Source organism: Taudactylus pleione, unplaced genomic scaffold (genome assembly GCF_031769625.1).
Source record: "Taudactylus pleione unplaced genomic scaffold, aTauple2 ptg001085l, whole genome shotgun sequence".
Lineage (NCBI taxonomy): Eukaryota > Metazoa > Chordata > Amphibia > Anura > Myobatrachidae > Taudactylus > Taudactylus pleione.
In genome coordinates, this window is record NW_028285486.1 from 348974 (window position 1) to 401358 (window position 52385).

Genomic DNA, 52385 nt, shown 5'->3' on the forward strand with positions numbered 1-52385 from the left:
TGCCGCTGTTGGTAATAAGAACGATGCCGCTGTGGGTAATCAGAATGATGCCGCTGTGGGTAATCAGGGCAATGCCGCTGTGGGTAATCAGAACGATGCCGCTGTGGGTAATCAGAACGATGCCGCTGTGGGTAATCCGGGCGATGCCGCTGTGGGTAATCAGAACGATGCCGCTGTGGGTAATCAGGGCGATGCCGCTGTGGGTAATCAGGGCGATGCCGCTGTGGGTAATCAGAGCGATGCCGCTGTGGGTTGGTTATCTGACATGGCTTCTCATGTGTGACCATGGCTTTACCTGGAGAAGATGAGGAAAGAAGTACTGTACATAAATTGGGACTTAGGAAACTAATACATTGGAGAATGGCGACTAAAAGGACTTTTTATTGTACTGTTAATTTATATTTTCCTATGTGGTGCAACAGGATTCTGCAGGCCCTGGACGCGTGGGCATGCTGATGCTTATAGTTCTACAAGCACCAGTGTGCTCTGGTAGTCATAGGTATATTGGCACTGGTATAACAATAAAAAACGGGAACTTTTTTGCTCAGCGCTCCTCCTAGTGCTCCTCCCACTGCTTCCTAGTGCTCCTCCCACTGCTCTTCCTAGTGCTCCTCCCACTGCTTCCTAGTGCTCCTCCCAGTGCTCTTCCTAGTGCTCCTCCCAGTGCTCTTCCTAGTGCTCCTCCCAGTGCTCTTCCTAGTGCTCCTTCCACTGCTCCTCCCAGTGCTCTTACTAGTGCTCCTCCCAGTGCTCTTCCTAGTGCTCCTCCCAGTGCTCTTCCTAGTTCTCCTTCCACTGCTCCTCCCAGTGCTCCTCCCAGTGCTCTTCCTAGTGCTCCTCCCAGTGCTCTTCCTAGTGCTCCTTCCACTGCTCCTCCCAGTGCTCTTCCTAGTGCTCCTCCCAGTGCTCCTTCCACTGCTCCTCCCAGTGCTCTTCCTAGTGCTCCTCCCAGTGCTCTTCCTAGTGCTCCTTCCACTGCTCCTCCCTGTGCTCCTCCCAGTGCTCTTCCTAGTGCTCCTCCCAGTGCTCTTCCTAGTGCTCCTTCCACTGCTCCTCCCGGTGCTCTTCCTAGTGCTCTTCCTAGTGCTCCTTCCACTGCTCCTCCCAGTGCTCTTCCTAGTGCTCCTCCCAGAGCTCATCCCAGTGCTTCCTAGTGCTCCTCCCAGTGCTCTTCCTAGTGCTCCTCCCAGTGCTCTTCCTAGTGCTCCTCCCAGTGCTCCCATTTCACCAGCAGGTGACTGACAATGACCCATGTGTGAATAAAAATGATAATAGTGAAAAAATGGCGCTTTGGGGCCCACATAAAATATACAAGCGGCAGTAATGCTCATTCCTTGGGGTATATAAAGCTCAGTGATAACCTGGGTCTGTGTCTTACTGATGTTCTTCTCAGTTTACTTGTTAGATCTAAACTTGTCTGTTATGAAGAACACAGGAAAGTATTGTAGCATGAAACGGGGTCAGCGCCGCCATCCGGGCGGGACTTTGTACTTTATACAGACAGCAAAAGAGAGAATGTGAGGAATGTACTTTCCAGGGGTTTATTGTTACTTGGGATGAATATTCTTCCGGTTCTATGGTCAGTGTATCAATAAAGCCAGGTACAGGGCCCGACCCTCTCTCATGTATAAAGCTGGCGTAGATGCCTGGGAACGCACGCTTCCATTTCCCCTCAGCCAGTCCTGTTTCTGCGCCTCCTCTGCCTTTCTCATTACTTTCCCTCTATCAGTCATCTACATTCTCCTCACATTTCCATTATTACTGAGATTACAGCTCTGAGCCAGCGGAATTGTAGCTGTAACCCCCTGTTCCTCATTGTGGGGACTGATGATGGAATCATGTAGTGATAGTATTGTACCATGATGCCAGTGATGAGGATTTATGGACCAGGCTGGTAGAGGGGGGTCTGTGAGTGATGGGGGCTCACTCATCACATACACTGTCCAGACCCACGTCTGTCATTATGGGATTGGTGTGTGTGGCACAGCTGTGGGCAGGGCCGCCATCAGGGAGGGGGGGGCTGCGGGGACTCCAGTCCCGGGCCCGCAGAGAGAGGGGGCCCGGGGAGCGGAAGGGTGACGTTGTGGAATGCAGTGATGGGCGGTACCGCACATCACTGCTGGAAGGCATCGGGGGCAGCCAAAGGAGAAAAGTCACTGGCTGGTATTTAATACATGGAGCCGTCCGCAAGCCAATCACAGCAACTCGCGGAACGGCAGTCAGCCAATCAGCAGCAGCCGCTGCTGATTGGCTGCAGTTCCGCGAGCCAATCACAGCTCGTGGAACAGCAGCCAGCCAATCAGCAGCGGCTGCTGCTGATTGGCTGGCTGCCGTTCCGCGAGTTGCTGTGATTGGCTTGCGACCGGCTCCATGTATTAACTGCCACCGAGACTCTCCTCCTCCTCTCTGGCAGCTGCCGGTGCATCCACCAGTGACAGGCGGTACCGCACATCACTCTGCGCTGAGGGGGCTCCCAGAGTCACGGAGATGGCCGAGTGTCCAGGTAAGTTTGGGCTCTGTTGTAGGGAGGGAGTGCCTAATTTATGTATTATATACAGTGTGTGTGTGTATATATATATAATATAATCATACACCTACATGTGGGTAAGTGCTGTTATATTACTTGCTGTGCTGACACTTACATTTGCATGCTCTTAATTTAATATAGCTAAGCACCAGAGGCTTTTGTTTGTTGTATGTATGTTATGTATATGTATATGTGTATGTATATGTGTATGTATATGTGTATATATATATATATATATATATCTATATATATATACACACACAAAACATCTTGTGCTTAGTTATGTTAAATTAAAAACATGCAAATAAAAATGTCAGCACAGCAAGTAACATAACAGCACTTGCAGAGGGAGGTGTGCAGAGGGCGGTGTGCAGAGGCGGTGTGCAGATGGAGGTATGAAGATGGAGGTGTGCAGAGTGCGGTGTGCAGAGGGAGGTGTGCAGAGGGAGGTGTGCAGAGGGCAGTGTGCAGAGGGAGGTGTGCAGAGGGCGGTGTGCAGAGGGAGGTGTGCCGAGGGCGGTGTGCAGAGGGAGATGTGCAGAGGGCGGTGTGCAGAGGCGGTGTGCAGATGGAGGTATGAAGATGGAGGTGTGCGGTGTGCAGAGGGCGGTGTGCAGAGGGAGGTGTGCAGATGTAGGTGTGCAGAGGGCAGTGTGCAGAGGGAGGTGTGCAGAGGGCGGTGTGCAGAGGGCGGTGTGCAGAGGGCGGTGTGCAGAGGGAGGTGTGCAGAGGGCGGTGTGCAGAGGCGGTGTGCAGATGGAGGTATGAAGATGGAGGTGTGCAGAGTGCGGTGTGCAGAGTGCGGTGTGCAGAGGGAGGTGTGCAGAGGGCGGTGTGCAGAGGGAGGTGTGCAGAGGGCGGTGTGCAGAGTGAGGTGTGCAGAGGGCGGTGTGCAGAGGGCGGTGTGCAGAGGGCGGTGTGCAGAGGACGGTGTGCAGAGGGAGATGTGCAGAGGGCGGTGTGCAGCGGGCGGTGTGCAGAGGGCTGTGTGCAGAGGGAGGTGTGCAGATGGACGCGTGCAGAGGGCGTACAGATGGCGGTGTGCAGAGGGCGGTGTGCAGAGGGCGGTGTGCAGAGGGAGGTGTGCAGATGGCGGTGTGCAGAGGGCGGTGTGCAGATGGAGGTGTGCGGTGTACAGATGGAGGTGTGCAGAGGGCGGAGGGCAGAGGGCGGTGTGCAGAGGGAGGTGTGCAGAGGGCGGTGTGCAGATGGAGGTGTGCGGTGTACAGATGGAGGTGTGCAGAGGGCGGTGTGTAGAGGGCGGTGTGCAGAGGGCGGTGTGCAGATGGAGGTGTGCAGTGGGCGGTGTGCAGAGGGCGGCGTGCAGAGGGCGGCGTGCGGAGGGCGGTGTGCAGAGGGCGGTGTGCAGAGGGCGGTGTGCAGAGGGCGGTGTGCAGAGGGAGGTGTGCAGAGGGCTGTGTGCAGAGGGTGGTGTGCAGAGGGAGGTGTGCAGAGGGCGGTGTGCAGAGGTGGTGTGCAGATGGAGGTATGAAGATGGAGGTGTGCAGAGTGCGGTGTGCAGAGGGAGGTGTGCAGAGGGCGGTGTGCAGAGGGAGGTGTGCAGAGGGCGGTGTGCAGAGGGAGATGTGCAGAGGGTGGTGTGCAGAGGGTGGTGTGCAGAGGGAGGTGTGCAGAGGGAGATGTGCAGAGGGAGATGTGCAGAGGGAGATGTGCAGAGGGTGGTGTGCAGAGGGAGGTGTGCAGAGGGCGGTGTGCAGAGGGAGGTGTGCAGAGGGCGGTGTGCAGAGGCGGTGTGCAGATGGAGGTATGAAGATGGAGGTGTGCAGAGTGCGGTGTGCAGAGTGCGGTGTGCAGAGGGAGGTGTGCAGAGGGCGGTGTGCAGAGGGAGGTGTGCAGAGGGGGGTGTGCAGAGTGAGGTGTGCAGAGGGCGGTGTGCAGAGGGAGGTGTGCAGAGGGCGGTGTGCAGAGGGAGATGTGCAGAGGGTGGTGTGCAGAGGGCGGTGTGCAGAGGGAGGTGTGCAGAGGGAGATGTGCAGAGGGTGGTGTGCAGAGGGTGGTGTGCAGAGGGTGGTGTGCAGAGGGCGGTGTGCAGAGGGCTGTGTGCAGATGGACGCGTGCAGAGGGCGTACAGATGGCGGTGTGCAGAGGGCGGTGTGCAGAGGGCGATGTGCAGAGGGCGATGTGCAGAGGGTGGTGTGCAGAGGGTGGTGTGCAGAGGGCGGTGTGCAGAGGGCTGTGTGCAGATGGACGCGTGCAGAGGGCGTACAGATGGCGGTGTGCAGAGGGCGGTGTGCAGAGGGAGGTGTGCAGAGGGAGGTGTGCAGAGGGCGGTGTGCAGAGGGCGGTGTGCAGATGGAGGTGTGCGGTGTACAGATGGAGGTGTGCAGAGGGCGGCGTGCAGAGGGTGGTGTGCAGAGGGAGGTGTGCAGATGGCGGTGTGCGGTGTACAGATGGAGGTGTGCAGAGGGCGGTGTGCAGAGGGAGGTGTGCAGAGGGTGATGTACAGTGGGCGGTGTGCAGAGGGCGGTGTGCAGAGGGCGGTGTGCAGATGGAGGTGTGCAGAGGGCGGCGTGCAGTGTGCAGAGGGCGGTGTGCAGAGGGCAGAGGGCGGTGTGCAGAGGGCGGTGTGCAGAGGGCGGTGTGCAGAAGGCGGTGTGCAGAGGGCGGTGTGCAGAGGACGGTGTGCAGAGGGCGGTGTGCAGATGGAGGTGTGCGGTGTACAGATGGAGGTGTGCAGAGGGAGGTGTGCAGATGGACGCGTGCAGAGGGCGTAGAGATGGCGGTGTGCAGAGGGTGGTGTGCAGATGGAGGTGTGCAGAGGGCGGTGTGCAGAGGGCGGTGTGCAGATGGAGGTGTGAAGAGGGCAGTGTGCAGAGGGCGGTGTGCAGAGGGCGGTGTACAGATGGTGGTGTGCAGATGTAGGTGTGCAGATGGAGGTGTGCATAGGGCAGTGTGCAGAGGGAGGTGTGCAGAGGGAGGTGTGCAGAGGGCGGTGTGCAGATGGAGGTGTACGGTGTACAGATGGAGGTGTGCAGATGGAGGTGTGCAGAGGGCGGTGTGCAGAGGGCGGTGTGCAGAGGGAGGTGTGCAGAGGGCGGTGTGCAGAGGGCGGCGTGCAGTGTGCAGAGGGCGGTGTGCAGATGGAGGTGTGCAGAGGGCGGTGTGCAGAGGGCGGTGTGCAGAGGCGGTGTGCAGAGGGAGGTGTGCAGAGGGCGGTGTGCAGAGGCGGTGTGCAGAGGGAGGTGTGCAGAGGGCGGTGTGCAGATGGAGATGTGCAGAGGGCGGTGTGCAGAGGGCGGTGTGCAGAGGGAGGTGTGCAGAGGGCGGTGTGCAGATGGAGGTGTGCGGTGTACAGATGGAGGTGTGCAGATGGAGGTGTGCAGAGGGCGGTGTGCAGAGGGCGGTGTGCAGAGGGAGATGTGCAGAGGGCGGTGTGCAGAGGGCGGTGTGCAGAGGGAGGTGTGCAGAGGGCGGTGTGCAGATGGAGGTGTGCGGTGTACAGATGGAGGTGTGCAGATGGAGGTGTGCAGAGGGCGGTGTGCAGAGGGCGGTGTGCAGAGGGAGATGTGCAGAGGGCGGTGTGCAGATGGAGGTGTGCGGTGTACAGAGGGAGGTGTGCAGAGGGCGGTGTGCAGAGGGAGGTGTGCAGAGGGCGGTGTGCAGAGGGAGGTGTGCAGAGTGCGGTGTTCAGAGGGCGGTGTGCAGATGGAGGTGCACAGAGGGCGGTGTGCAGATGGAGGTGTGCGTGGGGATTTAATATGCATTTCTGTAACATGGGCCTAATTCAGAGATGTGCACTAATGCTCCCGCAGCTGTTAATATATGCTAATGCAACAGCGGTCGGGACTTGTATTGAGACGCCCACAAGAGCCCTCGCAGCTGTTCGCAACTATACGCGCAAACGCAGCATCGGACGCAGATCAGGCAAACGCCAACTCCCCGAGTACAGCTGGGTACACACTAGATGATTTTATGAACGATTTGGCCGATACTGATGCATTGTAATGACAAATCGTTCATATCGTCACTATGCAGCATGGCCCCCGCCGTCGTTCCATCGCTGCTGCCATCGTCCAGTATGTATGCACTATGGACCTGATTCATACCCTGTCGCTAAGTTGCGCTCGATCTGAGCGATTTTCCGCCGTCTGAGCATGCGTATAATTCCCAGTGCGCGTGCGCAAGCCAGTCTTTGCGATGTAATTTTGGTTGCTCGTAAGCCACTATCAGGTCGCTGCTTTGAGTGATGGGTGGTAACAGGAGAAGGTGCATGTGAACGGGGGAGTGGATGTGCAAACGCAGGCGTGTCAGGCCGTCAAAACGCCGTGTAAAGGGCGTGCATAATTAGCAAAGTAGCGTCATGGTACACGTCACCTGCCTGTATGTCAGGCCGCACTGATCGCTGTGCTTGCGGTGGGGAAAGACAACCTCAAGGGCTGCGAGCAGCTCCGATGGCTCTCCATGTTCCCGATTAATCCTACAGTTCCTGGAGATGACGTGTACTGCGAGTGGCAAGGGGGCGTCTTTATACACTTGCGAGCGCACTTTGCCATAGCTCGCAAAGACATAAAGGGTGCCCATACACGACGCAATGCGAGCGCTTCATTTAAATATCCAGCCCCTTTTGCCAGCGAACGGCCGCAATTTGTGATCAGGTCTGAATGAGCTCCAATGTCACTATGCAGCATGGCCCCCGCCATTGTTCCATCGCTGCCGGCATCGGGTACCGTCACTAGCGACATCGCACTGGGTACACATCGTCCAGTGTGTATGTCACTATGCAGCATGGCCCCCACCGTCGTTTCATCACTGCCGGCATCGGGTACCGTCACTAGCGACATCGCGCTGGGTACACATCGTCCAGTGTGTATGTCACCCACACTGCGAATGCAGACTCGCCGCGTGTGACTACGGTCTTGTACCGTGACTCAGATGTATGCGCAATGGCAAAAAATCGCTCCATTTGCAAAAACATCATAGCGTAAATCTCAGGCCCCATAAACGGACTCAGATGCATCTAACGCTTAGAGAAAGAGGGAAACGTGCGAGCCTTGGCGGCGTACAGTAAGGGCCTCATCCCCCTCGTACAGACCTCAGGGGAGCCACGTGGGTGACAGCAGGCGTTTCTCTGGTGGGTGTAACATACTGATGACGACTCTGGCGATCGGCAGCCACTTCTGTCCCTCCTGCTGTATATAGATCATTAATGTGGCTGCTATTATATAACGTAGCGCCCATCCAATCACAGTACTTGGCTGATATTTGCATTCATTAATAACACTTCTATCATTTGCATACGGTGTTTCAGGGCCTGATTCAGAGATGGACATAATGGTGATTACGGCGCAGATCAAGCGATTATTTGCCACTGCACGTCCGTATAAATCACACGGCGCCTGCGCAGCGATCGCACCGCGATTACGGATGCACAGAGGATCCACTTACAGTGTGAGTGACAGGTAGTTTCGGGGTGGTAACGGGAGGTGGTCAGGAAGACGCAGGCGCGTCTGACGGTTAGGACGCCGGTACATGGGCACGCATAAATTAGCCCTTGCGATTTCCTGCGTAGCATGAGAGCCCTCTGCGTGTCAGGAGGCGAGTCAGCTGGTCAGACCGGCCGCAAGGGCAAGTTGGGCGCTCGATGTGCGTCAGTGTTGCGATATTTACGCAGGTAAGCGACGTCGTACGCATGTGAGAAGGCAGCGGAGGACGTCATTACGCCCGGGTGATCTTTGGAACCATTAGCATGTTTTTGCAGCTGCGCTGCGTACGAAACCACAGCGGCATTGCGCATTAGCGTCCATCCCTGCATCAGGGCCTCAGTATGATATTACATTGTATACACATTGGGTAATGTTACTATGGGGCCTACTTACCATTAATTATTAGTGGCTTATTAGTGGGGGGGGGTTAACCGCAAATATTTAGTATCACCCCCATGTATGAAAGTGGGACCACAGCGGATATCTCCGATACCGCAGCCCCCGTGGGATGCTGGCAGATTGAGGCGAGGAGCGTATTGTATATTACATGTCGTTTTGAATCTTGGTTGCGTCGCAGACGCAGCGAAATACCGCTCACCGCGTACCAGAGACGCTAAGCGGCGACACTAACCGCTCAGGAATTGTATTTACACAGGTACAGTCACAGAGGGAGCGCTGTGGAATTTGGCGTGAGGTAACGTCGCGTCCGCTGCGTCGTAGCACTTCTTATACAGATTCAGGCTCCGGGAAGTGGTAATATGAAAACGCTCGTTTCAGCCTTCCCCTTGTGCATTAGCGCTATCCGGAGAGTGCGGCCCTGAGACGCCAACTTTCTCTGCCTGTGGACGGAGCAACTCCGCCTGTTCTGAACAATCCACAATCGGCGCACCATGGAGAGAGCCAGCCGCCCTTGCACCAGCCAATGACAGGCGCGGTGTCTCCTTCTCAACTCTGTATAAACATGGCGTCCGTGGCTCTGCCGCGCTCACAGACACTCCCACAACACGCCCATGAGACAGACTTTATTTTTGCGCATATTTCAGGGTCATCGCCCAGGAACACGCATGGTTTTAACTTTCTGTTCCTAAAGCCAGTGATCCCGTGTGTAACAGCGTACACTCAGTGGTATACAGGCGCCATAGGGGTTTTCAGTATTTTTTTTTGCGCAGTAGCAAATAATCGCTCAACCCTGCCAACATCGGTATTGTGTTCAGGTTGCGTCCGCCTATGAATCGTGCCCTCAGTCACACAGATGTACAAACGTCGCACACCCCATTGATTAGTGTACGCTAGCAATGCAGTTATGTCGCTACCGGTTGTTTATGTGAATAACTTGCAAATTTTGCGCAAAAAAAGAAAAGTGCTCGGCGTGTCCTAGTCGCACGGTTCGGGCGTACAGAGAGGGGCTATTTAGTGCAGCTGAAGCCACGGTTTAAAAGGACACATCTGTATATATTTATTTTCGGTGATATAAGTTGCATATATACATACTGTAGCTATCTATATACTGCTGTGTTGTTATGATTGGATGGATCTATGCCGTGTTATGATTGGATGGATCTGTGCCGTGTTGTTATGATTGGCTGGATCTGTGCTGTGTTATGATTGGATGGATCTGTGCTGTGTTATGATTGGATGGATCTATGCCGTGTTATGATTGGATGGATCTGTGCCGTGTTATGATTGGATGGATCTGTGCCGTGTCATGATTGGATGGATCTGTGCCGTGTTATGATTGGATGGATCTGTGCCGTGTTGTTATGATTGGCTGGATCTGTGCTATGTTATGATTGGATGGATCTGTGCTGTGTTATGATTGGATGGATCTGTGCCGTGTTATGATTGGATGGATCTGTGCCGTGTTATGATTGGATGGATCTGTGCCGTGTTATGATTGGATGGATCTGTGCCGTGTTATGATTGGATGGATCTGTGCCGTGTTGTTATGATTGAATGGATCTGTGCCGTGTTGTTATGATTGGATGGATCTGTGCTGTGTTGTTATGATTGGATGGATCTGTGCCGTGTTATGATTGGATGGATCTGTGCCGTGTTGTTATGATTGGATGGATCTGTGCCGTGTTGTTATGATTGGATGGATCTGAGCCGTGTTGTTATGATTGGATGGATCTGTGCCGTGTTGTTATGATTGGATGGATCTGTGCCGTGTTGTTATGATTGGATGGATCTGAGCCGTGTTGTTATGATTGGATGGATCTGTGCCGTGTTATGATTGGATGGATCTGTGCCATGTTGTTATGATTGGATGGATCTGTACCATGTTGTTATGATTGGATGGATCTGTGCCGTGTTGTTATGATTGGATGGATCTGTGCCGTGTTATGATTGGATGGATCTGTGCCGTGTTGTTATGATTGGATGGATCTGTGCCGTGTTGATATGATTGGATGGATCTGTGCCGTGTTGATATGATTGGATGGATCTGTGCCGTGTTGTTATGATTGGATGGATCTGTGCCGTGTTGTTATGATTGGATGGATCTGTGCCGTGTTATGACTGGATGGATCTGTGCCGTGTTATGATTGGATGGATCTGTGCCGTGTTGTTATGATTGGATGGATCTGTGCCGTGTTGTTATGATTGGATGGATCTGTGCCGTGTTGTTATGATTGGATGGATCTGTGCCATGTTATGATTGGATGGATCTGTGCCGTGTTATGATTGGATGGATCTGTGCCGTGTTGTTGTTATTGGATGGATCTGTGCTCTGTTATGAATGGATGGATCTGTGCCGTGTTGTTATGATTGGATGGATCTGTGCCATGTTGTTTTGATTGGATGGATCTGTGCCATGTTATGATTGGATGGATCTGTGCCGTGTTGTTATGATTGGATGGATCTGTGCCGTGTTGTTTTGATTGGATGGATCTGTGCCATGTTATGATTGGATGGATCTGTGCCGTGTTGTTATGATTGGATGGATCTGTTCCGTGTTATGATTGGATGGATCTGTGCTGTGTTGTTATGATTGGATGGATCTGTGCCGTGTTATGAATGGATGGATCTGTGCCGTGTTATGATTGGATGGATCTGTGCCGTGTTGTTGTGATTGGATGGATCTGTGCCGTGTTTTGATTGGATGGATCTGTGCCGTGTTGTTATGATTGGATGGATCTGTGCCGTGTTATGATTGGATGGATCTGTGCCGTGTTGTTATGATTGGATGGATCTGTGCCGTGTTGTTATGATTGGATGGATCTGTGCCGTGTTGTTATGATTGGACGGATCTGTGCCGTGTTATGATTGGATGGATCTGTGCCGTATTATGATTGGATGGATCTGTGTTGTGTTGTTATGATTGGATGGATCTGTGCCGTGTTGTTATGATTGGATGGATCTGTGCTGTGTTATGATTGGATGGATCTGTGCTGTGTTATGATTGGATGGATCTGTGCCGTGTTATGATTGGATGGATCTGTGCTGTGTTATGATTGGATGGATCTGTGCCGTGTTATGATTGGATGGATCTGTGCCGTGTTATGATTGGATGGATCTGTGCCGTGTTGTTATGATTGAATGGATCTGTGCTGTGTTGTTATGATTGGATGGATCTGTGCCGTGTTGTTATGATTGGATGGATCTGTGCCGTGTTGTTATGATTGGATGGATCTGTGCCGTGTTGTTATGATTAGATGGATCTGAGCCGTGTTGTTATGATTGGATGGATCTGTGCCGTGTTGTTATGATTGGATGGATCTGTGCCGTGTTGTTATGATTGGATGGATCTGAGCCGTGTTGTTATGATTGGATGGATCTGTGCCGTGTTATGATTGGATGGATCTGTGCCATGTTGTTATGATTGGATGGATCTGTGCCGTGTTGTTATGATTGGATGGATCTGTGCCGTGTTGTTATGATTGGATGGATCTGTGCCGTGTTGTTATGATTGGATGGATCTGTGCCGTGTTGTTATGATTGGATGGATCTGTGCCGTGTTGATATGATTGGATGGATCTGTGCCGTGTTGTTATGATTGGATGGATCTGTGCCGTGTTTTTATGATTGGATGGATCTGTGCCGTGTTATGAATGGATGGATCTGTGCCGTGTTATGATTGGATGGATCTGTGCCGTGTTGTTATGATTGGATGGATCTGTGTCGTGTTGTTATGATTGGATGGTTCTGTGCCGTGTTATGATTGGATGGATCTGTGCCGTGTTATGATTGGATGGATCTGTGCCGTGTTGTTATGATTGGATGGATCTGTGCCGTGTTGTTATGATTGGATGGATCTGTGCCGTGTTGTTATGATTGGATGGATCTGTGCCATGTTATGATTGGATGGATCTGTGCCGTGTTATGATTGGATGGATCTGTGCCGTGTTGTTGTTATTGGATGGATCTGTGCTCTGTTATGAATGGATGGATCTGTGCCGTGTTGTTATGATTGGATGGATCTGTGCCGTGTTGTTTTGATTGGATGGATCTGTGCCATGTTATGATTGGATGGATCTGTGCCGTGTTGTTATGATTGGATGGATCTGTGCCGTGTTGTTATGATTGGATGGATCTGTGCCGTGTTGTTATGATTGGATGGATCTGTGCCGTGTTGATATGATTGGATGGATCTGTGCCGTGTTGATATGATTGGATGGATCTGTGCCGTGTTGTTATGATTGGATGGATCTGTGCCGTGTTGTTATGATTGGATGGATCTGTGCCGTGTTATGAATGGATGGATCTGTGCCGTGTTATGATTGGATGGATCTGTGCCGTGTTGTTATGATTGGATGGATCTGTGTCGTGTTGTTATGATTGGATGGTTCTGTGCCGTGTTATGATTGGATGGATCTGTGCCGTGTTATGATTGGATGGATCTGTGCCGTGTTGTTATGATTGGATGGATCTGTGCCGTGTTGTTATGATTGGATGGATCTGTGCCGTGTTGTTATGATTGGATGGATCTGTGCCATGTTATGATTGGATGGATCTGTGCCGTGTTATGATTGGATGGATCTGTGCCGTGTTGTTGTTATTGGATGGATCTGTGCTCTGTTATGAATGGATGGATCTGTGCCGTGTTGTTATGATTGGATGGATCTGTGCCATGTTGTTTTGATTGGATGGATCTGTGCCATGTTATGATTGGATGGATCTGTGCCGTGTTGTTATGATTGGATGGATCTGTGCCGTGTTGTTTTGATTGGATGGATCTGTGCCATGTTATGATTGGATGGATCTGTGCCGTGTTGTTATGATTGGATGGATCTGTTCCGTGTTATGATTGGATGGATCTGTGCTGTGTTGTTATGATTGGATGGATCTGTGCCGTGTTATGAATGGATGGATCTGTGCCGTGTTATGATTGGATGGATCTGTGCCGTGTTGTTGTGATTGGATGGATCTGTGCCGTGTTGTTATGATTGGATGGATCTGTGCCGTGTTGTTATGATTGGATGGATCTGTGCCGTGTTATGTTTGGATGGATCTGTGCCGTGTTGTTATGATTGGATGGATCTGTGCCGTGTTGTTATGATTGGACGGATCTGTGCCGTGTTATGATTGGATGGATCTGTGCCGTATTATGATTGGATGGATCTGTGTTGTGTTGTTATGATTGGATGGATCTGTGCCGTGTTGTTATGATTGGATGGATCTGTGTCGTGTTGTTATGATTGGATGGATCTGTGCTGTGTTGTTATGATTGGATGGATCTGTGCCGTGTTATGATTGGATGGATCTGTGCCGTGTTATGATTGGATGGATCTGTGCCGTGTTGTTGTTATTGGATGGATCTGTGCTGTGTTATGAATGGATGGATCTGTGCCGTGTTGTTATGATTGGATGGATCTATGCCATGTTGTTATGATTGGATGGATCTGTGCCGTGTTATGATTGGATGGATCTGTGCCGTGTTGTTATGATTGGATGGATCTGTGCCGTGTTGTTTTGATTGGATGGATCTGTGCCGTGTTATGATTGGATGGATCTGTGCCGTGTTGTTATGATTGGATGGATCTGTGCCGTGTTATGATTGGATGGATCTGTGCTGTGTTGTTATGATTGGATGGATCTGTGCCGTGTTATGAATGGATGGATCTGTGCCGTGTTATGATTGGATGGATCTGTGCCGTGTTGTTATGATTGGATTAGGGAGGGGCGTGTGATAGAGACACTGATAAAGGGAAGTATAGACCGTATACAGCTACAGTCATTAGGGAGGGGCATGTGATAGAGACACTGATAAAGGGAAGTATAGACCGTATACAGCTACAGTCATTAGGGAGGGGCGTGTGATAGAGACACTGATAAAGGGAAGTATAGAGACCGTATACAGCTACAGTCATTAGGGCGGGGCGTGTGATAGAGACACTGATAAAGGGAAGTATAGACCGTATAACGCTACAGTCATTAGGGAGGGGCGTGTGGTAGAGACACTGATAAAGGGAAGTATAGACCGTATACAGGTACAGTCATTAGGGAGGGGCGTGTGATAGAGACACTATTAAAGGGAAGTATAGACCGTATACAGCTACAGTCATTAGGGAGGGGCAAGTTATAGAGACACTAATAAAGGGAAGTATAGACCGTATACAGCTACAGTCATTAGGGAGGGGCGTGTGATAGAGACACTGATAAAGGGACAGTCATTAGGGAGGAGCGTGTGATAGAGAAACTGATAAAGGGAAGTATAGACCGTATACAGCTACAGTCATTAGGGAGGGGCGTGTGATAGAGACACTGATAAAGGGAAGTATAGAGACCGTATACAGCTACAGTCCTTAGGGAGGGGCGTGTGATAGAGACACTAATAAAGGGAAGTATAGAGACCGTGTACAGGTGCAGACATTAGGGAGGGGCATGTGATAGAGACACTGATAAAGGGAAGTATAGACCGTATACAGCTACACTCATTAGGGAGGGGCGTCTGATAGAGACACTGATAAAGGGAAGTGTAGACCGTATACAGCTACAGTCATTAGGGAGGGGCGTGTGATAGAGACACTGATAAAGGAAGTATAGACCGTATACAGCTACAGTCATAAGGGAGGGGTGTGTGATAGAGACATTGATAAAGGGAAGTATAGAGACCGTATACAGCTACAGTCATTAGGGAGGGGTGTGTGATAGAGACACTGATAAAGGGAAGTATAGAGACCGTATACAGCTACAGTAATTAGGGAGGTATGTGTGATAGAGACACTGATAAAGGGAAGTATAGACCGTATACAGCTACAGTCATTAGGGAGGGGTGTGTGATAGAGACACTGATAAAGGGAAGTATAGACCGTATACAGCTATAGTCATTAGGGTGGGGCGTGTGATAGAGATACTAATAAAGGGAAGTATAGACCGTATACAGCTACAGTCATTAGGGAGGGGCGTGTGATGGGATTGGGGATCTTGTGTTGTTGTTCTATTGTTCTCCAACTTATCACTTATTTGTAATTATTCTGGATGGCTACAAATTGTGCCTCTTCCTCAGTGTCAGTCATACTACACCTATTCCATACATGCCCCCATCCCCTCTGTGCCCCCCACCACCATCAGTCCGTTTCCTGTCCATGCTGGGGACGGTGTGACGGAGGTTACTGGGTGCCCCATATATCTCACTGGTATTAATTCCTACAGAATTCTCACCAATATTGGCTCAGACTATAACATGGCGGCCTCCTCTGTGTTTAGGTGACAGACTCGCTTTGGTGTACTGTGCAGCATGAAATAAAATTATACCTGGTATTAATTAATTAACCTGAGGCTGAGAGGGCTGATGGTCATCTCCTTCCCATGCTGAGTCATGTGAGGGTGGCTGCCTGCACGGTCCCTCCTATATACAATAAGATAACCCAGGTGACGGAGTGACTGTGCGTTTATACCACCGGGGCTGGAGGGGACATAACAAATGCGTAGCATTCTGCGTTTTTTTTTCCTGGGGATTTATTTTAATATATAGAACCTAGGCCCTCATTCAGAGCCGCTCGCAATTAGCGCTCGCTCGTTCAGAAAAAGGGGGTGGCTATTCAAATGAACCGTACGCTCCTTGCGGTCTGTTGCCACCTCCATGTCTGAACGAGCGAACAAAACATGTGCTCGTTTATTTGATAAAAACGCCCCCTGGCCGCTCGCATCCTACGTCATGTCCGCTATTTATTAGATTAATCGAGTACATCGACCAGGGTATGAACTGCTCGCTATTCTTGTGGTTGGTTTTTGCTACCACAATTTTGCGAGCAGTTCTGGCCGTGTTGTTATGATTGGATGGATCTGTGCCGTGTTGTTATGATTGGATGGATCTGTGCCGTGTTATGAATGGATGGATCTGTGCCGTGTTATGATTGGATGGATCTGTGCCGTGTTGTTATGATTGGATGGATCTGTGTCGTGTTGTTATGATTGGATGGTTCTGTGCCGTGTTATGATTGGATGGATCTGTGCCGTGTTATGATTGGATGGATCTGTGCCGTGTTGTTATGATTGGATGGATCTGTGCCGTGTTGTTATGATTGGATGGATCTGTGCCGTGTTGTTATGATTGGATGGATCTGTGCCATGTTATGATTGGATGGATCTGTGCCGTGTTATGATTGGATGGATCTGTGCCGTGTTGTTGTTATTGGATGGATCTGTGCTCTGTTATGAATGGATGGATCTGTGCCGTGTTGTTATGATTGGATGGATCTGTGCCATGTTGTTTTGATTGGATGGATCTGTGCCATGTTATGATTGGATGGATCTGTGCCGTGTTGTTATGATTGGATGGATCTGTGCCGTGTTGTTTTGATTGGATGGATCTGTGCCATGTTATGATTGGATGGATCTGTGCCGTGTTGTTATGATTGGATGGATCTGTTCCGTGTTATGATTGGATGGATCTGTGCTGTGTTGTTATGATTGGATGGATCTGTGCCGTGTTATGAATGGATGGATCTGTGCCGTGTTATGATTGGATGGATCTGTGCCGTGTTGTTGTGATTGGATGGATCTGTGCCGTGTTGTTATGATTGGATGGATCTGTGCCGTGTTGTTATGATTGGATGGATCTGTGCCGTGTTATGTTTGGATGGATCTGTGCCGTGTTGTTATGATTGGATGGATCTGTGCCGTGTTGTTATGATTGGACGGATCTGTGCCGTGTTATGATTGGATGGATCTGTGCCGTATTATGATTGGATGGATCTGTGTTGTGTTGTTATGATTGGATGGATCTGTGCCGTGTTGTTATGATTGGATGGATCTGTGCTGTGTTGTTATGATTGGATGGATCTGTGCCGTGTTATGATTGGATGGATCTGTGCCGTGTTATGATTGGATGGATCTGTGCCGTGTTGTTGTTATTGGATGGATCTGTGCTGTGTTATGAATGGATGGATCTGTGCCGTGTTGTTATGATTGGATGGATCTATGCCATGTTGTTATGATTGGATGGATCTGTGCCGTGTTATGATTGGATGGATCTGTGCCGTGTTGTTATGATTGGATGGATCTGTGCCGTGTTGTTTTGATTGGATGGATCTGTGCCGTGTTATGATTGGATGGATCTGTGCCGTGTTGTTATGATTGGATGGATCTGTGCCGTGTTATGATTGGATGGATCTGTGCTGTGTTGTTATGATTGGATGGATCTGTGCCGTGTTATGAATGGATGGATCTGTGCCGTGTTATGATTGGATGGATCTGTGCCGTGTTGTTATGATTGGATTAGGGAGGGGCGTGTGATAGAGACACTGATAAAGGGAAGTATAGACCGTATACAGCTACAGTCATTAGGGAGGGGCATGTGATAGAGACACTGATAAAGGGAAGTATAGACCGTATACAGCTACAGTCATTAGGGAGGGGCGTGTGATAGAGACACTGATAAAGGGAAGTATAGAGACCGTATACAGCTACAGTCATTAGGGCGGGGCGTGTGATAGAGACACTGATAAAGGGAAGTATAGACCGTATAACGCTACAGTCATTAGGGAGGGGCGTGTGGTAGAGACACTGATAAAGGGAAGTATAGACCGTATACAGGTACAGTCATTAGGGAGGGGCGTGTGATAGAGACACTATTAAAGGGAAGTATAGACCGTATACAGCTACAGTCATTAGTGGTCAATGACGCTGCTGTTTTAAATATGCACACCCATAAAACGCCCGTTTTGACCATTAAGCACGCCTGCTATCGGATCTCCACTCCCCATTTCAAGCACCTTCCCCTGTTACCACCCACATACGCCTCAACCTGTCACTCAAATTATCAGGCATTCGCTATTTTGCGAGCACATGAATTTCGGCCGCACTAACTGGGTCGCGCATGCGTATAACGATCTGTACGCATGTGCAGTTTGGCAAACATCGCTCGGAGCGAACAAGCTGCCGCTTACGAGTGGATCTGAATCAGGCCCCTTGTTTTTTACTGCCTGAGTTTGCTGACCTTCATATTACCGTACATGGCTGCTTTTGGCCCGGCTACACCCATGCATGCTTGTACACAGACCAGGCACCTCTACAGTCTGCACTAAACCAGGCCCCAGGAATCTGCTCTGCACGATCGGATAGGTGGAACTATAGGAGAGGTTTCATTCAGTATCTGATCTAGAAGACAGACCTAGGGGTCTATTTACTAAGCAGACAGAGTGAAAAGTGATCAGAAAGTGATAAGGTACCAGCCAATCAGCTCCCAACTGTCATTTTTCAAACACAGCCTGTGAGATGACAGTTGGGAGCTGATTGGCTGGCACCTTATCACTTTCTTATCACTTTTCACTCTGTCTCCTAGCACTGTTTAGTAAATAGACCCCCTAGTATCCAAGTTTAATAAAGACTTGAGGTATTTTTGTTTCACGCGAGTTACCCGTGTTGGCATAGCTCGTTACCCTGTGCCTGAGAAGATGCCACACCTGGACGCTGTTTAATGAATGAACTCTGTCTCTTTCCATGAAACCAGACACCTCAAACTTCAAGGAACAACTTCTTTCATGTCCTGCCAGACGCTCCTGGGAAGTGCTGGCTCTGCAGGAGGCACTGAGGGTGCAGCTAATGATCAGATTGTGTGCATGGGGTTACACTGGCACAACCACGTCACATAGCCTTTTATCATGTCACTCTCATTGTCACCTTACATTGGAAGAGCAGCTCTGGCTTCTGGGGTGAAACTGATCATAAATAAAAAGTGAAAGGTAATAAGGTGGGAAGCTGCATGCCAGACCTGTGTGTGGTGTGTATTGCTGTATTCTGCTCACCAGGTGGCGCCCTTTCACTGCTATCACTTATTTCATTGTAATGTTAGTTAGACATTGATGTAAATGAACTCAATCTGTAGCTGTGTAATGCGAGATGCAATCTGGCAGGAACATGACAAATCATTTTAATAAGACAAATGCTGTTCATTTTTGCTTTATATATTCCTCTGAATGATTCATGTCCAATCATTTTTAGCTTTTAAATAATGCACTTAAAATACGTTTTGTTTTCTTCATGCGTGCCATCACCACAATCGTGACCGTTGTCCAGCCAGTCTCTCCTTACAGCACATAGCGGGTCTTTCTTAGGTCATTCCTTTCCCTACGTCCTTATATCAGGGAGAGGAGCGTCCTCCAACCAGCCCTTATATCAGGGAGAGGTGTGTCCAACCAGTCCTAATATCAGGGAGATGAGTGTCCTCCAACCAGTGCTTATATCAGGGAGAGGAGTGTCCAACCAGTCCTTATATCAGGGAGAGGAGTGTCCTCCAACCAGTCCTTATATCAGGGAGAGGTGTGTCCAACCAGTCCTTATATCAGGGAGAGGAGTGACCTCCAACCAGTCCTTATATCAGGGAGAGGCGCGTCCTCCAACCAGTCCTTATATCAGGGAGAGGCGCGTCCTCCAACCAGTCCTTATATCAGGGAGAGGCGCGTCCTCCAACCAGTCCTTATATCAGGGAGAGGAGTGTCCTCCAACCAGTCTTTATATTAGGGAGAGAAGCGTCCTCCAACCAGTCTTACATCAGGGAAAGGAGCGTCCTCCAACCAGCCCTTCTATCAGGGAGAGGAGTGTCCTCCAACCAGCCCTTCTATCAGGGAGAGGAGTGTCCTCCAAACAGCCCTTCTATCAGGGAGAGGAGTGTCCTCCAACCAGTCCTTCTATCAGGGAGAGGAGTGTCCTCCAACCAGTCATTTTATCAGGGAGAGGAGTGTCCTCCAACCAGTCCTTCTATCAGGGAGAGGAGTGTCCTCCAACCATTCCTTCTGTCAGGGAGAGGAGTGTCCTCCAACCAGTCCCTATATCAAGGAGAGGAGTGTCCTCCAACCAGTTCTTGTATCAGTGAGAGGAGTATTCTCCAACCAGTCCTTCTATCTGTCCTTATATCATGGAGAGGAGTGTTCTCCAACCAGTCCTTCTATCTGTTCTTATATCAGGGAGAGAGTGTTCTCCAACCAGTCCTTCTATTTGTCCTTATATCATTGAGAGGAGTGTTCTCCAACCAGTCCTTCTATCTGTCCTTATACCAGGCAGAGGAGTATTCTCCAACCAGTCCTTCTATCTGTCCTTATATCATGGAGAGGAGTGTTCCCCAACCAGTCCTTCTATCTGTCATATCATGGAGAGGAGTGTTCCCCAACCAGTCCTTCTATCTGTCCTTATATCATGGAGAGGAGTGTTCCCCAACCAGTCCTTCTATCTGTCCTTATATCATGGAGAGGAGTGTTCTCCAACCAGTACTTCTATCTGTCCTTATATCAGAGAGAGGAGTGTTCTCCAACCAGTCCTTCTATCTGTCCTTATATCATGGAGAGGAGTGTCTCCAACCAGTCCTTCTATCTGTCCTTATATCAGGGAGAGGAGTATTCTCACACATTCCCACACACTCATCACACATGGGTCAGTAACCTCATATCAGGCGACAGGCAGCGATGGTCTCCGCCTCGTATCAGGCGACAGGCAGCTATGGTCTCAGCCTCGTATCAGACAACAGGTAGTGATAGTCTCAGCCTCGTATCAGGCAACAGGTAGTGACGGTCTCAGCCTCGTATCAGGCGACAGGCAGCGATGGTCGCAGCCTCATATCAGGCGACAGGCAGCGATGGTCTCAGCCTCATATTAGGCGACAGGCAGCGATGGTCGCAGCCTCGTATCAGGCGACAGGCAGCGATGGTCGCAGCCTCGTATCAGGCGACAGGCAGCGATGGTCTCAGCCTCGTATCAGGCGACAGGCAGCGATGGTCTCAGCCTCATATCAGGCGACAGGCAGCGATGGTCGCAGCCTCATATCAGGCGACGGGCAGAGATGGTCGCAGCCTCATCTGTTAAACAGATCCGATTTTTATCAGTATACAGCCAGACTGGGACATTGGGCCTCATTCAGACCCACTCGCAAGCGGCTGTCCGCTCGCAAGTGGGTCGATGGTGTGCACTGCGCATGCGCACGACGGAGGGAGCTCCGTCGTGCGCATGCGCCAGACGCGACGAGCAAAGGATTTTCCTTCGCTCGTTGTGTCTGATCAAAGGGGGCGTGCTGTCGATGTTGATTGACAGCACGCCCCCTTTGGTGGGCGTGCCGGGGCGTGCCTGCCAGACGGAGGCGTTCCCAAGGGAACGCCTACCGTCAGAAGCCGGCCCCACTGACATCACTAGTCTGATAGAGCCAAAATCACTCCAGGGCTTGGGTCCGTCCTCCTCTATACCCCGCCCCCGGCCACAGCACCTCAGTTTGAGTTGGTGCCCGGCCGGAGTCGGGTCACCTGCGCAGGGGGGCTGCAGGAGCAGCCCCCAAAAGCTTTCTATTTTTATTTAAAAAAAAAAAAAAGCCTGTTAGATTTTTATTTTAAAACAGAGGCTCTAGTGTGGCAGCGACGGGCTGTCTATGCAGACGCCCACGCTGCCGCTCTCCTTCCCCGCTGGCGCCGCGACGCCAGTACTGCACTGGGGATCGCGGCGGGAGGCCAGAGTCCGTACTAGCCGGACTCTGGGTCCCTCCCTGGACTGCTGCCGGGGACAAGGTAAGCCGCGAGTCGCCGATTGCCTGCACATGCAGTCCTTTGCCCCCGGTCCTAGGGGACAGACCGGGGGCCGCTAGCGGTGGCGGCGGGCTCCCCCTCTGAGGAGGAATAACCCGTGGGACCACTAGACCACCAGGGATATATGGCAAGCGGGATGCCGGCAAGCCCTGGGGTTAATATGCTAGCCAGGGGAGGAAGCCTTCCCTGTCAGCGGCTCCTCCCCTCAGCTCAGCGCGCCTTTCAGCACGGAGTCTGGCGTCGCTGAGCTGCAGTTACACGGCCACTCCTCTGAGGTCTCTGGGGGCCATTTTCTACAAGTGGCAGCGCAGATCTTCAGGGAGCACGCGGACCGGTCCCCCTGTGTACCTCTCCCCTGATTAAGGACAGCGTACACAGCACTATAGCCCTCCCAGACACTGAACCTGGGCAGGTTGATTGTAGTGGAAAGGTGCAGTGAGTATATCTTCCTGCATGGTATGTGACTTTTGCTAGTGCTGCCTGTCTGTGCTTATTTTCCGCTTACTGTCAGCTTATACCTATCCCTTTACTTCTCCTACAAGCCCTACAGGTGTGCGGGGGAAGGGCGTTTCTGCAGACCTCACCTATATAAATCACGTATTTGTGAGGTCCGTCACATACAGTTGTGTGCTACACAGTGCCGTATTGTGGGCTGTTGTTTAGCACACCGGTGAGTGCGTTTTCTTCTGCCCTGTTGCCAGATATATTTTTTGACTATATAATATATTCTGTCATGTCAGACGAGGAGGTTGAGCACTCAGTGGCTCCGGTGTTGGCCTCCTGCGTACGCTGTTCTGCAGGAGTAGATAGGGAGGATTTGTCACAGGATGGCCTGTGTAGTCGATGCCAGGTGGCTCCTGGCCCATCCAGACCTTCTCTGGCGCAGGAACCACCGTGGGCGATGTTTTCTCAAGTGCTGGTGTCTATTGCGGACCGTCTGTCGGTCCCGACTGCTCTCCCTACTAGGGCGTTGCTCCAGCCGACCATCCCCCATTCCCCGGGTGTCCCGCAGTTATTGCGGAGTCCTCCTGGGTCTCAATCAGTAGGTCCCTATGCGGGGTTGCCTATGTATATACAGGCTTCCCCTGTGCCGCAGCAGCCTGTGGTACCTTTTCAGGCCCCTATGGCGACTCCTCCACCATGGGTGGATGTGCTCTCCAACTCCGTGCAAAATTTGGCGGCCGCTTCCTCGGCTTTTCAGTCAATGTTGCAGACTGACATGCCTTCTAGGATTTCAAAACGCCCACTCATGACACGGGCTGCTCAGGTATCGGACTCAGAGGGTTCCTCAGATGATGGGGAGGTCCCTGATGACACTGACTCTGACGCCTCGGTCCAGGAAATGGATACCAAGTCGTCCATTAATGTGCGAGCACTAGTTAGGGCGGTGCGAGCTATTCTTCTTATAGAGGATGAGGCACCGGTTGCTAAGTCGAAGTTTCCTAGTTTAAAAAAAACTAAGGTGGCTTCTGCGGTGTTTCCCCTGTCGGATCAGTTGACGGATCATATGGCTGTAGCTTGGCAGGCGCCCAGTAAGAGATTCCTTCCTCAGAAGCGGTTGGCTTCTAATTACTCCTTCCCTGAGGCACATTGTAAAAAATGGGAAACTCCACCGGCGGTGGATTCCCATGTCACCCGTTTAACTCGGGGCGCCACCTTACCATTACGTCGATATCCTCGCTGAAGGATCCCACGGACAGGAAAGTTGAGACTTGCTTAAAGTCTATTTACTCCCTCTCCGGGGCGGTGGCCCGACCGTCCATGGCCATCTCCTGGGTGGCCAAGGCCATTGAGGGGTGGGCCAATGCATTGGAAGATACCTTCCCGGACGACGCTCCGGATGTCCAGCGGGCGTTGTTGGGACAAATGAGGGACGCTGCTTCTTACATTGGAGAAGCTTCTTTAGATGCTAGTCTGCTGACCTCGCGGGTATCGGCTGCAGCGGTGTCTGCCCGCCGATCCTTATGGTTGCAGTCCTGGAGAGTGGACTCTGATTCAAAGAAAGGTCTGGAGGCCTTACCTTTCAATGGGGAATTACTATTTGGTCCGGACTTGGACAAAATAGTGGACACCCTGGCTAAAGCCAAGTCGGCCTTCCTCCCTTCGGCGGCACTGCCTGCTAAGGTTCGGAGTTCGGCTTTTCGTTCCTTTCGGGTTCAGGGTAAGGCGAAAGGTCAGTCCTTCCCGAGACAGTCTGCGAGTAAGACTGCCTCTAAACCCAAGAAGCAAGCCTGGAGTGCTCGGCGCCCTTCTTCCAAGCAGGAAGATAAACCTGCGGCCTGATGGGACGGGCCTCCCTCTGGGGAACCTCAGAGTGGGAGGCCGACTTCTTCTATTTGCCCAGTGCTGGCACAATACCACCACGGATGCCTGGGTTCGAGAAGTGGTCTCCCAGGGGTACGCCCTGTCTTTTCGGCACAGACCACCCCACCAGTTTTTCTGCACAAGTCCTTCTCAGGACAAGACCAAGGCGTTACAGGTTCAGGAGGCTATAGAGTCCTTGCTGAAAGCAGGGGTCATTGTTCCCGTTCCTCTATCACAACGAGGGACGGGGTATTATTCGTCTCTGTTTCTGGTGCAGAAACCCAATGGTTCTCATCGCCCTATCCTCAACTTGAAGTCTCTGAACAAATTCCTCAGAGTTCCCAAGTTCAGGATGGAAACGTTACGTTCCATCATTCTGGCGATGGAACCGGGGGATTACATGGTGTCCCTGGACATCCAGGACGCCTACCTCCATGTTCCGATAGCATCTTCACACCAGCGGTATCTGAGGTTCGCTATCCTTCAACACCACTATCAGTTCCGGGCGCTACCCTTTGGTCTCTCCACGGCACCGAGGGTGTTCACGAAGATTATGGCGGTCATGGCCGCACATCTTCGGAACCAGAATGTACGGCTGCTGCCGTATCTGGACGACCTCCTGTTGCTGGCGAGCTCCCCGGAGGTACTGCTTCAACATCTCCATCTGACGATCGCTTGCCTGCAAGCACACGGGTGGTTGGTAAATTGGAAAAAGTCCTCCCTGATTCCATCACAGCGGATGGTTCATTTGGGAGCCCTGCTGGATTCGCGTCAGCAAAGGATCTTCCTGACTCCGGAGAAGGTCGCCTCCCTACAGCTGCGGATACGCAGCCGCCTGTCGGTCCATTCGGCTATGAGAGTTCTGGGGTCCATGGTGTCGACATTCGACATGGTGGAATTTGCCCAGTTCCATTCCCGGCCCCTGCAGGGGCTGATTCTGTCAGAATGGAACGGGTTACCTCACCGGATCCGCTCTCAGGTGCTGGTGTTGTCTCCGGACGTTCGGCAATCTTTGGCTTGGTGGCTTCAGACAGCTCATCTGGTCGAGGGGCGCCCATTTTGGATCCCGGACTGGGTCCTGCTCACGACGGATGCCAGTTTCCGGGGTTGGGGGGCAGTGACCGGCTCTTGGTCGCTTCAGGGTCGTTGGTCAGCGGAAGAAGCACTTCTCCCCATCAACATCCTGGAACTGCGGGCAGTATACAGGGCCCAGCAGTCGTCCGGCCCCGCTCTTCACGGAAGGGCGGTACAGGTGCAGTCCGACAACGCCACCACGGTGGCGTATATCAACCACCAAGGCGGAACTCGCAGTCAGGCAGCGATGTCGGAGGTGTCTCGTATCCTGACTTGGGCGGAGGGTCACATTCCAGCGATCTCGGCGGTCTTCATCCCCGGAGTCCTCATTTGGGAGGCGGACTTCCTCAGCCGTCACGACGTGCATCCCGGGGAATGATCGCTTCACCCAGAGGTGTTTCAGCTACTCGTGGACAGGTGGGGACTGCCGGAGCTGGACTTGATGGCCTCCCGTCACAATCACAAGTTGCCCGTTTACGGGTCAAGGACAAGAGACGCAGGCGCAAGTCTGGTGGACGCGCTGTCGGTGAAATGGACGTTTCACCAGGCGTATCTGTTTCCTCTGATATCCCTGCTTCCTCGGGTTCTGCGGAAATTCAAGCAGGACGGCGGCATGCTCGTGCTGGTAGCTCCGGCGTGGCCCAGACGTCCTTGGTACTCCGATCTCAGGAGCCGCTCCATCGACGCTCCGTACCTTCTTCCTCAGCGTCGGGACCTGTTGTCTCAGGGGCCCTGCCTTTACCCGGATCTGGGTCGGCTGTCTTTGACGGCGTGGCTCTTGAGACAGCCGTCTTGAGGTCTCGGGGCTTCTCCAGTTCGGTTATTGGTACCATGCTCAGGGCACGCAAGCCTGCTTCAGCACGGATTTATCACAGAGTGTGGCACACTTACTTTCAGTGGTGTGAGTCCAGACATTATGATCCTCAGGTATTCCGAGTTTCTAGGATCTTGGAATTTCTTCAGTCAGGATTGGATCTCGGCTTACGCCTTGCATCTCTGAAGGTTCATGTGTCCGCCTTGTCCGTGTGGTTTCAACGGCGGATTGCAATACTACCAGACGTTCACACCTTTTTCCAAGGTGTTCTCAGGATCCAGCCTCCCTTTGTGGCTCCTTGGGACTTGGCGGTGGTGCTACGGGTCCTGCAGGGTCCTCCGTTTGAGCCTCTTGAGGCGGTGGAGCTCAAGTGGCTGACATTTAAGACGGTTTTTCTCCTGGCAATTGCTTCGGCCAGGAGGGTGTCTGAATTGGGGGCGCTTTCCTGTCGCCCTCCTTTCCTGATTTTTCACCAGGACAGAGCGGTGCTCCACACTCGTCCAGAGTTTTTGCCCAAAGTGGTCTCGAAGTTCCACATTAATCAGGAACTTGTTGTGCCAGCTTTTCAGTCCCCTGATCTTTCAGCTGGTGAGACTTCCTTAGATGTGGTCCGTGCGCTTAGAATTTATGTAGACCAGACAGCTTCGGTTAGGAAGTCTGATTCCTTGTTTATCCTCTTTGGTTTTCACAAGATGGGTTGGCCTGCCAACAAACAAACGTTAGCCCGTTGGCTTCGTTCCGTTATTTGTGAGGCTTATGCACAGGAGGGCTTACCTGTGCCAGCCTCTGTTAAGGCTCATTCCACTCGTTCTGTGGGTCCCTCTTGGGCTGCTAGACGTGGCGCTTCTGCTGTTCAGCTGTGTAAGGCGGCCACTTGGTCTTCAATTCAAACGTTTTTGAGGTTCTATGCGTTTGACACCTTCGCCTCTCAGGATGCATCCTTTGGGCGCCGGGTACTCCTTTCAGTACAGGAGCGTCCCCGCCCTTAGTTGTACTGCTTTGGGACATCCCCAAGGTCAACCCTGTGGACCCCCTATGGACCCTGAAGTAGAAAACAAGAGATATGGTAAGAACTTACCTTTGTTATCTCTGTTTCTACGAAGTCCATAGGGTCCACAGGGCGCCCGCCCTGACGCACCTGGCTTCAAATGGGCTGTGTGGCTGGTCACCGGTTTTCCGTCTCCCATTTCTGTGAGTATGGTTTCTTGTGTGTTCCAGTCTTCCTTCTCTCTGTTTAGTCTCCTCCTTCGGCCTTGGCTGCTTACCAACTGAGGTGCTGTGGCCGGGGGCGGGGTATAGAGGAGGACGGACCCAAGTGCATCCTGGGAGCAGCTAAAGCTTTAACTGCGTGGTGCCCATGGATCCAGATCCAGCTATACCCCAAGGTCAACCCTGTGGACCCTATGGACTTCGTAGAAACAGAGATAACAAAGGTAAGTTCTTACCATATCTCTTGTTTTTTTATTACCATATTAAATTTGTTACTCTGACTTCCAGCGCTTCATTAATTTATATATACATGTAATAAAGGAGGCCCTGCACTTTAATGGAACAGGAATGCTGTATAATATAGACTCTCTCCATAAGCCGAGCTCACTACCAATCCCGCTACTTGCTTCTGGGCCTATAGCCCTCCTCGGCTAACATGTAGATGTGTCTGTACGCAGTGTGAGGCACCGTCACTTAGTATTGAGGCCCGAGGTGTTGTGTGCCTCGATTTCTGTGAGCTGTGGGTGGGGTTAGAGATAAAGGGGCCATCCTCCTTGTTTGGTGCCTCACAGCACTTTGGGATATAGTTTACCGGTGCCTCTGCCTCAGGGAGGTTCTGATGTAGCGGCACATGAAACCATTGCTGGATCTATATGCTGTATACACTGAACACAGACAGGAGGCACCAGAGGAACAACAGGTGTCAGTGTGATGTGTAATACATGTCCGGCCACGCTGACTGTGCCTCCTATCACCGGTTATTATTTTCAATTATTTTTTTAAATCCTAATCTGCCGGCCGTGGTTTAGGATGCGGGCTGTACTTTCACAGAGATATGTCAGTGTGCAGCAGGCAATTTAGGAATAACTGATGTTAACCTCTGCCATTCAACGGACAGTAAAATACTAAAGACGCCCTGCTGGCAGTACTACATATTATCACACATGTATAGAGGGTAATCCTGTGTGCGAGGCCTCCTGTCCTCTCTGCCTGCTATTCCCCACTCTGGCTCTTCACTACTTTTGCTCCCAGTTATAAAGCACAGTGGAAAACCCTTGCGCTGTATACATCGTAATCACACCCTGGATGTCTGTTCTCTTTCTCTAGGCACAAGTAGCGGGGTCTCCTCATTCCTCACCAAGCCATGGTGCCAATCGCTCCATGCCAGTCCGCTCCACGTCTGCCAGCTCCACACCTACCCATGTTCCTCAGGACTCCATAGCCGGACTAGGAGATGTACAGGAGGCATTTGCACACGGTAAGTGTTTGCCGGTTGCGTGACTAGTATAGAGGTGACATTACTATCAGAGTCAATGTAACGGAACATGATTGTGGTCCCCGCTCCTCCTTAGCTGTATGTGGGTCCAGCACGGACACCGTACACCACTCGGCTTCAGCCGGGACCAACAAACGATTCCAGGCAGCTCTCTTGTGTCTATAACACATTTCATAACCAGTTGTAGTGCTTACACGTGAGATCGGTGCTGTGTCCGAGGCATGAGGCACTGATTCCTGGTGGTGGATGACGTTTTATGTTTTGACTGGCTTTCAGGTACCAGGAGGAATCTCCGTAGTGATTTACCGGTGGCTGCAGATTCCATTACTAACACCATGTCTTCTCTGGTGAAGGAGCTGCATTCAGGTAGGTGCCCGGCCTGCTGGCCTCAGGTATTAATCCCTGTACACCAGCAGTGGGTGAGACGCCGTCAGTGCTGGGACATGCAGAATACGTCTGGCTGTCTTGTGCCTCAGGCTCCTCTGATACAGACTGGTGTCCTGCATTCATAATGTTGGTGTGCGTGAGCTCCTTGTTGCACAGTGACTGAGAGCTCTGATACTGAGCCTGAGGACCTCATTCAGAGGTGGTCGCAAGAAGCGATCACTCTCTCTGAATGAGGGCGGCCGCTTCTAGCTTTATGGTGTGGCCTCCTGGTCGCAAGCTAAGCTGTGGGTTACCACCCACAGCTTAGCTAGCGACCAGACCCTAAGGTTGGGTCTGGGTACTCGCAAGCCCCAGAGAGCTTTCTGCTCTGATCGGCCGCCCACGAAACAGTAGGCGTTCCTTAAGGAACGCCTCCGTTTTGGAAACCACCACCCCCCCCTCGGCCCGCCTACAAAAAGGGGCGAGTTGTCGATCAACATCGACAGCCGCCCCTTTTGTAGCGAGCTCCGGAGCGACAGAGTTTCTCTGTCGCTCCGAGGCTTGCGCACGCGCAGTGCGGCCGCTGTGCGTGCGCAGGGCCACCCATCGACCCGGTTGCGAGCACATCGGTGCTTGCAACCGGGTCTGAATGACCCCCTGAGACTTTCCAAGGTTACTATTTTTGCTTCTTGTGCATTAGACAAGTCACTCTGTGTCCTCATAAGCCTTGTCTCAGCGTTCTGTAAGAAATATGTGCTTTATATAAGGAGGAAAATGTTTGCAGCTCCTCCTGGACCTCACGCGTTCCACATTATACCTGCAGCACTTTACACAACCGGCCCTCCAGGATTAATGCTGTGTGACTACAGCCAGGGCTTTAGTTTAGGCACCCCCGGGGGGAAAGTAGTGTTAGGCACCCCCCGGGAGTGTTAGGGTTCGGGGAGGAAGGGGTTAAGGTTAGGCACCCCCCTGGGAGGAAGTTAGGGTTAGGCACCCCCCCCCGGGTAGGTTAGGGTTAGGCATGACAAAGGGAGGGTTAGGGGGGGAGAGGGTAGGTATAGGGGACTTACCTGTCTGCATCGGGGTCCTGAACTGTCGGGCTTCTGTTGGCATATGACCCATTCCGTTATTATTATCCTATTAAATATAGGATAATAATAATAATAATAGAATGGGTCACAAGGGTTCCGCCGCACTTTACGAAGTACGTAAACAAACGAGTACACAAGAAACGGTTATTAACAGTACAAAACAATGCAGGACAAGGACATGGTTTATAAACATTGCTACATTAATGATCATAACACTTAAATAAGCAGCAGGACGTTAGCAACCAAGCACATGAGGGAAGAGGGCCCTGCTCATGAGAACTTACATTCTAAAGAGGAGGGGCAGACAGACAGGGGTGACACAGATGGGTTAGACAGCGAGGAAGGCGTGTTGGGTTAGGAGGAGAGCTGGAAGGCTTTGATGAAGTAGTGGGTCTTGAGAGCCCATTTAAAGATTTGTAGATAAGTGGAGAGTCTGATAGGGAGAGGGGAATAGTTCCAAAGGTAGGGAGGCGGGAGTGTACGAGGAAGTAATCATTTGGCAGGAGAGGCGGCATGCATTTGTGGAGCGATGTGGGTAGACGGGAGAATATTGGGTGAGGGCTTTGTAAGTGAGTGTAAGAACCTTGAATTGGGAGCCAGTGGAGGGCTTGTAGAAGAGGGGAGGAAGATGAGTCGAGCAGCAGCATTGAGGACAGACTGGAGAGGAGAGAGATGGGAGTTGGGGAGGCCAGATAGGAGGAGGTTACAGTAGTCCAATCTGGAGATGACCAGTGAGTGTATGAGGGTCTTAGTTGCCTCGAGGGTGAGAGAGGATCTGTTCTTGGAAATATTTTTGAGATGGAAACGGCAGGACTGTGAGAGGTTCTGGATATTAGGTATGAAGGTGAGGGATGAGTCCAGGATAACTCCCAAGACAGCGCACTTTGGGGCTGGAGGAGATAGTTGTGCCATCAATTGATAAAGAAATAGTGGGAAGTGAGATTATACGAGAGGGTGGGAAGATAATCAGCTCTGTCTTAGACATGTTCAGTGTAAGAAAGCGCTGGGACATCCAGGAAGAGATAGCAGAGAGACAGCTGGAGATACGGGTGAGGAGAGGGGGAGAGGTCAGGGGAGGAGAGGTAGATCTGAGTGTCATCAGCATAGAGATTATATTGGAGGCCAAAAGTGCTGATGAGTTCACCTATAGAGGACGTATAGAGAGAGAATAGTAGAGGTCCAAGAACAGAACCTTGGGGAGCACCTACTGTTAGTGAAAGTGGAGGGGGAGAGGAGTCATGAGAGGAGACAGAAGGAGCGGTCAGAGAGGTAGGAGGACAGCCAGGAGAGGGCAGTTATTAGTATCAAAACACTGGTTTTATGTATTGTGTACAGTATGGCAGACAGGGGAGGGGGTGTGTATTGTGTACAGTATGGCAGATAGGGGAGGGGATGTGTATTGTGTACAGTATGGCAGACAGGGGAGGGGGTGTGTATTGTGTACAGTCTGACAGATAGGGGAGGGGGTGAATGAATGATGATCTGATTAGTGTGTAATAGAATCCTCTCGCACAGGATGACTCACCGGCTGCGGGATCCCGATGAGTCAAAATGCCGACAACTTCAAACAGTAAGTATTAGGATTAGGGCTAGGCTGCGTGCAGGGAAGGTTAGGGTGCTGGATGGGATGATTAGGGTTAGGCGGGGGGAGGGGTTAGGGTCTGCTTTACAATACTTACAATTGCCAGGATTTTCATCTTCATTGTGATGCAGTACCCAGTTGATGATTGAGCCATGGGAGGGGGGTGAGTGAGGTGCTGAGAAGTGTGCATATGAATTAACTCTATTATCTCTCTGTCATGACTCACAATGGAGCCGTGCGCGGGCGTGCGTGTGTGCGCGTGCGTGTGTGAATGAATAATGTGCTGATCCGTGGGTGAAGGAATGAGGTCTACTATCTCTCGTAGTTGATAATGAAGTCAAGGGGACTGAATGAAGTGCTGAGGATGTGAAGGAATTAACCATATATCCCATTATCACGGCTACACAGTGGATGAATAAACAAGAGAATATATACTGTGTGTGAAGGAATGAATTCTATCCCACTCTCTCCAATTGACAAAGGAGAAATAGAGTGGAGATTATGGGTGAATGAACTGAACTAGCTCTCTCGCAGATGATGATGGAGTAAAGGGGATGGGGAGGGGGTGTGTATGAATGCCGTTAATTTTTATGTGACGGATGGGACCCTTTTCCCCCTCTCTCAGAGCTCGTGATTGAGACTGGAAGACAGGAGGTTGAATAAATGAACAAGGTACTGATTAGTGTGTTAAGGAAAGAACCCTATCCTGCTCCATCACAGTTGACCATGAAGTGTGTGGAGGTTGTTAGTTAATGAGATGCTGATCAATGGGTGACGGAATGAATTCAATCATATGTCTCACAGCTGACCAATATTATATGGGGGGGGGGTGTTATCCAACAAGGTGCTGCTCGGTAGATGAATGCTATCTTCTCCCTCTCACAGCAGATGATGGTGCCCTTGGAATGGGGTGGGGGGTGGATGAATGAGGTGCTGATCTCTCTCTCTCTCTCTCTCACAGTAGATGATGGTCCCCTTGGAATGGGGTGGGGGGGTGGATGAATGAGGTGCTGATCTCTCTCTCTCTCACAGTAGATGATGGTGCCTTTGGAATGGGGTGGGGGGGTGGATGAATGAGGTGCTGATCTCTCTCTCTCTCACAGTAGATGATGGTGCCCTTGGAATGTGGTGGGGGGTGGATGAATGAGGTACTGATCTCTCTCTCTCACAGTAGATGATGGTGCCATTGGAATGGGGTGGGGGGGGTGGATAAATGAGGTGCTGATCTCTCTCTCACAGTAGATGATGGTGCCCTTGGAATGGGGTGGGGGGGTGGATGAATGAGGTGCTGCTCTCTCTCTCTCCCAGTAGATGATGGTGCCCTTGGAATGGGGAGGGGGGGGTGGATGAATGAGGTGCTGATCTCTCTCTCTCCCAGTAGATGATGGTGCCCTTGGAATGGGGAGGGGGGGTGGATGAATGAGGTGCTGATCCCTCTCTCTCTCTCTCTCTCTCTCTCTCTCTCTCTCACAGTAGATGATGGTGCCCTTGGAATGGGGTGGGGGGGTGGATGAATGAGGTGCTGATCCCTCTCTCTCTCTCTCTCACAGTAGATGATGGTGCCCTTGGAATGGGGTGGGGGGTGGATGAATGAGGCGCTAATCTCTCTCTCTCACAGTAGATGATGGTGCCCTTGGAATGGAGTGGGGGGTGGATGAATGAGGTGCTGATCTCTCTCTCTCTCACAGTAGATGATGGTGCCCTTGGAATGGGGTGGGGGGGTGGATGAATGAGGTGCTGATCTCTCTCTCTCTCTCACAGTAGATGATGTTGCCCTTGGAATGGGGTGGGGGGTGGATAAATGAGATGCTGATCTCTCTCTCTCACAGTAGATGATGTTGCCCTTGGAATGGGGTAGGGGGGTGGATGAATGAGGTGCTGATCTCTCTCTCTCTCACAGTAGATGATGGTGCCCTTGGAATGGGGTGGGGGGGGTGGATGAATGAGGTGCTGATCTCTCTCTCTCTCTCACAGTAGATGATGGTGCCCTTGGAATGGGGTGGGGGTGGATGAATGAGGATGATCTCTCTCTCTCTCACAGAAGATGATGGTGCCCTTGGAATGGGGTGGGGGGGTGGATGAATGAGGTGCTGATCTCTCTCTCTCTCTCACAGTAGATGATGTTGCCCTTGGAATGGGGTGGGGGGTGGATAAATGAGATGCTGATCTCTCTCTCTCACAGTAGATGATGTTGCCCTTGGAATGGGGTAGGGGGGTGGATGAATGAGGTGCTGATCTCTCTCTCTCTCACAGTAGATGATGGTGCCCTTGGAATGGGGTGGGGGGGGTGGATGAATGAGGTGCTGATCTCTCTCTCTCTCTCACAGTAGATGATGGAGCCCTTGGAATGGGGTGGGGGTGGATGAATGAGGATGATCTCTCTCTCTCTCACAGAAGATGATGGTGCCCTTGGAATGGGGTGGGGGGGGTGGATGAATGAGGTGCTGATCTCTCTCTCTCTCTCTCACAGTAGATGATGGTGCCCTTGGAATGGGGTGGGGGGGATGAATGAGGTGCTGATCTCTCTCTCTCACAGTAGATGATGGTGCCCTTGGAATGGGGTGGGGGGGAGGATGAATGAGGTGCTGATCTCTCTCTCACAGTAGATGATGGTGCCCTTGGAATGGGGTGGGGGGGTGGATGAATGAGGTGCTGATCTCTCTCTGTCTCACAGTAGATGATGGTGCCCTTGGAATGGGGTGGGGGGGTGGATGAATGAGGTGTTGATCTCTCTCTCTCTCTTTCACAGCAGACGATGGTGCAGATGAGGAAGAGGAGAAGATACAGAACGGGAAGGACAGAGGTGAGTTACATACTTACGGCCCTGAAGGACCTTTGGAAAATGATGGCATTGGTTCCTGCGTCCGGGTGGTCAGACTCACATACTTCATGGTCTGTCCATTCCCTCGGTAGGAAAGCAGCACAGATAAATGGGGTTTCTCACTTTTTAGTTATTTTATACAGAGTTTAGTTCTCAGTATATGACAGATTCCCAGTTCTGTATGTAATTCCCAGTATCTTTGTGCTGTAGCAAATCTATAATAAAAGGCCATGCTATAACCCGCACGTAAACTGGGCACAAACCACTGTAAGAATAAAGGCAGAGGAAGGCAGCGCATTGCGTCCCACGTGCAGAGCTCCTGCGGATCTGGGTCTCGTGTACGCCAGGCACACGTCTCCTGCACACCCGTGCCCATGTTGTAAACGGTTTTGTTTTATGTACAACAAACACCGCGAATTGAACTCCTAACACCAAACCCCTTATAATGCAGCAAAAAAGCTCAGTGTGTGCCCGAGCCCCAATCCGTGTCAGCAAATAGCCAATCACAAGTGGTACATTAGTGCTGGCACCCGTCATCATCATCATTTGTACCTGACCACACTCACATAATGTGTCTATGCTATTGTTTCCCACTGCGCACGTGGTCCCCGTTCTGTGACCGCACCCGCAGTGTACTCCACCCATCCAAATGGGTGCAAACGCATATGCCTCTTCCCTGGGCATGCCCACTGCAATACATGCGAAAACGCCAAATGGCGCAGTACTCCTCGCTTCCAGGATCGCTCATTAGTTGCCGGCAATATTCTTCCTGTGTCATTAGTGAGGGGTGTTTGACCTTATATCATCCTCTGCCTTCCAGGATAAATGTCCTGCACGGAAGAACAAGGTGATCCAAGTAAGTGTCTGTTCCGTGGGCCGCCCACATGTCCTGTCCGTGACGCTGCCCCAGACGTGAGTGTAACACCCTGCTCTTCCCCACAGGCTCAGCGATTCCTCCTATATCCATCCAAACGCAGCATCTGACCAGCCACAGCCAGCAGAGAGACGAGCAGCGAGGGGGACCTTGTTAGTGCATGCTCGGTTCTCCATGTAACATACAACATGCGTGTTACTGGGCCATGTGTCATCATGTCTTGCAGAAGCTGGAAGGAGTGAGTGTTAGTGTGCTTGTCATGGGTACAGAGGCCTGGGACACTGTGATCGCACTGACACGGACATGCGCTGTATGTACTGAGCGACGCAGGAAGGCGGTACATTTCATGGTCCGAAGTTTACAAATTAATAAATGTGTCTGTCTGTCAAGTCTCTGTGTGCTGCGTCTTACGCCGGTCCATGACCGTGACGGGACGTGTGTGTGTGTGCACCCTGGAAGGCATATAACATGTTTCCGTCTTCTCACCAGACAATGGCAGTCTTATGTCACATGTGTTCATGATGTCATCAGGCGGTAGTAGCCATGTTTCACAAGGTCTGCAGGTAGTAGCTGTCATGTGACGTTATATGATGACATCAGGCAGTAGCAGTCATGTTTAATGACGTTGACATCATGACTATCGATCTTCTGGTGTCGACATTGTCACTGTCTACATGGTTTCTGTATCCCTGTATGATGTCATTAGGCAGTAGTATTCATGTTTCAAGATGCCTTCAGACAGTAACTGTCATGTAGAATGATGTCTTCTGGGAGTAGCAGTCATGTGACATGTATGATGTCATCAGGCAGCGTCAGTCATGTGACACGTAGCAGATACCCGTCTGTCTCTATAAGACGGAATTGTCTGGTCTATGAGCTCTGCGAGGCTGATGCAGAGCTGGGAAGAAACTGAGCATAAATTACCCCAAATAAAAAAAGTGCAGGGAAACACCAGCGTATACCACCCACATGCAGAGCGGCTTATGCTCCTGCCCGGAAACACCAGCGTATACCACCCACATGCAGAGCGGCTTATGCTCCTGCCCGGAAACACCAGCGTATACCACCCACATGCAGAGCGGCTTATGCTCCTGCCCGGAAACACCAGCGTATACCACCCACATGCAGAGCGGCTTATGCTCCTGCCCGGAAACGCCAGCGTATACCACCCACATGCAGAGCGGCTTATGCTCCTGCCCGGAAACACCAGCGTATACCACCCACATGCAGAGCGGCTTATGCTCCTGCCCGGAAACGCCAGCGTATACCACCCACATGCAGAGCGGCTTATGCTCCTGCCCGGAAACACCAGCGTATACCACCCACATGCAGAGCGGCTTATGCTCCTGCTCTCCTTGTGTCCCGGCAGGTGCGGTAGATACGCCTTTTAATGGCGTACAGGCTCCTACATTGTGGTTTGCATGGGTGCATTTTGGCGGCGCGCTTTTACTGAACGTTTGCTACGGGAGAACGCCCCCTTCCTACACAGTTCCCCCTCTCCGATCCTCAGGTTCGATGTGTGCAAAATTGAATAGCATTTCCCTGCAAGGTGCGGCTAATTAGCCACAGGGTAAACCCTGCAATTAATTGGATTCCCCCTTGGAATAATGAGTTGTACAAATCACAAACAACAGAAGTGTTTGAGACAAGAGTCTACATCCCATCAGAGTTACAGTCCAGGAATCTGACATGGTCCCAAGTGACTGTGTGATGTGTATAGTAATGATATAGTCTGGCTGTCATGATAAGACCGATGCCCAGCACTCACCATATAATGACCTTTACCCTGCTTTATAGAGCACTTGTGAGGCTTACAGGTTCCCCGGGGGCAGGGACAGAGGTTTACATTTGTGGGCCCCACAGCCCAATGTACTAAATTACTGGCCAGAAATTCCCATACACACATAGGGCCAGGCTCTATCTGTGCATATGGGAGTTACGCCCCTGCCTGCAGTGCCCATGCCAAAATATCTGACCTCCTCCCAACAGGCTATGTAACTAAAGCGTTACCTAAAGACACTGTGACGCATTTCGTATACTACCCATAGGATATCTTAGGTTATGGGCAAACATATGCAATAATATACCATATATATTCATATAATATAGCTAATTGCACAAGGTGATCACCTGTAGTATTTGCAGCAGTAGGTCCATATCATAGTGTTCTATTCACACTGTAATTGTAACTCCCATTTAGGACCTTTCCTCAATGCTATATCTGTAAAGAAGAAAACAAGGGGGAACAAATGATGAAGCATGTTTGGAAAGAAATTCTCTATACTGAAAGTTTAAAAATGTGTAAATATATTTAAAGTATAATACACATATGACAAGCCTTTAACAAGTGGTCTGCGGCTCCTGCCTCCTGATGGCGTTTCACTAGGTAGTTCCAATCCAAGACCGGATTTCATTCAGAAAGATTCTACCGTCTTCAATAACTCCATCACATGCAACACCTTTCGTTCTCGGCAATGACTTAATCATGAAGCCATTTCTGATTGCGAAACGCGTTGGTTTGGGAATACAGAGATCTCCGGGAAAAAAAAAATCCGGCCGATTCATCCAACGTGAAAGAGGCAGCTGAAATGTATCTATGAGGCGGCACACATTGCCGATATCTTAGTATGCAAACAGCACTGGTTTTCCACATATCATGACGCATCCACTTAAGACCTGCAATGGAAACTTTATTACATAAAAGAAACATACACCCTATTGTCAGTTACTTCAGTTCTATCTGCATCAAACCATCAGGCAGTGCCACCAATACTAAAAATCAATGGATGTCCTGCACTTTGATTGTCATATGCTCCATTTTTACTGCCAATGGATTGGGAAAACAAGTCGGTGTGGTGGTAACTGGTTTGTATGGGATGATAATGGGATTGTGAGAACTAGCATTGATATGGTGTGCAGGTCACTGGCTTGATGGTGCGATTGGCAGAACTAGCTGGTGTTATGGTGTGCTGGTCACTGGCTCTTATGGTGGGAATGGGAGAACTAGCTGGTGATATGGTATGCTGGTCACTGGCTTGTATGGGGGAATAATGGCTTTGGGAAAACTAACCAGTGATATGGTATGCTGGTCAGACTTGTATGGGATGATAATGGCATTGGGAAAACTAGCTGGTGATATTGTATGCTGGTCACAGACTTGTATGGGATGGTAATGGCATTGGGAAAACTAGCCGGTGATATGGTATGCTGGTCACAGACTTGTATGGGATGATAATAGCATTGGGAACACTAGCTGGTGATATGGTATGCTGGTCACTGACTTGTATGGGATGATAATGGCATTGGGAAAACTAGCTGGTGATATGGTATGCTGGTCTTTTTCCTGTATGGGGGGATAATGGCATTGGGAGAACTAACCGGTGATATGGTATGCTGGTTACTGTCTTGTATGGGGTGATAATGGCATTGGGAGAAGTAACCGGTGATATGGTATGCTGGTGACTGGTTGGTATGGAATGATAATGTGAATGGGAGAACTAGCCAGTGATATGGTGTGCTGGTCACTGTCATGTATGGGATACTTTGATTGAGAGATCTACCTGGTGTGCTGGTCATTGATGTGTATGGTGGGATTGGCAGAACTAGCCAGTGATATGGTGTGTTGGTCACAGACTTGTATGGGATGATAATGGCAATGGGAAAACTAGCTGGTGATTGGCTTGTATGGGATGAGGTTGAGATTGTGAAAACTAGCTGGTGGTATGGTATGCTGGTCACTGACTTGTATGGGGTGATAATGGCATTAGAAGAGCTAACCGGTGATATGGTATGCTGGTCACTTTCCTGTATGGGTTGATAGTGACATTAGGAAAACTAGCTGGTGGTATGGCAAGCTCGTCACTGTCTTGTATGGGATGATAATGGCATTGGGAGAACTAACCGGTGATATGGTATGCTGGTCACTTTCCTGTATGGGATAATGGCATTGGGAAAAAACTAGCTGGTGATATGGTATGCTGGTCACAGACTTGTATGGGATGATAATGGCATTGGGAAAACTAGCTGGTGATTTGGTATGCTGGTCACTGACTTGTATGGGATGATAATGGCATTGGGAAAACTAGCTGGTGATATGGTATGCTGGTCACTGACTTGTATGGGATGATAATGGCATTGGAAGAACTAACCAGTGATATGGTATGCTGGTCACTTTCCTGTATGGGATGATAATGGCATTGGGAAAACTAGCTGGTGATATGGTATGCTGGTCACTGGCTTGTATGGGATGATAATGGCATTGGGAGAACTAACCGGTGATATGGTATGCTGGTCACTTTCCTGTATGGGATGGTAATGGCATTGGGAAAACTAGCTGGTGACATGGTATGCTGGACTCTGACTTGTATGGGATGATAATGGCATTGGGAAAACTAGCTGGTGATATGGTATGCTGGTCACTGACTTGTATGGGATGAGGTTGAGATTGGGAGAACTGGCTTTTGATATGGTATACTGGATACTGACGTGTATGGGCCTGTGGTGGGGTTGGGAGAACTAGCTGGTGATATGGGTGCTGGTCATTGGTTTGTATGGGATGATAATGGGATTGCATTTACTAAGTGGTTACTAGTATGAATGAAATGTCACCTGTGATCCACAGTGGAGGGGCATGGAGCTGCTCAGGGCAGCAGGGGAGGAGACTGTGGCATGGAGCTGCTCAGGGCAGCAGGGGAGGGGATTGTGGCATGGAGCTGCTCAGGGCAGCAGTGGAGGGGATTGTGGCATGGAGCTGCTATGGGCAGCAGGGGAGGGGACTGTGGCATGGAGCTGCTCAGGGCAGCAGGGGAGGGGATTGTGGCATGGAGCTGCTCAGGGCAGCAGGGGAGGGGACTGTGGCATGGAGCTGCTCAGGGCAGCAGAGAAGGGTACTGTGGCATGGAGCTGCTCAGGGCAGCAGGGGAGGGGACTGTGGCATGGAGCCTGTGAGAGCAGCAGGGGAAGGGTCTGTGGCATGGAGCTGCTCAGGGCAGCAGGGGAGGGGACTGTGGCATGGAGCTGCTGAGAGCAGCAGGGGAAGGGTCTGTGGCATGGAGCTGCTCAGGGCAGCAGGGGAGGGGACTGTGGCATGGAGCTGCTCAGGGCAGCAGGGGAGGGGACTGTGGCCAGACATGCCCGCAGCTATCAGGCACTTCTATTCGCCCCTACCCAAGCAGGAATGCTTGTAAATAAATAAAAGGAATTATATTATTATCCCTTCCAGCAAAGCCAGACATATATAATTATTATTACACTGGGGGTGATCTTCCACCCCTCAGTTATCTGGCAGCTTGTGATAGTGACATGTAAGGTGTGCATTTCAGAGATTTCGGTCATATTGCGTGAAATAATCCTGGTGCACATACAGAAGGTGCGCCTGCAGCCCGGGCCAGCCTCTCTGTGAGTAATATTGTAGATGGGGGATGTGTGAGACACTGCGCAGTTCATTTGTTCATCTCTTGTAAACTAAAAGTCCTTCATATGTTGGAACTTGGAAGCAAACCTTGAACCTTTTAAGCCATGTCATCTGCCACATAACTGAATAAATGACTTTCATTGTGACAAAGCCACTCTGCTTTCCTTCTTCTTTCTTTGCCACCTGTAGATTTGTCATCATTCTTCAGGTTCCCTGGGGGTGACGAGTGGTCTTGGTGGCATGTGTTAGTCACTGGGACATCTCCTTGAGGTCAGAAAAGAACATTTGCCAGGTGAGCTGTAGTACAATCTCCCTGAGAGTAAATATACTGTATACAGAGCCCGAGGATAAGGTATCTATTGCCCTGCCAGGACAAGGTATCTTCTAGAGAATATATATTCTGTGTTGTAATAATGGAAACATATTCAACCATAGGGTCTGGAAGGGTTGGCTATAGTACATACTGTACGTACATTGTAGAGGTTTCATCAAATAATGAGCAGGTATGAATGGTATCTAGCAGAATTGCTGGTAGACCGGGGTCCACTCTACCATGGCTAACAGGTAAACCTGTCATCTGCTCTGTAGTCACAGCTTTGTGTCCAGGCCCTCAGAAGATCATTCCCAGCCAGGTAAGCTTCATCTCACTACTAAGAGACCAGGAACATAACATGCGTGTGTCCTCCAAGCTCATGCAGGAATACCACAACGATCCACGTCCAGAATATGTATCTGTGTCCATATGTCTTCCACGTATCTCAGGAGTCCTGACCAATGTCCCAATCCAGGTGAAGAATACAAATACAGCAATTAATCACAATTATTAGATTACTAAGGCATGATGATGCAATAGACGTATCTACGTGATATAGAATGGGAAAATCCCAGCTGTGGGAGAGGTGGAGATGACCATGAGCCATTTATCATCTTTAGGACATTGCCACTCGGGGACACCAGAGGTCTTTTGCTGCATCTTACATTGTGGGAGAAAAACACTGTAATTATTAGGGGTGTGCACCGGCCACTTTTCGTGTTTTGGTTTTGGATCTGGATCTTTCTTCGTGTTTTGGATCTGGATTGGTTTTGCCAAAACCACCCTTCCGTGTTTTGGGTTCTGGGTTTTGTGTTTTGGATCTGTATTTTTTTTTTAAAAAGCATAAAAACAGCTAAAATCACAGAATTTGTTGGTTTCTCTGCTCCTATGCTATTATTAACCTCAATAACCTTAATTTCCACTCATTTCCAGTCTATTCTGAACACCTCACACCTCACAATAGTGTTTTCATGTCCAAAAGGTTGCACCGAGGTAGCTGGATGACTATGCTAAGCGACACGAGTGGGCGGCACAAACACGTGACCCATCTAGGAGTGACACTGCAGTGGCAGACAGGATGGCAGTTAGAAAAACTAGGCCCCAAACTGTACATAATGCAAAGAAAAAAAAGAAGTGCAAGATGGAATTGTCCTTGGGCCCTCCCACCCACCCTTATGTTGTATAAACAGGACATGCACACTTTAACAAATCAATCATTTCAGCGCCAGGGTCTGCCACACAACTGTGGCTGAAATGATTGGTTCGTTTGGGCCCCCACAAAACAAGCTGGCAATTAATGTGTCCCTGCACAAACTGGCTCTACGGAGGCAAGATCTCATCCTCCTCATCCACCGATTCCTCACCCTCTTCAGTGTGTACATCCTCATCCTCACAAAGTATTAACTCGTCCCCACTTGAATCCACCACCACAGGTCCCTCTGTACCTTCTGGAGGCTGGTCTGCCTGGAAGAGCTGATAATTCATTTTGATGAACATCATCTCCACATTCTGTGGAAGCAACCTCCTACGCCTTTCGCTGACAAGGTTCCCGGCTGCACTAAACACTCTTTCGGAGTACACACTGGAGGGGGGGCAACTCAGGTAAAATAGAGCCAGCTTGTACAGGGGCCTCCAAATTGCCTCTTTTTCCTGCCAGTACAGGTATGGACTGTCTGACATGCCTACTTGGATGCTGTCACCGATGTAATCCTCCACCATTCTGTCAATGGTGACAGTATCATATGCAGTGACAGTAGACATGTCAGAAATTGTTGCCAGGTCCTTCAGTCCGGACCAGATGTCCAAACTTGGTCCTGCCTGCCCTGCATCACCGCCAGCGGGTTGCTTAGGATACCTAAGTTTTTTCCTGGCAGCCCCAGTTGCGGGAGAAAATGAAGAAGGAGCCGTTGACGTGTCACGTTCCGCTTCAGCTGACAGTGTGTTCACCAGCAGGTCTTTGCACCTCTGCAGGCTTGTGTCGGCCGGAAAGAGAGACACCACATAGGCTTTAAACCTAGGATCAAGCACGGTGGCCAAAATGTAGTGGTCTGATTTCAACAGATTGACCACCCTGGAATCCTGGCAAAGCGAATGAAGGGCTTCATCCACAAGTCCCACATGCCGAGCGGAATCGCTCCGTCTTAGCTCCTCCTTCACTTTCTCCAGCTGCTTCTGCAAAAGCCTGATGAGGGGAATGACCTGACTCAAGCTGGCTGTGTCTGAACTGACTTCACGTGTGGCAAGTTCGAAGGGCTGGAGAACCTTGCACAACACGGAAATCATTCTCCACTGCGCTTGAGTCAGGTGCATACCCCCTCCTTTGCCTATGTCATAGGTGGATGTATAGGCTTGTATGGCCTTTTGCTGCTCCTCCATCCTCTGAAGCATATAGAGGGTTGAGTTCCACCGCGTCACAACCTCTTGCTTCAGGTGATGGCGGGGCAGGTTCAAGAGTGTTTGCTGGCGCTCCAGTCTTCGGCACGCAGTCGCTGAATGGCGAAAGTGGCCAGAAATTTTTCGGGCCACCCTAAGCGTCTCCTGCACGCCCCTGTCGCTTTTCAGAAAATTCTGCACCACCAAGTTTATTGTGTGAGCAAAACATGGGACGTGCTGGAATTTGCCCAGATGTAATGCCCGCACAATATTGGTGGCGTTGTCAGATATCACAAATCCCCAGGAGAGTCTAAGTGGGGTAAGCCACTGGGCGATGATTTCCCTCAGTTTCTCTAAGAGGTTGTCGGCGGTGTGCCTCTTACTGAAACCGGTGATACACAGCGTAGCCTGCCTTGTAACGAGCTGGCGTTTCTGAGATGCTGCTACTGGTGACGCTGCTGCTGTTGCTGCGTAAGGTGATACATCTACCCAGTGGGCTGTCACAGTCATATAGTCCTTAGTCTGCCCTGTTCCACTTGTCCACATGTCCGTGGTTAAGTGGACATTGTGTACAACGGCATTTTTCAGGACACTGAGGACACTTTTTCTGACGTTTCTGTACAGTCTCGGTATCGCCTGCCTAGTGAAGTGGAATCTAGACGGGATTTGGAACCTGGGACACACTACCTCCATCAATTGTCTAAATCCCACTGCACTAATGGCGGATACCGGACGCACGTCTAACACCAACATAGCAGTCAAGGCCTCAGTTATACGTTTTGCTTCAGGATGACTGCTGTCGTACTTCATCCTCCTCGCTAAGGACTGTTGGAGGGTCAATTGTTTAGTAAAAGTAGTGGTGTTCCTACTTCCTCTCTGGGATGATGAACGACTCCCAGCAGCAGCGGCAGCAGTAGGCGTAGCAATGCAGGATCCTCCAGAGGAATCCCGGATAGGAGAGTCAGTCATGCCAGTGACATGGCCTGCAGGACTACTTCCGATCCTGACTAAGGAGGAAATTGACGAGGAGGGAGTTGACGGTGTGGTTTGCAGGCGCTTGGATACAACAGGACAACGGGATTTAGGTGTCCCTGGACTGCTTACGGTCTTAGCCAAAGTTTCTGAACTTGACAGTAACTTTTTATGAACGCGCTGCAGGTGCCGTATAAGGGAGGATGTTCCTAGGTGGTTGACGTCCCTACCCCTACTTATTTCACCTTTACATATGGTACATATGGCAAGACAGTTGTTGTCCGGATTTGGATAGAAATATTGCCAGACCAAAGAGGTGGAATGTTTGGTCTTCTGCCCAGGCATGACCGTGATGGGCTTTTTCATCCCACGGACAACAACTGTCTCCCCCGGAGCCTGATTTAAACAAACCACATCACCATCAGAATCCTCCTCGCCAACTTCCTCCTCAGCGCCAGCTACACCAGTATCCTCATCCTGTTGTACTTCAACAGTGACATCTTCAATTTGCATATCAGCAAGTGGACTGTGGGTGCTCCTTTCAGCACTTGCAGGGGGCGTGCAAATGGTGGAAAGAGCCACCTCTTCACGTCCAGTGCTGGGAAGGTCAGGCATCGCAACCACCACCACACTTGGACTCTCCTTGGGGATTTGTGATATCTTCTTAGAAAGCACAGTTCTTCGCTGTGCTTTTGCCAGCTTAACTCTTTTGATTTTTTTAGTGGGAGGAGGGCTTCCATCGTCATGTGAAGCTGAACCACTAGTCATGAACATACTAGGGATCGACCTTAGCCGTTCCTTGCCACTCCGTGTCGTAAATGGCATATTGGCAAGTTTACGTTTCTCTTCAGCTGATTTAAATGTCTTTTTCAAGGTCATTTTCCTGAACTTTGCCATTTGGGATTGTATGTGCCCTCTACTATGACATTGGGCATCGGCCTTGGCAGACGACGTTGATGGCATGTTATCGTCTATGTCATGACTAGTGGCAGCAGCTTCAGCACTAGGAGGAAGTGGTTCTTGATCTTTCTCTATTTTATTTTTATCGGAGAAAGTTTGGTCCTCCATTTATGTTATATCGATTTGATATATACGTGCGGCTAAACACAGAAAATAATTTTTTTTTTGGTTTGGACTGGAGTGTACTTTGTGGGTTACAGCACCCTTTAACGGTCAAGCCAGCCGGCCCTTTACTTATGACACAGGCGCACTCTTGGCACTACTTTGTTGATGCACGTGCGGCTACTGCGCACACAATTCACAAACACAGAAAATAATTTTTTTTTGGTTTGGACTGGAGTGTACTTTCGGGGGTTACAGCACCCTTAACGGTCAAGCCAGCCGGCCCTTTACTTATGACACAGGCGCACGCTTGGCACTACTTTGTTGATGCACGTGCGGCTACTGCGCACACAATTCACAAACACAGAAAATAATTTTTTTTTGGTTTGGACTGGAGTGTACTTTCGGGGGTTACAGCACCCTTTAACGGTCAAGCCATCCGGCCCTTTACTTATGACACAGGCGCACGCTTGGCACTACTTTGTTGATGCACGTGCGGCTACTGCGCACACAATTCACAAACACAGAAAATAATTTTTTTTTGGTTTGGACTGGAGTGTACTTTCGGGGGTTACAGCACCCTTTAACGGTCAAGCCAGCCGGCCCTTTACTTATGACACAGGCGCACGCTTGGCACTACTTTGTTGATGCACGTGCGGCTACTGCGCACACAATTCACAAACACAGAAAATAATTTTTTTTTGGTTTGGACTGGAGTGTACTTTCGGGGGTTACAGCACCCTTTAACGGTCAAGCCATCCGGCCCTTTACTTATGACACAGGCGCACGCTTGGCACTACTTTGTTGATGCACGTGCGGCTACTGCGCACACAATTCACAAACACAGAAAATAATTTTTTTTTGGTTTGGACTGGAGTGTACTTTCGGGGGTTACAGCACCCTTTAACGGTCAAGCCAGCCGGCCCTTTACTTATGACACAGGCGCACGCTTGGCACTACTTTGTTGATGCACGTGCGGCTACTGCGCACACAATTCACAAACACAGAAAATAATATTTTTTTTGGTTTGGACTGGAGTGTACTTTGGGGGTTACAGCACCCTTTAACGGTCAAGCCAGCCGGCCCTTTACTTATGACACAGGCGCACGCTTGGCACTACTTTGTTGATGCACGTGCGGCTACTGCGCACACAATCAACAAACACAGAAAATAATTTTTTTTTGGTTTGGACTGGAGTGTACTTTCGGGGGTTACAGCACCCTTTAACGGTCAAGCCAGCCGGCCCTTTACTTATGACACAGGCGCACGCTTGGCACTACTTTGTTGATGCACGTGCGGCTACTGCGCACACAATTCACAAACACAGAAAATAATTTTTTTTTGGTTTGGACTGGAGTGTACTTTGGGGGTTACAGCACCCTTTAACGGTCAAGCCAGCCGGCCCTTTACTTATGACACAGGCGCACGCTTGGCACTACTTTGTTGATGCACGTGCGGCTACTGCGCACACAATTCACAAACACAGAAAATAATTTTTTTTTTGGTTTGGACTGGAGTGTACTTTGGGGGTTACAGCACCCTTTAACGGTCAAGCCAGCCGGCCCTTTACTTATGACACAGGCGCACGCTTGGCACTACTTTGTTGATGCACGTGCGGCTACTGCGCACACAATTCACAAACACAGAAAATAATATTTTTTTTGGTTTGGACTGGAGTGTACTTTGGGGGTTACAGCACCCTTTAACGGTCAAGCCAGCCGGCCCTTTACTTATGACACAGGCGCACGCTTGGCACTACTTTGTTGATGCACGTGCGGCTACTGCGCACACAATTCACAAACACAGAAAATAATATTTTTTTTGGTTTGGACTGGAGTGTACTTTGGGGGTTACAGCACCCTTTAACGGTCAAGCCAGCCGGCCCTTTACTTATGACACAGGCACACGCTTGGCACTACTTTGTTGATGCACGTGCGGCTACTGCGCACACAATTCACAAACACAGAAAATAATTTTTTTTTTGGTTTGGACTGGAGTGTACTTTGTGGGTTACAGCACCCTTTAACGGTCAAGCCAGCCGGCCCTTTACTTATGACACAGGCGCACTCTTGGCACTACTTTGTTGATGCACGTGCGGCTACTGCGCACACAATTCACAAACACAGAAAATAATTTTTTTTTGGTTTGGACTGGAGTGTACTTTCGGGGGTTACAGCACCCTTAACGGTCAAGCCAGCCGGCCCTTTACTTATGACACAGGCGCACGCTTGGCACTACTTTGTTGATGCACGTGCGGCTACTGCGCACACAATTCACAAACACAGAAAATAATTTTTTTTTGGTTTGGACTGGAGTGTACTTTCGGGGGTTACAGCACCCTTTAACGGTCAAGCCATCCGGCCCTTTACTTATGACACAGGCGCACGCTTGGCTCTACTTTGCTGATGCACGTGCGGCTACTGCGCACACAATTCACAAACACAGAAAATAATTTTTTTTTTGGTTTGGACTGGAGTGTACTTTCGGGGGTTACAGCACCCTTAACGGTCAAGCCAGCCGGCCCTTTACTTATGACACAGGTGCACGCTTGGCACTACTTTGTTGATGCACGTGCGGCTACTGCGCACACAATTCACAAACACAGAAAATAATTTTTTTTTTGGTTTGGACTGGAGTGTACTTTCGGGGGTTACAGCACCCTTAACGGTCAAGCCAGCCGGCCCTTTACTTATGACACAGGCGCACGCTTGGCACTACTTTGTTGATGCACGTGCGGCTACTGCGCACACAATTCACAAACACAGAAAATAATTTTTTTTTTGGTTTGGACTGGAGTGTACTTTCGGGGGTTACAGCACCCTTAACGGTCAAGCCAGCCGGCCCTTTACTTATGACACAGGCGCACGCTTGGCACTACTTTGTTGATGCACGTGCGGCTACTGCGCACACAATTCACAAACACAGAAAATAATTTTTTTTTTGGTTTGGACTGGAGTGTACTTTCGGGGGTTACAGCACCCTTAACGGTCAAGCCAGCCGGCCCTTTACTTATGACACAGGCGCACGCTTGGCACTACTTTGTTGATGCACGTGCGGCTACTGCGCACACAATTCACAAACACAGAAAATATATTATTTTTTTAGCACTTGGGGGGAGCGCCCCTGATGGACAGAGCACCCCCTGGACAACACTACAGCTCTCCTTTAGGACTGGGACACTGCACAGGACTTTGGAGTGGACACAGCCCCTATGGAGAACTGACTGCACAACACAGTCCAGCCAGCCCCTATGGACTTTGAAGTAGTGGACACAGCCCCTATTAACAACAGCAGCACAACACAGCCAGCCCCTATGGACTTTGAAGTAGTGGACAACAGCAGCACTACACTACACTACACTACACAGCCCTAACTCCCACCCTCCCTCTTCACTGTCCACAGCCGAGTGAGAAAATGGCGCCGACGCGGGTACCTTATATAGGATCCAAAACCCGCGAGACTCGGAAGGCGGGATGATGACGTTTTGCCTCGATTTCAGATCCGAGTCAGGCGGGAAAAGTCGAGCCTGACTCGGATCGGACTCGGATCGGGGGGGCTCGGGGGGGTTCGGATTTCAGAAATCCGAACCCGCTCACCCCTAGTAATTATATAGTAATATAGCGATGTACTCTGCCACTCACTTCCCAGCAATGGACACAAGTTCTGACCTAACTGTACAAGGGGTTGTCTCTGTGTCCTACCATGTACCAAATAACCCCCCACCCATTACCTGGAGCCAGTAGCCTCTATCCCAGGGAATTACATATAAATACAAATAATGTTGAAGCGCTTGTTTGAAAAAGAACAATAGATACTATGAAAACAATTTAATAAAAACAATAGACATAATACAATTAATAACACAAACGTGGTATGCAGTGTTCTTGAATAAAACGTATTGACTCACAATGTCAGTGCAGGATATATAGCTCTCTATAAAGTGGGACAGTGCACGGATGATTAGAGATGATTTAATCCTTATGCCGGGATTTTAGAGCAGTGGTAAATGTGTACCATACACAGGTATAGCAATGCTAACTGTCCTGATACCCGTGGTAGTATGGATGTAGTCCAAAAACACTGGACGTCTCAAGTGAGCTGAGAACTGGTATGTCCTCCAGAATGTGTAGGTAAGACAGTTCGTCCAAGATAAAAATGATTAACTATGTAACCAGCCGTACCCGTTATGGCACAATATCTGTAATACACACACACTCACCCCAGATGGTCCTGGGCGGGGTGCAGCACTTCACCATCCAGCAACAAGGGTGCAAACTCTCTGTGTGTGTGTGTGATGGGCGCTCTACCGCCTGTCAGCGGGAACGTCAGCCTAATCAAGGCGGCTAGCAGGAATTCCGTCTCAATGTCACGGTTCAGTGGCTGCCTGAGGGTCTGTGATAATCCGGCTGTATAGCAACCACCTGTTCCCGGGGGGCTCGGTGCTGGGTGGGTGCACGGCTGGTGCAGAGTTCCGAGGGCTCAATAGAGAGACGGCAATCTCATGAACTTGAGCAATGTAAGTCCAGTGCACAATTTATCCAACAGAGCTATTGTAGTATTCCTTTCCTTGACTATTACATATTACTTGGAACCAGTAGGCTTCACCCCAGGACAGTACATGTTACCTGAAGCCAGGAAACTCTACCTCGAAACAACGCTCATTACTTAAAAGCTGTAGCCTCTGCCCCACGACATCCCATGTTACTTGAAGCCAGTAGCCTATGCCACATTACCTAAAGTGAATAACCTCTACCCCACGATATTCCTTTTTACCGGAAGCCAGTAGCCTCTACCCCAGGACATCCCACATTAACTGAAGCCAGTATCCTCCACCCCAGGACATCCCACATTAACTGAAGCCAGTATCCTCCACCCCAGGACATCCCACATTAACTGAAGCCAGTATCCTCCACCCCAGGACATCCCACATTACAGTATCTGCGCCTTTATCCCAAGATATCCCATGTTACCTGAAGGCAGTAGCCTCTACCTCAGGATATCCCGTATTACAGTATCTGAAGCACCTATGCCAGGACGGGTTGGGTATGATATCCCAGCAGCTAAATAGCCGTCGGGTGAAATACCGACGCCGGATGCCCAATCATGAGAGATCTCGACAGGGGCATAACAGTATAATAACCCTACCCCTCTCCCCCCCAACCCTCCCTTGGTGATGCCTAACCCTAACCTCCCTGGGGGGTGCTTAACACTAACTCTCCCCCCGGTGGTGCCTAACCCCCCCTCCTTGCAGCCTAACCCTAAGTACCCCCGGGGATGCCTAACCCTCAATCGGGAAGCTGTCAAGGTTCCGGCATCAGGATCTAGACAGTTCTCGGGATTTCGACGCCTATCTTTAGTCCCAAGTTGGGATTTCGATAGACGGCTTCCCGGCCGTTGGTATTTCAACTACATCCCACCAGGACCCCCATGTTTCCTTACAGCAGTGTCCTCCACTCTAGGCCAATCATACATGACAGTATCTGTAGCCAGTTGTACCTACCACCACTACAACACCTTGTTACCTTACAGCTCTATCCTCCGCCCCAGGACATCCCGCGTTACAGGAAGACGAGCTCTGCGCTTCACTGTGCTGTAGGGTTGGAATTCATCACTTTTATCCTGAACTGGGTGGAAGTGCAGCAGCTGCTGCTTTCTGACAAGCAGCGCTGGAGGAGGGGCTACTGACCAGATACAATTGCTACGCTATAAGGGCAACATATAAAAATGTGGTTGCTCCAACCATGAAAATGCCCTTGCAACCATTAGTTCCACAAACATCGTCAGTGATTTAATTGTAAAGGCATTTCTCATGGCATCAGCGGGAGGTAAGGCGGCTGTGTAATGTGGCGGCAGCTGGTTCCTCGGCTCCAGCATTACACACAGGAGATAGATGTAGCCCTGCTCTAAGAATAGCTTCTGGGCCAGAAATAACATTGCAGACAATGAGCAGTTGTGATGTCCTTACATACACTGCAGTGTAACTCTGTGCATTATAGACCCTCCTACATCACAGCCGGGGAGATTTATCACGTGTTACCTATAGCAACCAATCAGACTAGCTATTATTGTATAGACCATTGGTAGCCTTCAGATGTTCCACAATCAGAGGACTCTCTATAAATGGGACACATTATGTAACATGTAACCTTTATTGGATATATAATAAGAGATTTGAATTACACATAAATCATAAAAAAACAAAGTGCACGCCGTGTACATACCCCCCCCTCTAGGATATAGTCCTAGTAGTAGGGGCGGATTGGTCCCTGGAGAATCCTGAATAGGGTAAAGGCGGTGTGACGCGGTCTAGGGAGAGAAATAAAGCACGATATATCGTCTTGTGCAGTGGTTCTCAAACTCGGTCCTCAGGACCCCACACAGGTCACATTTTCCAGGTCTCCTGGCAGGTGCACAGGTGTATTCATTACTGATTGACACGTTTTGAAAAGATCCACAGGTGGAGCAAATTATTTCACTTGAGATTCTGTGAGGAGACCTGGAAAACATGCACTGTTTGGGGTCCTGAGGACTGAGTTTGAGAACCTGTGGTCTAGTGTGTAGCCAGCTTTAGGGGAGAGTAGACGCATAAGCACTTATGAAACAATAGTTTACCACCAGAGTACATGACGCGGTAAGGGGAGCAGCACACCTCACGGGTGGCGCATACCACGTTAAGGTAACATGGCAGGAGAGGGACTGCCCCCACGAGTGCTGCTCAGACATCCCAGAGCGCCACCTTGTGGTACCAAGGGTTCCTGAGCCCATTATAGAATGTACCAGATAAATGACAGCTATAATCTGATTGGTTTCTAGGGGCACCGTTCTCCCCCTGCGGGTGCTGTGCAGCCCCTCATCTATCCTTACTCCCTGCAGGGATCCAGGCGCCCATGTGCGGGTCTGATCACAGGGACTGTATAGATGGGA

The 52385-nt window shown here is 50.3% G+C and overlaps 1 protein-coding gene across 1 annotated transcript; it reads left to right on the top strand.

Moving 5' to 3' along the window:
• Positions 1 to 2392: 2392 nt before the first annotated feature.
• On the top strand, positions 2393 to 35705 carry LOC148453821 (dystrobrevin beta-like). Its single transcript, XM_088461649.1, has 6 exons — positions 2393 to 2503; positions 28426 to 28576; positions 28871 to 28960; positions 34383 to 34436; positions 35275 to 35310; positions 35397 to 35705. The coding sequence occupies exons 2-5, from the start codon at positions 28480 to 28482 to the stop codon at positions 35277 to 35279; spliced, it is 246 nt and encodes an 81-aa protein (XP_088317775.1). The 5' UTR covers positions 2393 to 2503; positions 28426 to 28479; the 3' UTR covers positions 35280 to 35310; positions 35397 to 35705.
• The last annotated feature ends 16680 nt before the right edge of the window (positions 35706 to 52385 follow it).

Bases quoted from the DNA above. Each gene is read 5' to 3' on its own strand.
- LOC148453821 (XM_088461649.1), top strand. From the start codon at position 28,480: ATGCCAGTCCGCTCCACGTCTGCCAGCTCCACACCTACCCATGTTCCT. The intron at 28,577-28,870 runs GTAAGTGTTTGC...ACTGGCTTTCAG, and splicing joins ACAGGAGGCATTTGCACACG to GTACCAGGAGGAATCTCCGT. The intron at 28,961-34,382 runs GTAGGTGCCCGG...TCTCTTTCACAG, and splicing joins GGTGAAGGAGCTGCATTCAG to CAGACGATGGTGCAGATGAG.